Source organism: Ursus maritimus, unplaced genomic scaffold (genome assembly GCF_017311325.1).
Source record: "Ursus maritimus isolate PB19 unplaced genomic scaffold, ASM1731132v1 scaffold_35, whole genome shotgun sequence".
NCBI lineage: Eukaryota > Metazoa > Chordata > Mammalia > Carnivora > Ursidae > Ursus > Ursus maritimus.
In genome coordinates this window covers 14,245,163-14,317,251 of record NW_024426119.1, presented here as the reverse complement: position 1 = coordinate 14,317,251, position 72,089 = coordinate 14,245,163, and the positions used below count along the sequence as shown (strand labels likewise).

General features: G+C 43.1%; 1 protein-coding gene across 1 annotated transcript; it reads right to left on the bottom strand.

The window, feature by feature from the left end:
* Positions 1–26,695: 26,695 nt before the first annotated feature.
* ANXA2 (annexin A2) lies at positions 26,696–69,531 on the bottom strand. The gene is made up of 13 exons (XM_040620567.1): positions 69,431–69,531; positions 58,293–58,351; positions 54,715–54,814; positions 41,967–42,061; positions 38,657–38,770; positions 35,550–35,640; positions 34,519–34,598; positions 33,115–33,174; positions 30,986–31,079; positions 30,328–30,423; positions 29,793–29,851; positions 28,389–28,511; positions 26,696–27,052 (listed from the first exon to the last, which is right to left on the bottom strand). The coding sequence occupies exons 2-13, from the start codon at positions 58,338–58,340 to the stop codon at positions 26,993–26,995; spliced, it is 1,020 nt and encodes a 339-aa protein (XP_040476501.1). The 5' UTR covers positions 58,341–58,351; positions 69,431–69,531; the 3' UTR covers positions 26,696–26,992.
* Positions 69,532–72,089: the final 2,558 nt, after the last annotated feature.

Below are 72,089 nucleotides of genomic sequence, written 5' to 3'. Positions count from 1 at the left end.
ACAAAACAAAAAACACTAAAGAAAAGATATTAACTTGCATATTTTATTCCTCACCCCAACCTTAGATTGATTAATTAACTAATTAATTAGTCTAAAAATTAAAGCAGTTATTTATCCTCAGGACAGGCCCTGGCTTGCTTGCAGATGAAACACTCACCTACCCCAACAGACTCACCTGGACACCCTCTTCCGAGGTGAGAGGATATCTTCCTTGGCTTCTTACAGCTTCTTGAAGCACATCTACCCAGCTATGCCATGAACAACAGAGTGCCTAAAACGGTGGTTCTTAAACTGTGTCCCTAGCCCAGCAGTATCAGCATCACCTGGGAGCTTGTTAGAAATGCAAATTCTTAAGCCCCACTCCAGACCTACTGAATCAGAAACTCAGGGTGGCACCCAGAAATCTGGGTTTAAACCCAGGTGATTCTGATGTGTGGGCTAAAGTTTGGGAATGACCAGCTTAGATAACCAAATAGAATCACTTTGAAATTTGTTTGATATCTTTTGTTTGTTTTGTTTTGTTTAGGCAAGGGAAAGTTTGTTAGGAAATGGATGGGGTTGGGCATTCATTCCTCTACCACAATCAACAATTCCCAAAGATCCGGATCTCTTTGTGTTTCCTGCAAAATTCACTTTAATTCGCACGCTTTGTTTTTGCCTGTTCATTTAAGACACAATGCAATCTAGAGTCCCTTGTGAACAAACATCCCATTTGCACATGTCAAGTATCTGATTCATTGAGACTTACCCCAATTGCTTAATGTCTGCAACATGAGCCTCCATGATATTCTTCACCTAAACAGCTAAATTAATGCCCTTAGACAAAGGGGGCCTGGTGTTTGGGTGAGCTCCCAAGAGCCTGACAGCCACAAAGAGAAGCTTGTTGAATGCACACATAAAAAGAGAAGAGATAGGAGGCAGAGACTCTGATCTTTATGACCCTCTGATTATTCTATCAGTTAGTTAAAGCATAAATCCATCCACGAACCTAACAAAATAGTATTTTACTTCCTTTTACTCCCTATTTTATCTTTTATGGCCAATAAAACATAAAAACCTTACAAAGGTTATGTTCTCATCAATTTTTGCAGTAAATGAAAATAAATTAAGTGGAGGTTACTGCAGGAGCAACATAGGTGTCAGCTTGAAACTTTCTGGAAGGACAATCCTCCCCTCCCACCACTGCCGTTCACAGCTGCTAGTCAAAGACTTCATTAAAATTAAAGCCCAATTTTAATGGTATTGGCATTCTATTTCTTTAAGTAGTCTGTGTCTAGCCTTTTCTCTCATTTCTTGAAAATTTGCTTTGGGAATAGTAAAACAGCAAATAAAAAGGAATGTAAAAACATGAAAACTTAAATATTACTCAAGTATGAGAAAGAAAAGCTACATTCTGCTGAATCACTTTAAGTCCACTGTCTTGCAGTTCACCTTGTGATAAAGTCTCCCAAACCTCCACAACACTAAATAGTTCCCAGATATATAAACTCAAATTTCCTTTTTGTTTACATAAAAGTCATACGATCAATATTTGTAAAAGTTCCATTACATGAGTTAGTATTAAGCACTTACAACACTACCTGAACCACAGTAAGGGCTCAACAAGTATTCACTATTATTCTTGTTCATTTATATGCTATAACACGCTATTATGTGCTAGGCACATACAGTGACAAGCAAGACCGATGTGACCCTCCTGCTCCTATGAAGCTCACAGGCTAGTGGCAGAAAGCAGACAAAAAGATTTCTAAACAAATATTCGTATTTCATTACTATACTACTCAATACCAGAAATGTTTCCCCAATTTTACAGATAAGAACGTATTTTTTTAATACTGTTAACATTTTCTAATATGGAAACTAGAATATCTCAAGAAACAAGACACATACATTCAGTGAACCTTCCATGAATTTTCTCAGGACTTCATGAATTAAAATTAATTCATAATTAAATTATAAGTCAAATTAAAGCTAGGGTTTACCTTTAAATAAATTATGCAAACTGCCTTCTTGAACTTTGACTATTTCTAACTAACATGAATTACTTTATTAAAAATATTTTTCTTCTCCTTTTTTTTAAGCTATGAAATAGGTTTTCTGGTAACCTCACTGGGAACCAAGAGCAAGAGAGAAGATACATAACTACAGAATGTGGAGACCCATTCTCAAAAAGAATCTGTTTAACAGAGAGAACTGGGGAAATTCTAAAAGTCCCATGGACATGTCCACAGGCAGAGTCACACTGAAGTGTGTTAGAGAAGGAGAAAATCCCATTTCTCCAGCTTCTTTATAACACAGCAGGAGGGCTGGGCTCTGGGTTCAGGGTCCCATGTGTGGATTCCAGCTCTAACTCTTCATGTCTGAACTTGGGGCAAGTAGCTCAACCTTTTTCAGTTTCAGTCTCTTGCTCTGTAGAATGGGTACCTCCCTCATAAAGAAGCATAAGATTAGATCAAAGAATGTTTACAAATGCTTTTTTTTACAATAATATTTATTATTATATTATGTTAGTGCTTTTTAGCATAATGCTGGAACAAAGGGAGCACTAGTTAGCAATAGTTCAAACCTCTCAAAACTCTGCTGCCTAATGAGATAAGACCTTAAGTTATAACTAGTATAATGAAACAAACTAGGACCTGGAAACCCTGTTTCCACTGCCTGTGAAGTTCTGCTTGGGCACAATATCCTAGGATTCCCCACTGGAGCAGAGGGTGGTTACTCCTAGACATTTCCTCTGAGCCTTTAGAGGCCTCTATAGCCTGACCACCTCACACGTTCAGCCCTAGCCCACACCACACAGTACAATTTATTACCGGAGTAGAAATTGCAGCTAAACCAACAGGTCAGGCAGAACTTTGCCCTCCATAGCTATCTCATCAGGCACATTACCTACATGCAATAGCAGTCAATTCCAGTGTGCTAAGAACTTTAAGCCACTTGTGAAGAAAAAAGTCTTTAGACAGTCATTCATTCATTTAAAACACTTGTTAACTGCATGCTGCATGCCAAGCTCCATGCTAGGCCCTAGATACAAGGATGCTAGAGACTCAGTCTCTGTCATCAAGGTGTTCACAATCTTAGAGGAGAAAGATGTTTAATAGAAATTTTCAATATAATGTAGTCAGTATAGTGAAAAAATTGCACACAAGATCTTAAAACGTTTTTTCTTTTAGGAATGTAGCTTGGGAAGTGAAATATTCAACATTTTTTAAAGAGATTTTATTTATTTGAAAGAGAGAGAGAACACATGCGAGAGCAGGGAGGGGGCAGAAAGAGAGGGAGACAATCTCCAGCAGACTCCACACTGAGTACAGAGTCCAATGTTGGGCTCAATCTCACGACCCCAGGATCATGAACTGAGCGGAAATCAAGAGATGGATGCCTGACTGAGCCACCCAGGTGCCCAAAAATATTCAACATTTTATTTTTTTAATGTTCAACATTTAAAGAAAAAAAGTTCTTCCAAAATAATAACTATATTATCACCTTTGATTAGCTAATTAATATACATTAATTGTAAAAAAAACCATAAAATGAAGATAAGCAAAAAGAAACATATAACCTATAATAATACCATCTGAAGTAATTACTGCTAACATTCAAGCTTCATGGTCTTCTGGATTTTAAATTAATACATCTATTTCTAAACAAGATATGAGACCATTTTATACAGAGTATGGTAACCTGAGTTTTTTACTTATCAACAAATATATATAAACGTATTTCTGGAGTATTAAATGCAACTCTGATTTATCATTTTAAGTGACTATATAGTATTTCACTATAGGTTTCATTATTTCCTTAAATATTCTCTACTATTAGATATTAGGCTGCTTATAATTTTTTAAGTTATCATAAACATTATGACATTCTTATTCACACATCTTTTCAAACTAGTCCAGAATTATTTCTCCAGAATAACTTCCTAGAAAGTAGAATTGTTGGATCAAATGGGTATGCACATTTTTTAAAAGACTCATTTATTTATTTGAGAGAGAGAGCGTGTGAGCAGGGAGGAGGGGCTGAGGGAAAGAGAGAAATCCTCAGGCAGACTCCTGGCTGAGTGCAGAGCCTCACCTGGGGCTCAATTCCAGGACCCTGAGATCATGACCTGAGCTGAAATCAAGAGTCAAATGCTTAACTGACTGAGCCACCCAGGTATGCACATTTTTAAAAGACCTTGATACCTATTACCGAATTGCCCACCAGAAAAAGTTGTACCATTTAATACAAGCATTTCCCCCCATCTTCACCTTCACTGTACAGCATCACTTTTTTATTCTTTGTATTTTTAATTTTTAATGTACTCACCTCAGCTAAAAATGCTGCTTACGACAGTGTATTTTAGAAGTCATTATAACACTTGCTATAATTAGGCTGCTTGGAGCTGCACAATCACTTTAGTCGGTGTTTGGGGCATCAGTGTTTCTCAACCTCTACCATGCAAAGAAAGAAATTACCTGCAGATCTTGTTGAAATGCAGATTCTAATTCCATAGGTCTAAAAGAGACTGAGATGCTGCATTTCTAACAAGCCCCAGGTGGTGCCAATGCTGCTGGTCCATTAACTACACTCCGAGGAGCAAGGAACATAATTCTCTTATCTCGAGGACCCTCCAGTCCCAGAATGATGCCTCTGTTTCCCCAGAAGCTTCCTCCTCAAAAGTGCCCTGCGGGAGTAAAATTATTTCTACCACCAACTCCTTACATTGTCTTGAACAATTCATTGAGCTTCAAAGGGCCTCAGTTTACCAATCTGAGAAATGAAAAGCTTGGAGTAGCTGGCCTTTAAGTTCCTTCCCATCTTCAATATCGAAGGAAGTTCTCCTCTGCCCAAATATAACTAGGTGAATCCTATATTCCTTCTCACTGGGATAATTTTGAATATCTTCTTCCTGTCATGCCAAAGGACTGCACTTAGAAGTGAGGCCAAGCAAAGAGGTGATATTCAAGCAGCTAGTGACACTCACTGCTGCACCCCAAGGAAAAAAAGCATCCCTGGAAAGGGGACAATCTTCTCCAACTGACGTTTCTCCTGGTAGCGCCTGGTCATAACCACATACATTATCTTCTCTTCCCAAAAAGAATAGATTTAACAAGAACCTAAGGCTAAGGAACAAAGAATGGAATAAGGGAGGAGGTTGACAGAAATACTGCATCTGTAAATACCTTACCAAAGAGCCTCCAGACGCTAGCTCTTGAGGAGTTCCACTGTCCTCAATAATATTTCACTTGTAATGGCTACTCCCTTCCGTTGTGTTTTTCCCTCTCGCTTTTCAGCAACACTGAAAGGTGGGCGGAAGCAGAACACGATCCTTGATGCCCAAGCTGACTGAAGTGGTTATCTAAAATAAGGTAGAATCTATAGACACAGTTTCTTCTTTGCCAATAATATGAAAGTGTTGTGCTTCTAGTCCTATAGGAACATCAACTATGTATTATCTACCCTAACAGGAGACAGATTTTAATGCCTGCTGGTTCAACTAAGCTACCAAGTAAGACCACAAAAATGGGTGTTTAACTCAATTCTCTATTTCTGAAAGACTGGGCCAAATGATTTATTTTTAATAACAGTGCCCTTCCCCCGCCCCCCCCAAACAACCTTCTCCTCCTTCTTTCCATTTGGTAGCAGGGTGTTTAATTTGTTCACTAAATTTTTTTTTGCTCACTTTAATTTCCTTTAGCTTCCTTTAAATAATTCCTTAGTTTTGTTTTTGTGTCTTTTTGACTCCTAAGTGAACTTTTAAAAAAAAGATACCAAACTCCTTTGCTTTTTTCTTACATGAATTGTATCCTGTCCTACTTCCCAGTGTCTCCCACAAAGTCGGGAGGCTTTGTTTCTTAAATTAGGCCTGAATTAGGCATGTTGATCAACTCTAATCAAGGACATCAGCCAACTTCCCAGAACCTAAAATACAATAAACAAAAATAAATTAGCTAGCATCTTTCACTTTTAACATTCATGCTCCTGGACATTCCCCTGAACCCACTTCCATTCTGCAAGCCCTGAACCCCTTGTTATGAGCTATTTTAAGTCTCTTGCCCTCCTATTTCAAGGTGAAGCCCTGGCCAGAACACATTTCTCTGAAGAGCTACCGCCCTAATACCTCCCCGTCACTTTGCAGCTTGTTGGCAGGACCCAAGCAACAAAAAGATCAATAAGAAAACAAATCCCACCTTATTAGGTCCTGTTTGATCTTAAACCCACACCATTCAAGATTTCAGCTACTTAATGCTGGCTCCAGACAAGAGGAGCAGAGTTTTCTTATGAAAATAAATTAGACAAGCACACAGAAGAAAGAGAAAATGGATGTGCAACTACTAAAATGTACGAGAGCCTTCAATGTGGTTAGCAGGCTAAGCAAAGGGCAATGGTTTCTTTTCTTTTGCTCTTTCATCTTCTGTTCTCTACTCTCCATGCTCCCTGCAACAAGACTAGTATCTTTCTTTCAAGGAGAATTTTTAAGGTACCACTTTTCAATTAGGGATGGCTTTATTTCTTTTGTATGCTGGGGTTTTGTTTTTCACATTGAAATATAACGTACACTAAAGATGGCAAACGCAAGTCCTAGGAGTCGCCTTGCTACAATCCATCAGCCACAATAATAGCAAGATGAATATACTGTCAGGAACCTGTGCACAGCATTTCATTGATCCCACTCCCTTCCCTAAGAGAGGCTCCACCAGGGATTACATTATTATTCAAGCTTCCTGGACTCACTCCAAATGCAGACTGCAACTACAATTGAAAGGGAAACTTACAAGAAGTGATAGGAAATAGACCTTCTACAGAACTTAAAGAAAAAAATTAATCTTCTCAGACTTTAATTTCATCCTATATACCCATAAATAGACCAGCTTTCAGGAAATAAAGACTAATCCTATAGTAATAACACAAAGCTCAATTTCTTATTCCATAGATCATTAATATTGCTTTAAAAATCACAAGAAATCTCTTGGACTTCTTAAGCTTTGTAATGCATTTCTATACACCAATTCAAGAAACCTCATTAATTTAGGTGGCCTTTTTGCAGTACATCTGAGGCACACAAATATTTGGATTTTTTACCTTAGGTCAGAGTTTAAGAAAAAATTAAGTTATTTTCAGAAAGGATTTATGAATGTGGAAAAAATCGTTTGACAGTATCATGGTTTAGTTATCTAATTAGCAAATAAAATAGGCTACACAGAATATAAAAAGTAAAAATTCAAATAAAGATAGAGAAAAGTTTTATATAAATGGTGAGGGATTTTTTTAAGAAAGAAAAGAATCTTATTACATCCTTAACTTTTATTCCTGTAACCTAGTTTCAACATTCCAATCAAATGTAAGATGGAAGAGCTTTGATTTGGGAGGGAAAAAAATCCTTTGAACATTGATTGACGTGCGATTTGTGCAATTATTTTACCCCGACTTCACTCCTTATGCTCTACTCTCCAATCACTGGATTGACTGAGATGCTGTCCCATTGAGCTGGGTTTACAATTATCCTTAAACAAGTGGAACATCAAAAGCTGCTCAATAGGTATTTTCTGTTCTTCATTAGAACTCGTAAATGTATAACCCGAACATAAACAAGTCACTCTACCTAATTAAATGAAATCTCTTCATCTCTATTAAACTTTAGAAGTGCTGCTTAAGTATAAACATGTCATCTGAGGAGGGGGGGAGGGAGAATCTCGTAACATCAGTGAATAACCACCTGAATCTCCTTTAAGCAAAGCCATGTTAATAATAGCACACATGCCCATTAATTTTTCTAATTATTTTATTAACAGGAAAGATTGTTTAAATGTAAAGGATATTCAATGTTGGCAATGATGCCCTCAAGTATTATCTGTCCACTAGGAAAATGCAGTCCAGGTGCTTTAATTTACTTCAAAGACTATCACATAGCCTTTCCCCTACTTTCTCTACTATCTATATTCCAAGAGAGGTAACAGCACTTTCTCTGATAGTTGTATCTAGATTGGAGAATGGATTTGTTTGGTTGTTTTTTGTTGTTGTTGTTTTTATTTCAATCATATATCTACCAAATTCTTAGTAAGATAATCCAAAAAAGATCTAGTTTGGAAATGAAAATGTTCCTAAAGTGTTTTTGAATTTGTGTTGTTTGGTCTGTTGTTAAAGACAGTAAAGGTTTTTAAACTTTTTTTTCCAAGGGGGCAACCCTTCTTGGAAACTGATGGACGAATGGTAAAGCCTCTCCAGCTAAACAAAGTAGTTTAACTTATGCTAACGGTTCACTTCCCAAGCTCTCAACACTCTTTAAAAAAACCCTCTTTTCATAAAGTTTGAAACAATATTTGCAACACTAGCTTTATGTTTCAAGACTAGCCAGAAATTGTAGCACGTAAATGTTTGAGGAGGCCGATGTAGATTTCTGAGCTGTGAGATGTTTTGTTAGAGCGCTCTCTTGTGGGAAAATGCCATCAGCATGATTTCTGTTCCACATTTTTTTAAAAGGGCACATTTAGCAATCCACAGCAGCATAATTTTGATGAAGATAAGATGCAATGTAGGGTTGAACTTTCTAGTATCTTGTTGGATTTTGGACCCTCCTCTTGCCCCAGAAAACTTTAAAGTGCATTCACTTAAGCAAACAGGAATGAATGAGAGTTCTTAAATTATGAGAACTCTTAAAATATACACACACAGTTAAACACAAATGCAAAGCAATGTTCCTTAGTGACTGGTGAACACAGAAAGACTTCATGAAATGACACCCATCCCAAATGTCCCTCAGCTGGCCATGGAAAGGATGGTTTCTTTCCCTAGAATCAACACCACTGCCAGACACTGACAGCATGAGGTTGATAGAGTAGCTGCAGGCTAGGTGGATAATGTCACCCATCACTGCCTGAGATGTCTTAAAATGCTGTGATGTCAAGTACACGCATCTGCAAGGAGAATATATCTCCAGTGCAGCAAGGGCCCAGCGGCCTTAGTACTTGAAGTGAGTGTGGCTTTTCTCTGATACCTCATCACATAAGGGCTCTAGGAATTCAAAGTGAGGAGAACAATACTGAAGGAGTAATTATATTTGAGTGTTTATGTAATTTGTTACTATGTAAAATATAAACCATTTCCATGGCTTCAGAATGCTCTCCTTAGAAGCTTCACTAAAAATAAATATCAGAAGGGGGACTGAAGCATGAGAGACTATGGACTCTGAGAAACAAACTGAGGGCTTCAGAGGGGAGGGGGTAGGGGAATGGGATAGGCTGGTGATGGGTAGTACGGAGGGCACGTATTGCATGGTGCACTGGGTGTTATACGCAAGTAATGAATCATCGAACTTTACTTCAGAAACCAGGAATGTACTGTATGGTGACTAACATAAAAAAACATTAAAATAAAAAAAAATAAAGTGTCTCCCATTAATAAATAAATAAATAAATAAATAAATAAATAAATAAATATCTTTGTGATAAATCCCATCCTTAACCAGGAAACCTGGGTTTGAATGAAACGAAGCCTTCTCTTTGATACATCAAATTTCATGCCTTGAAGAGATCCTGGGGAATATATATTTCAAAGTTGTCATTTCACAGATTAAAAAACTCCCTGTGAGGTGTAGGGATTTGCCAAGGTCTCATGGCAAAAAACAGTAAACCTGGAATTAGAAGGGGGTCTCTCAGCAATAAGCAGCATGACCTGTTCTTCTTGGCTCCATCTTGCCAAAGAGCTTCCCAGCATCCAATTCCCTATCTTGGCCTGGAGTTCACCATTTGACTCAGTGGTCCCTGAATTGCTACTAAAACTTCTGTCTTGTTACTAAGTGGTCTGTCCTGGTTCTTTTCTCATACTGATAAATAAATAACAACCATACTCTCTAAGACAAGACTAGCATCAGTTGACAACCACAACCAAACTCAATATAATGCTGAATACAAAACATCCTCCCTGGAAATTTCTGAAATCCCCTTTCCATGTGGGTTCATGTACTAGGAGGCTTGTCAGCCAAACATCTTACACAAAATGGAATTAGAGTATGTAAAGGAACTGATAATATGCCATTTTTTATTATAAATGCCGATGTTAGTACCCCTCCATACTGACTTTATAGGTTATTAGGAAGTACCTTTTAGTCATTTATGAAAATAAAAGTCCATAGAATGATTCAATAGAGGTAAAAAATAAAAAGAGAGGTCTTTAATCAGTTGCCCTCAGCTGATACATTACATACAGATGTGTTCTTACACAGATTGGTTCTCTAGAGTTGATGGACTTCCACCAAGTCTCATGTGATTGTGGTAGTAACAGAGATGCCCACAAGATGGCACTCTTCTTCATTTTTAATTCATCACAAGCAAAATAATAAATGTATGTCTGATTTTCACACAATCTCTAAATAAACGGGATTGTGAAGTATGCAGCTAATTTCACATACTATCATATTTAATGCTGTAACATACATCACAGTTAAGAAAGTCTGCTCCCCACTTCCCTGAGGATGAGGCGTGTGATGATGAAGAGCTTCTGTCTGGCTCTTCCCAAGACCTGGAAAAGGGTATTGATGGTGCTCTTCCTTTGGAAGAAAGGCTGTGTGCACGCATGTGTGTGTGTGCGTGTGTGTGCATGTGTGTGCACTCACACACATGCAGATGTATGTACGTACTGCATAATTCTATATTTTTCCTAAGAGATGTTTGTCTCAAAAGTATGTTAATTAAATCCTATCCATCTTAAGAGTTTTCTATTTTCAAGGATAAAATAGAGGCTCTCCAACTACTGCCTCTTCCTCTACAAACTCCTCTCCCAAAGGGACTTTACTGCCTCTGACACACACAGACAGCAATCCCTCTCTTGTGCATTGAAATAGCAAAGTCTTTGTAGTTATCTTCAGTAGGCAGCAGACAGCATCTGATTTGACAGGAAGATGGGGGAAAGAAAACAGCATATGGAGGTTACAAGAAGACTTCAGTGACTGGGCCAGAGCTTTCAAAGCCTGCTTCCACAGCACTCTAGTTCCCCAAACTAGACAGAAATACTTTCCTAATAATAATAAAAAAAAAAATGTTGGCTTTCCAACAAATGGTGCTAGAACAACTGAATGTCCATATACAAAAAAGATGAACCTGGACACAGACATTACACCTTGCACAAAAATTAACTCAGAATGGATCATAGGCCTAAAAGTGAAATGGAAAAAATATGAAAACTTCTTGAAGAAAACATAAGATAAAATCTACATGACCTTGGGTCTGGTAATTAGTCTTTAAATACAACATCAACAGCGCAGTCCATGAAAGAAAAAATTGATAAGTTGGACTTTATTAAAATTAAAACTTCTGCTCTGTGAAAGACACTGTTAAGAAAATGAAAAGACAAGCCTGGAAGACTGGAAAGAAAATGAGAAGATGGACTGAAAGAAAATATTTGCAGTATATCCAAATACTGCAATATATCCAAAATATAAAAGAACCCTAAAAGCCAACAATTTTTTTAAACAAAAAAAGGCCAAATAAAAATCAGGCAAAGATATGAACAGACACTTCACCAAAGAAGATATATATACAGATGGCAAACAATCATAGAAAATGGGCTCAACATCATTTGTCATTAGGGAACTGCAAGTAAAAACAAGATACTACTACAAAACTATTACGATGACTATATCCAAAAAACCGACACCACCAAATGCTGGCGAAGATACAGAGCTACAAAAACATTCATTGTTGATGGGAATACCAAATAATGCACCCATTTTGACAGTCAGTTTGGCTGTTTCCTACAAAATTAAACACAGTCTCACCATACGACTCAGCAATTTTACTCCTAGGTATTTATCCAAATGAGCTGCAACTTATATCCCCACAAGAATCTGCACAGATTGGAAGCAACCAACATGTTCTTTTTAAAAAGTAAACGGATAAACAAACTGTGGTTCATCCAGACAATGGAGTACTACCCAGTGATAAAAAGAAACAGCCATCAAGCCACGAAAAAACATGGGTAATTCTTAAATGCTTAATGCTAAATGAAAGAAGAGCCTGAAAAAGATACCTACTGTAGGATTCTAATTATATGACATTCTGGAAAGGCAAAACTGTAAAGCTAGTAAACAGATCAGTGGTTGCCAGGAGTTAGGAAGGTGAAGTTGACTGAGGAGATGAAGTGCAGTGAATTCTGGGAGTGTTCAAACTACTCTCTGTGTTACTGTAAACAAGATAGATGATAATTAGAAAAAAAATTACTCAGGAGGACAGAGGATCCCAGAACGAAATACAAAATGTGACAAACCACTCAACTACGTTACAAATGTGTGAACCTCACTGAAGGGGGTGGGAGTAAATGGTACTGACTCAAGAAACTTTGGAAATAAGCAGACTCTATAACACCAAAGTAAAAAGGAACTGCACACAGCACTGTACTCCAGTTGATAATGCTGTTTTCCTTGGAGATTTGGATTAAAAATTCAGATGTTGCTATAACTATACCAGAATTGAACAATTAAGTAAATGAATGGTAAATGGCAGGAACCAGATTTCTCACTGTTGGTAGTGAGAATTTACAGATAAACAAGGGGAAGAAGTTAGAATGATCCATGTAGCAATAAATTAGAGTTGGAGATACTAATATGAGTTCATGTTTAGTTTAATGTAAATACAGATGGTTACATACAGAAAATATATAGATGTGTATATACACAAGTTAGTATACACACATATATCTCCTTGCTCTTTCAGCTGAGAGGACGTAGAAGCAATGACATCCCAACAGCAATGAGCACACTTAATGCCCATATCTTGGTTTCTAATATTAATTCTCCAATGAAGGAAACCAGGGCTGGTTGGAGAAATGGCAGATTCAAGGACTGGAGAAGGAAATATACGAGATGATCCTGAAGCATCTTGTAGTGCCAGAGAGTAAGAAAGTGCTCCAAAAAAATTCGAACTTGATATATCACAGGAGCCAGCTGAAAGACCTCTCAGTAGCCAAAGCTAAAACAATTTGAGCAATAAAATAAAGCCATGTTGGATTACGAAATAATAAAGTATGAAATAAATATCCACGAGTCCATACTGACATAAATTAATGACTATATAATAATAGGAATAAATAAATAAGGAAAAGAGACAAATCCACTGTGACAAATTCCAAATTACTTGTGTAGATACTCTGTCCTCAAAGAGGTGGTGCATAACCCCCAACTCTTTAAGAGAACAGCATGGAAACAGGAGAAAAGAATAACTTTACAGGGGAGAAACCTGACAAACACTACCTTAGCTAGATGATCAACTTTAACACCAACAGGGATAAGTCTTGTTGATAGGATGACCCTGATATAAGATGATCAAAATAGCATTTTGCCTCTGCGGTCTTCCTCCAAAAACATATTACCCCAACCTAATCATGAGAAAAACATCAGACAAGTTCCAGCTGAGGGACATTCTACAAAATTTCTGACAAGTAATCCTCAAAACTGTCAAGGTAACCAAAAACAAAAAAAGTCTGAAAAACTGCCACAGGACTACTAAATGTAGTGTGATATCCTAGATGGGAACCTGGAGCAGAAAAAGGACATAAGGGGAAAACTAAGGAAATCTGAATAAGCCATGGACTTTAGTTAATAATAATGTATCAATGTTGGTTTATTTATTATGACATATATATCATTCTAATGTAAGATGTTGATAAAAAGAGAAACTGGGTATAGAGAATATAGATACTCCACTATATTCACAATAATTTTGTAAATCTAAAACTATTCTAAAATCAAAAGTTTAAGTTTAAAAAAGGTTGAGTCTTTTCCCAATTCACGTACACACACACACACAATGAATGGATAGACTTTTCTTCCATTTTTATTAAAATTCTGGTGCAGAGGCAGTAGAATGAGCTGATTACCAACAAAGATGTTAAAATAAGAGATCTGGGCTCTGCCTCTCACTAGCTGTACAACTTTGAGAAAGTTGCTTAACCTCTCTGAACCTCAGCTCTCTCAGTCAAATGGACCCGTGATAACCTACTTCTTAGGCATGCCATAAACATTAAATGTCATAATCTATATCAAGCACTTAACACAGTGCCTGGCAAAGAATAAGTTCAAGAAAATACTGTCTTATTAGTAGCTACCTTGGATTGACTGACAAAACAAAGGTCCTGGTAAATAAACAGATTTACATTAAAAAACTCAGAACATACAAAATCTCTACATCATGTCCTTTACTGTGGATGAGACAATACATTTTTAATCTTAACCTATCAAACACTAACATCAATTCCAGAAAAAAATATTCAAACAGCAATTTACTCCATGTTCAAACAGTATATTCTAACTAATAGAAAGCCTTTCTGGTGAGAGAGATTTGGGGGTTTCTTGACTAATTTCCTCAGTCTCACTCATGGGCTCATACAAATGGATTTTTAGTCCCCAGCTCTATGCAGACACCCTGAAAAAGGTGCCGGCTCTCCCTTCTCTTCACCTTGCAGAACAAGTATCCTCTGCTACATGTACAAGTCCAGAGAATGGAGGAAATGGAGAGGACTAAAAAGCAATAAAACTCTATGTTCAGAAAAGGTTAACTCCCACTAGCAAACCTTCTTATATGTTACTGAGCTAACAGAGAAGTCCTCCACAGACCTCCTTCCACAACCTAGCCTCAGTAAAAACCAGCTCCAGGAAAGGAGGTGAGGACAGGTACAAGAAGGACCATCACTGTAGACGTCATTTCCTAGAAATAATTTATGTATACATTTTTGAGGCATGGAACCTGTACACATATGATTATAGAATTTTCTATCAAGAAAACTGCTCCTGGATTATATATCACACGCAAGATGGATCATTACTCTGTGATGACCCCAAAAGTGACTCATAGGGACTTGGCCACAAGAACAAGCCTGAGAGGTACCTCCTAAAATTAAGACTCACCATGCTGGTTTAACATGCCCATGCAGAATAGAAAACACACTCTGATGGCTTCCTGGCCTTTTCCATGTATTTTGATCTTGTGGGACCAAAAATCCCCAGAACCTAGGCAGCCTGATATTTCCTACAGCTTTCACTACCATTATTTAATTGCCATCATCGTCACATGGTTCCAGAAAGTAAGCCCTTAACTCCTCTCCCTAAAGGAACTGATCTGATCTTTGACAAAGGAGGCAAAAATATGCAATGGGAAAAAAGACTGTCTCTTCAACAAATGGTATTGGGAAAACTGGACAGCAACATGCAAAAGAATGAAATTGGACCACTTTCTTACACCATACACGAAAATAAACTTAAAATGCGTTAAAGACCTAAATGTGAAATCTGAAACCATAAAAATCCTAGGAAAGAGCACAGGCAGTAATTTCTCTGATATCGGCCTTAGCAACATTTTTCTAGATGTCTCCTGAGGAAAGGGAAACAAAAGCAAAAATACACTGCTGGGACTACATCAAAATTAAAAGCTTCTGCACAGCAAAAGAACAATCAACAAAACTAGAAGACTACTAAATGAGAGAAGGTATTTGCAAATGACATATCCAATAAAGGGTTATTATCCAAAATATATAAAGAACTGCTACAATTCAACACACACACGCACACACACACACACACTCCAATCAAAACTGGGTGGAAGACATGAACAGACATTTTTCCAAAGATATACAGATGGCAAGCAGATACATGAAAAGATGCTCAACATCACTCATCATAAGGAAAATACAAATTCAAACCAAAATGAGGTATCAACTCACACCTGTCAGAATGGCTAAAATGAAAAACACAAGGAACAAGTCTTGGCAAGGATGTGGAGAAAGAGGAACCAAATTGCACTGTTGATGGGACTGCAAATTGGTGCAGCCACTGTGGAAGACCGCATGGAGGTTCCTCAAAAAATTAAAAAAGAACATTACCATATGATCCAGTAATTTCACTACTGGGTATTTACCCAAAGAATACAAAACACTAATTCAAAAAGATAAATGTACCCCTATGTTTATTGCAGCATTATTTACAATAGCCAAGATATGGAAGCAACCTAACTATCCCTCCAGAGATGAATGGATAAAGAAGATGTGGCATATATATATGTATACACACACACACACACACACACATACGTACACACAATAGAATATTATTCAACCATAAAAATGAATGCAATCTTCCCATTTGGAACAACATGGATGGATCCAGAGGGTATAATGGTACATGAAATAAGTTAGAGGAGAGACAACTACCATATGATTTCACTCATATTTCACTCAATTTAAGAAACAAAACAAACGGACAAAGAAAAAAGAGACAAACCAAAAAACAGGCTCTTAACTCTTGAGAACAAACTGGTGGTTGCCAGAGGGGAGACGGATGTGAAATGGATAACACAGGTGAAAGGGATTAAGAGTACACTTATCTTGATGAGCAATGAGTAATATAGGATTGTGGAATCACTACATTGTACACCTGATACTAACATAATACTGTATGCTAACTATACTAGAATTAAAATTAAAAAAAAAACTGATCTGTGTTAGGTCATCAGGTTAAACGATTTTCACGAACAGGAGAGAATGGCCATCACGAAACGTTTCCTACTTATTATCAGCTTACATATATTCACCAACTTGATATGGTCCAAAGTTGATGGAAACGTGAAGGAAAAAAAAAAAAAGTTGGGGAGGGATCCTGTCTCACTGCCAAGAATATGAATGATGTTAGGTATAAAATAAATTCAAGAACATCCATACTAAGATCCAAACTGTGCATTTCCCAGATGGGCTTGTATAGTCAGGTCTTGTGATGTGTTTACAAACAGGAAGGAATGAACTAGGAGGCACATCCCAAGGTAACTATATGACAAGAGAAAAAGTCAAGAGAACCATGGAAACTAAATTCCCAAATGGAAACAGGCCACAGAAGGAGGACAAGCCACATGCGATCCCTGAAACTATAGTCCACTGCCCTGTGCAAATACTATACAGTGGAAAGTCTCTCCTGGGTCTCTGAGGGACAACTCTCTAATAATATTGTACGGTATTACTTATTTATATATCATTGACCTGATTATATATGAAATTGGTTTATTTGATTAAATACTTCCACTATACCAAGGACTATGCTAGGGACATTACCCGAATTACCTCATTTAATCATCACAACCCTATGAGGTAAATAGTAGTATTCCCAAGGGGGCAGACCCATCGGGCACAGTGGGGAAACTCCCGGGAAAGAATTCAGCTTACGTGAACTCCCAGGCTCACAATGGGGTTCAAGGGAAGCAGACCCATGCTGGGGATGAGCCAATCATCCTAACTGCCCCACGGCCGCCTCACCAGGGACTTGCTGCCTCCAGGCACTGTGCACCCTCACACCTGGATTCTTGAAGGGGGCGGGGGGTGATGTACTTATCTCCGAGGAGGAGCTCTCAAACCTGGGATATCTAAGCTGGAGTCCATTACAGAATACACCAGAAGTATATTAATGACCCCTCTCAAATGGCCCTTCCAGTTAAATGTCTTACTTCGGTTTAGTTTGAAGTTGAGCTGCACGTTTGGTTACGCTCGTACCTCATTCAAGACTCCGGCCTGACTTCCAGAGCAGCGACGGGCAGCGACGTGCGGGGCGGGGAAGACCTGGTGGGCGCCTGCGGCCCCGTGGCTCGCCCTCCTGTGCCTCCCAGCCGGCACTCCGGCTGCGGGCACCCGAGCCCCTCGTGGCGCTCGACGGCGGCCCAGCTGGCCCCAGCGGCCCCGAAACGTTTGCCTCTCGCTCCCAGCCAACCTCCCCTTGGCATGATGGCGGCTGGCGGCGCGGAGTCTGCGCACTACGTGCTCCCTACGGGGCGTCTGCAGGACGGCGGCTGCGTGGCGGCTCGACGCTACGCGAAGACACTCTGCCGGACCCTGCTCAGCTCCCCATCGGCCGCTGGCTCACGGGCGTACCTCCCCAAAGGGGCTTGTGAGACTTCCTCCTCCGAATGTCCTGAGTGTTGCGTGGGTGTAAAAGCCATTTCAGGAGAGAACGCTCAGCAGCTGGTGCGCAAAACCGGTGCTGGGCATCAGCTGTGACCGGCTGATGACTGGGGCGGCCAGCTGAAAAGTTTACTGTCTTCTACCTTGGAAGTGCCTATGGCGTATCCAGGCGCCAGTTGCTCGCCCACCTGCACGTCACCGCCCTGCTGAATGTCTCGCGGTGAACATCCAAGGCCCAGCCACGTGGCTGACTTAGCTCCCTCTTTTAGGAAGCGCTGGACTTCACCAACCGTGTTGGTGAAACAGGAGGCGGGATCCTGGTCCACTGTGAGGCTGGATCTTCCGTTCAACTACCATCTGTGCGGCTTACCTCATGACGATCTAGCCCAACTTTGGCTTCACGGGCCAGCCCCTCCTGCAGTCTGAATGTGAGATGCTGCCTTCCACGCCCACCCGACAGGCTCCCTCCAGCCAAGAGGAGTCAACCAGCTCTTCATTTACAGCCCACTGGCAGATGCTGACACTGAGCCCTAACGTGCACGGTTCCTACTGCACATTCCCTGTTTAAGTGCTGGTGACAGTGCCCACCAACTCGATGGTCTCAGAGCTCCTGGGAGCCCCATGGCCACAGCCACATCCTGCTAAAACTGGGATGGGGGAAACAGCCCAGCACAACTGTGATTTTGTTCTTTACATTCATGGACATTTCATATCTGTGCAGTACTGAAGAGCTCACTCTATCATGCTGCTCCACTGGGATAGTGAGTGGTCACCAGGCTTGCAAAGGACTTCAGACTGACCTCAGGGATAGGTTCTTGGGATACAAGGAAGGCCAAACCATTATGAGAGCACAGCCTGTGCTGACTACTGTACTTCCAGACCCCCTGCCCTCTCAGGACTGCCCAGTCCTCACACCTCAAAGTTCCCTTTTTCATTTCAAGTGTAAGCCAATAAAACCTGCAGCAATGTGGGAGAAAGCGCTTGCTAGGCCAGGAAAAAAGGCAGTTTCAAAGCCAATTCATTTCTAAGGAAATACAATTTCCTTTTTTTTTTTTTTTTTTTTTTTATCTTTGGCAGTGTTGATACCTGTCTCTGTTGCTTCAGGGCAGAAGCTGATCACCATCAAGTCAGCAAAGTAACCCTCTAGGGTTTGTAGGGACATGAGATATATGCTGATTTGAACTCTCGGATGTTTTTCAGACTCCCTCTTGGGTCCAGTGGAAACAGTTGGTTCAAGTAACAAAATGTTGACATTTCTGGGTTTCCTTTTCACTGTGTGTTCTTCCCTGAGTTTGGATTTTGATTATTATTCATACTTTCTCATTGCATCTCTCCTCAAAGCAACTCTTGTGTCAGTTGAAAAGAGTTCTTCAGACCATAGACCAAAAATGACCCCTTTAAGGTGGTGACAGAGGGTGCCAGGAGAAAAAGGGTACCTATTGTCTGGGTGAGTGGCATTGAAATAGTCGCTCCCCTACCTGGCTTTCCATATATATATGCTTGTCTCGTCTCTCATGACACTTGATTTCTTCCCTGCCCCTGGGGATTGTCTTCAAGCTGTTGACTTCTGGGATTTACAATGTGATACTACTTCTTTTTTTGCCCATAGGTTAGTTAGTTCTACAGGGGAAAAAGTAATAATTACCTAAAATCCATACTAATGTGAAGAAAAGCAGGATATTACTGGTTGTCGTTGTTTATAGTGCAAAATTAAAGGAAAAGAAAAAAAAACCCCTCACAGCCCACATCCTCGTTGTTTAAGAGCGACATTCTCTTTCAAAGAAATGATAAATGGCTATAAAGCATGCTAAGGTATTAATTAGAACCACCCCTCCCAATTAATACGGTTGCATGGAGACAATGTCTTAATGCAAAGACTAATGTTAAGGGAGGAGTTTCTGGCAGAGCAGCAGGTGGAGGATGAGAGGAGAGAGGAAAAGGTAATGATCTGATCTCTGAACTTACGTAGCATGTTTTTTGTGCCAAACAAACAAATTGTGTTGGCATCTCTGAATTTATCATTGCTTGGCTGGTTATTGATAGCAAGGCAAAGCAAGCAAAGGACCATGGAATATGTTCTACATAGAGGCAAATAGTTAACGGTGACAATGGAAACAGACAGTAGTGCTCAGATAAAGGGGCTATTCCAATTGCTGGGCAGAGCTCATCCTTCAAGAATGGCTGTCCTTATTATGTGGACATTCATCAAGGAACTGAGCAAAGTAGGACTAGGATTGGAAGGAATGGTTCCAGGATATAGGGAGAAGGATCATGTAAACCCAGAGCTTAGGGTAGCTGGGAGATGAGGTCAGTTAACTGGGGCAGAAGACAAATTATAACAATCTCAGCCCCTACTGGGCCAGGATTATCAAAGCCAGGCACAGTGCTGGGGACAGAGCATGAGCCCCAGGAATAGCTTACTCCTTCCCAGAGCAGTACGGAGGCCACCAGATTCCCAGGAGCAGCAGGAGACACAACTGGTTAAATATGTCATGCTCAGGCCAGCATAGGTCTGAAACCAGGGATTAGCCAGGCCTGAATTTCCATGTGGGGTTTGGAGGCTGGGAACAAGACTGACCTACCTTATCTGACTCTGTATTTATCAATATTAGAGGCCAAGAGTAACTACATGGAAACTTCATATTAAAAGAACTGGCAGTTATCCCACTGATAAGCTGAAAAGTTTTGATTCTACATCTTCCTTTTTTTAATCTATGCTCTGAAATCACTTTCTGTTGTTTCTTTGTTTTTCTAGCAACCTGAAATATGATATCCAGAGCACATCCTTCATTTTTCTTCTCTCGCTTTATGACTCTAATAGGATCCTGTTTTCTTTACTGATTTACAAAATTTTAGCTAGCTTAGGCTCTGCAAAACACAAAGTTGGATCTAAATTATAGAGCTCTGAGGTGTCAGGAATAATACTATGATTTATGTGGGATATATTTTGTAGATCATAAAATGAAGGAAAGCAGGAAGGGAGGGAGGGAGGAAGGGAGAAGGAGGGAAAGAGAGAGAGAGAGAAGTCAGAAATAAAACATAAAAAAGATTCCCTTCCAGCAATTCACCATGGGACTTGAGCTGTTCTGGTAATTGAGGAAAGATGTGGATAAAATCAGGTCAAGATTGGAAAAAAACATTTTAACATTGGGCAGGTACTCATTCCCTATTCACCACACGCAGTCACCGAGCCATTCCCAAGATAACCAATACTGTTGTGGGCAGTTTTTAGTCCCCCGTCAGAGCTTTGGACACTCTCATGCACTGTGTGGGGGCCAGACACCATCCCTATCACCTGAACGCTGTCCCGCTCAGTCTCTGGAGAGCCAGCTGTCCCAGCGATAGGATACTTGCTTCTTCCTTTCACCTGGAACCATCACCCAGAACAATCCGGGCCTACAATCTCTTGAACTAGACTTTGAAAAATCAAAAGCCACTTAACTCTTTCAGCAAAGAAAGCCTGACTTTGCTTAAAGCCCAGCACTTCCTCTTGAGGAGGAGGAAAAATTGCCTTTCTTTCCTTCCTGATGTGCTTACTGCCAAGGAAAGAAAAGCTAATTCTCAAACAGCTCATTCTGCCAAAATGTTACCAATGATTGGTTGTGGTTAAAGTTGATTTTCTTCTTTATGCTTTATTTTCCAGCTTTCTACAATTATTGTACATCAAAAACCACACACATACACACACAACCACTACCACCACCATCACCCCCCAAATAAATCCTGCTTTGAGGATTGTCTCTCCCAGAAACCTTCCAGATGTTTCATCCTGGGGGAGGATCAGCTACTATGGACCCCCAAGAACATCACCTTGCCTTCCTCAATCTCAGCCTTTTCATTCTACATGGTCATGTTCTTCTATAAATCTCCAGTGTTCAGTTCAGTCACCAGCACATGGTAGGTATATCTGCTGACTAAATTAGTAAGTCAATGAATGAGTCAGCGACTAAAGTCCCATATTATCTGCTCAACTCTAGACTTTAAAAATCTTTCTAGTCATGGGGCATCTGGGTGGCTCAGTTGGTTAATTGTCCAACTCTTGGTTTCAGCTCAGGTCATGATCTTGTGGTCATGAGATTGAGCCCTGGGTCGGGCTCCACACTCAGCGTGGAGTCCACTTGGGATTCTCTCCCTCTCCCTCTCCCTTTCCTCCTCCCCTGTTCACTCATGCTTGTGCGTGCTCTCTCTCTAAAAATAAATAAAAAATCTTTTTAAAAAATCTTTCTAGTCATATATGAGTTCATATCTATTAGAACCAAGGTAATCAGGGAGCCTGCGTGGCTAAGTTGGTTAAGTGTCTGCCTTCAGCTCAGGTCCAGGTCATGATCCCAGGGTCCTGGGATCAAGACCTACATTGGACTCCCTACTCAGCGGGGAGCCCGCTTCTCCCTCTTCTGCTCTCCCTGCTTGAGCTCACGCTCTCTCTCTCTGTCAAATAAATTAATAAAACCTTTAAGAAAAGAACCAAGGTGATCCATTAAGACCAAGTTGGTTCTCCCAAACTCAAGAATCCATGGTAAAATTTGAAATCTGGCAAACTCTCTGACATAAAAACCTAAAACTTGTTAGAAACATTTCTCAATTCCTGATCCAAACTCCTTCCTAATTCTTAAATTAATATTTAGAAATGTGCTTGCAAGTATAATAGCCTTGGGCTATAATGGATTATAGCTAGGAAAGTTCCATTTTGTTGTCACCTGTTGTTTAAAAATAACAGCCACCCCACAGCCAGGTTCCATTGACATACTATGTCTTTTCTTATTCTCTTACTTCTTCCTTTTTTTTTTTTTTTAACATTTATTCATTAGAGAGAGAGAGTGAATGAGAAAGAAAGCATGAGTTGGGGGGGGCAGAAGGAGAGGGATCGGCAGACTCCCCACTGAGCAGGGAGCCCAATGTGGGGCTCCATGCGGGGCTCCATGCGGGGCTTGATCCCAGGACTCCAGGATCATGACCTGTGCCGAAGGCAGACGTTTAACCAACTGAGCCACCAAGGCTCCCCTGATTTATTTCTTCTTAATGGAAAGCAGATTGTTCAACTACAGATCAGCAAGGAGGAGAAGTGCAGAGGGCTGGTGATCATTCTAAATACTTGGCTCATTTCTTCACTGTGAATTTAGGAGTCCAAGAAAGCCCTCTTGTACTCAACTGCTTCTCATTCCTGTAATAGGCAAACAAAACTTTCATTCCAAGATAAGGCTGACCCTATAAACTTAAGTCCAGGAAAGGGACATGGGTTAACAGCCATACCAAAGCTTAAACAGCATCTCACCGACCCTGAAGGAGGGAAAGGCCCTGCAAAGACCAGGAAGAGAAGTTTGGAGAACTTAAGTCCATCTTGACATTTTTGCCCAGAGCTTGCCGCGCTCTTAGACCCGGCACCGGCTATTTACGGTTGGAATTGTTGGGTTTGGATTTCACCTAAATAAAGTGGCTTCTCGTTTACTCTCCCCTTGCGCTCTACTGTGGAGAACAAGACTGAGCAGCCTGATTAGGGACGCATAGCTGGGAACAGCGCAAATGCAAAAGAAGACTTGCAAAGGGGGAAAGTGTGCTTTTCTGTTTTAGGAAACCTGCTGACGTAGGGAATGCTTCTGTTTTTCTGCAGAAATGCTGCCTTCAGTGGACAAAATTCAGCCACAATCAAGCTAATTGAATGCACAAATGTAATATTTTTCCAGGGCACCTCCAATTTAATGCTTGATGAAATCGTGTCTTTCGCATATATTTACAAAAGCTTTTCTTCATCCAGAAATGTCTGTTAAAATTGCTTATAGATGCTGAGATAGCAAATCACTCTTCTAATGTAATGAGATAAGTCATCTCTATAAACTTTGCTTGCTCAAATGTACTCACATAAAAGAAATCAGGCTACAGGCTTTTTTCAATAAATAGAATGAACAACTAGAACTTGATGGCTATAGCATGTTCTGCCTCATTGCTAAGGGATGTTTAAAATTGCTCCTTCTCTCTCTCGTAGCAGAGTTTTCATTCTGGTAGTTGATGGAAAAAGGAGGTCAAATAAACTGATGTGGATAAGAAGCCAAAGCCGTTTGTCAAAACATGGGGAGAGGCCGGAGATTGGAGTCATTTAAAGACTAAAAATTGATTTAAAAGAGTTCTGTCCTCAAATCATTTTTCTTGCTAAATGTAGCCACGTTGTGAGCAGGTTTTCCCTGCTTTAGCTATCTTTACTAATAATTTACACTAGAGGAACTTCACATGCTGGGAAGATTCATATGCATAGCCATTTGTGTACAGCCAAGTAAAACAAATCAAAGATCAAGAGTCTATGGAAAAATCGAGGCCTTCAGAGATTTAGCCAACTGTTTCCAAGTAATATGAGTCTTTAATCTGGAAGCCAGCTCTGTGACAAAAGATCTAATATGCCATCTCACACACGCCTAGGGTCACCATATAGTGCTGTCATACATATATGGACACTCAGGTTGTGCACTGCACAAATGAAAGGGAGATACCACTCACATAGGCTACAATGTGAAGAGTGCCATCTGGAGTTGTACAGTATGTCAGCCCTGCCCAGTCCGACCACACAGGTCGGGGGGAAAAAAATCGTCCTATTGTTCACAGTCATAGTTCAATGAGTTTCTATGGCACACTACATGCATTGCCTTTAATTCCTCAAAGAATAAAATCAAAATTCTTATTATCAGCTGACAAAACGTTAAAGCCTGCCCGGTGCCCTTTTCCTTCTCTTTACAAAGTAAAATTGTTTGGGAGACTATTCAAATCTCCAGATGGTTATTTATTTCAAGAAATGGTTTGGACAGCTTCACTGAGGACAGACTGGAATTCAGAATAGGAGACCAAAGTCTAAGTGCCCTTTCTGTCGTTTTGGATAACATGAGACAATCACTGCTCCATACAGGAGACAGCGGGCAGCATTTGAACCATTCTCCCGGAGCCCTTCTGGTGCCAGTCTGCCTTTTGGATTTTCCCTCATGCCTGCTGGAGGGTCCAACCAGCCAGACCAGTGGCCAGGGTGCCCTAGGCGTGGTGGGAGCAGAAGCCTCCCCACATTCTAGCTGTACAGCTTTGCCTTCTCCTACCACCTTCCCCTTTGCAGCCTGAAACACACTTTATGATGGGAAGAAACAAAGCCCAAATACTTCCTGATTCGAAACATTACTCCAGACAGCCTCTACCCAGCCCTATCAATTTTGAGTTCAATACTGTAATTTAGGGTTAAACATAAAGACCCTGCTTCTTATGCAGTTCCTTGAACTCTGTCCCAAGCACACAGAAAAGCATATTTTGGGATTTGAGTGTCAGTTCGAATATGCATAGGAGGATACATTTGAGAAAACAGTATTTTTGCCTAACAGACTTTTTAAACAATAGCTTAGTGGACTTACAGGCACAACATGGGCCTCTCAAGAGCCATGCACCATCTGAGTTTCTACCGAAAGTTTGCCAGAGGTCAAAATGGCAAATCATTCAGCTCACGGATATATTTTGTTTGGTCAACATAGTGTCATTTTAATTGAATTTGAATGCTTCAAGTGGGACAGGCGGTCTTCATTTCTCCAGCCCCACACCCCCAGTCCCCGTTCTGTCCAACAGCCATTTTACACATTAATTTCCATTACCTGCTTACTCCCTGCAGACTACTGAGTGTGCCGTACGTCAGCCGGGTTCAGGAATGAGCAGTTAACACAGCATCCTCTGACCAGGAGGAAATACAGTAGAAGGGTTTGAGGATGGTCATCAACTCCCTCTGCCTCCAGCCCTACACCCTGCTCAGGAGAAGGACATGTGTAAGCAAGCCGTCCAATGTCCTGGGCTAGCAGCCTATGGACGGCATCGTTACATTACGAACAGTGATACAGTAATACACATCATGTCTATTACAGTCTATCCATGAAAAGATGGACCAGAAACCAGGCAATCCTAGGAACAGCCCCTCGCTGGCTGGGACGTGTGGGAGACATAATTCTTTCTGTATATGGTTTTGGTGCCTATAGTGCCAGTAGTGTGAATCACCTATTCCATTTTCAGAAGCAGAAAAATCTGGTGGAGAGCTTCCTCCCTGCTGTAAAAACTTTACCTTAGATTTTCAGACACAGCAAAAATGCTTCCTTCTCCTCTGGGTCATCTTTCTCAATCCTCCCAAAAGCAATCACTTTCTTCTCTGTGCCCTCAATCCACTTTTGTTACACCTCCTTACAAGAATCCTGTAGCCTGACTCACCGGCAGGTGTGTCCTTAAAGTTGGGGCAGAACATTATTTATTTCTCGAAGGCTAATGGCGTATAGATAAATTTGCAATATTTGCTGGAGCCCACCATGCCACCCCACTCCTCTTCCTAGATTGAGGCCACCACTGATGCTGTTTTTCACCAAACTTACCTGTAGAAAGACGAGCAGGTGGGAGTTTTCCCCCATAGGTACTATCACTCCCTAGGCTTGAAGAGCTGTGCAAGAGAACTTTCTGGTATAATGTAAAGTTCTGTGCCTGTGCTGTCCAATACACTGGCTGCTAACCGCATGTGGGTATCGAGCATTTGCAATGTGGAGAGTGTCACTGAGGAACTGAATTTTTAATTTTATTTCATTTACATTGATTTAAATGTAAATAGCCACATCTGGATAGTGGCTACCATATCAGACAGCTGAGTTCTAGAGCTTTAATCCTCCAGGGGACAGCTTTACCAGCTGAACAATACAGCCCTTACGCATGTCTGATTTTTTTTTTTTATTCTTTTTACGCATGTTTGATTTTTAAACAATTAAGTCAAAAGCAAGGTCAACAAAGTACTTGTTTATAAAGTAAAAATTCAGTTTATTCATCTGTTTATGACACCGTATACAAGGGCAAAGTGTTTCACATCATCGATTTCACTTCCAAGTCCTTGGAATGTTCATTGCTTCGGCTAAAAGGAGAGACTACACGTGAGAGGCAGGCGACGCTCAGGCAACTGCAATAAGGACGGGGAGGGGGCGATGCCAACGCCATCCTCGCAGGGACGGCCACAAGGGGACTGTTAGTCACAAGCTATTTTCTAGAACTGTTAGCTGGAAACAAAGGAGCACCATTCCTGGGTGCTCATCCGTCGTGGGCCTCAGTCATCCCCACCACACAGGTACAGCAGCGCTTTCTGGTAGTCGCCCTTCGTGTCTTGCTACAAATGGCCAAGGAGAAAGAAGAAATTCAGTATCCGAACAAAGACCCAAACTCTGCAAGAGCGTAGAAGCAGGCTCAACGCACACAGAGCCTCCCCCAGTAGCAGCAAAGAGAAGGCTCTGCGGGACCTGCCCAGACACAAAGACCCAAGTGATCATCAGCAGGCCCTCGGGGAGTCTGGCCCGGGAGACCTTCGAGTGACATGACCACAAGGGCAGAGAGAATGTGAGGTACTGGGGAGCCACACAGCGAGGAATCAGACCCACACAAGCCGGCCTGCTCTTCCTGCAGTGAGGTCCTGCAAGCACCACCACTTTTCTCGCCGGCCCTCATGCTTCCAGAGAAGACGAGGGCCTTTCCTGTCTCGTGATGCTGTTTCCAAGATTCTTATTCCTAGCAGGAATAAGCTAGTGAAGTGAGGAAACATGTGCCCTAATAAACATGGGTATACTGAACCCACCTCAAAGTTCATCCTTGGTAACTACTGACATGTCTTTGAAAATTTCAGTGTCTTTTAGAAAGGGGGGGCTGCAATGTCTGTCTGATAAACCCAGGCGGAGGCCACTGTGAGCAGCCCCTCCTTGCATACGGAGGCTCCGTCTCTCCAAAACAGAGACTAAATTGGCGGGAGAGATCGAAGTTCTGAGTAACTAAACATTGCCAGGCCTATCACAGAGGACTTTGAAAAAATGGAAATAGTTGACCCTTTTAACAATGGAGGGCTGAGGGGTGCCAACCCCCGCCACTGTTCCACCCCGACAAAAATCCCCGTATAACTTCTGACGCCCCAAAAACTTCACTACTAGTAGCCATACCAACAACATAAACAGTCGATTAACACATATTTTGTATGGTATGTGTATTATACACTATATCCTTACAATAAAGTAAGTGGGATTAAAAAAATATTATTAAAATCAGAAGGAAAATACATTTACAGTACTACACTGTATTTATTGAAAAAAACCGATAAATCAATCAGTGCAGTTCAAACCTGTGTTGTTCAAGGCTCAACCGCATAATAAAATGTAAAATTTAATTGAACTCAGGCTCCTCAGGATGTCAGAAGTCTTGCAGGATCATTGTCATGAACACCAATTATCACTATAGAATAACAGATTTGGGAAGTATAAAATATTTGCCTGTCTATAAGATTCTAGGATAAATCATAAATGGCACTTTCAAAATAAACCCCTGGTATCTGCTGACTAGCATCTCTCCCCCAGTGAATTAGAAAACCACCCATATTGTCATCATTCTGACACACCCCCGGCCCGGGGACCCAGGGCCGTCTGGATGGCCAGGCAGGGCCAACACATCACCACAGGGCTTACCTGGATATAGTAGTACAGGGACTTGCCGTACTTTCTCTTGAACTCAGACCTAATTTTCAACATGTCCACTTCACTGCGAGAGACCATGATTCTAATCAGGACTTTATCCCGAGTCCCCTTGCCCTGAAAGTCAAGGTGATGTTCCAAGTTACAATTCACTGGCAATGTTAATCTAGTAAGTTTTCTTACACATGGAACTCATCTGAGTTTTTGATGCTGCCCTCTAAGAAACTGCAAAGGTAACAATGAAACCGCTTCTCTAAGAAAAATGATCATATTGGGGCACCTGATTGGCTCAGATGGTCGAGCGTCTGACTCTTGATTTCGACTAAGGTCATGATCTCAGGGCTGTGAGACTGAGCCCTGTGTCAGGCTCCGCACTGGGCATGGAGCCTACATGAGATTCTCTCTCCCTCTCCCTCTGCCCCTCCCTAGCTCCCTCTCTCAAAAAAATTAAAAATAAAAAATAAAGTTAAAAAAAGAAGAAAGAAAAATGAGCATCTTGGAATTTCAAACATGCCGGGATGAAATCAGCACAAAGCCCCACTTTGCGCACTCAATAAACTTGCACGAGCACTAACACAGCACGGCTCAGTTTCAGAAGCGTGTGTGTTTACATATGTAACAAATAGTTCCTGGCTCTCCGGGCTTAAAGAAGACATGCTGCCATGTGTTCACTGTGGTCTGTGCCATTTTGAATGGTATGAACAGTAAAGACCACCGAGTTTACTTTCAGAGTCTCAGACCAGAGGCATCGAGGAACAGGTCCTATCTGACACAGAACCCGAGGGAGATGGAATGGACAAGGGGTGATCCAGGAACAAGGGCCAGGAAGCCAGAAAGCACAAGAGACACTTGAGGCCTAGAAAATGGAATGGGATCGTGGGAAGAGACAGTCCATTCAAGAGAGAGTTGCAGGGCTGCCTTCGGAGTCAGACAGACTCAAGCTCCAATGTGGCTATGTAACATCAGGCTAGTTGGAGCTTCTGATCTATAAAGAAAATAACACAAGCCACATGGGCTTTTTGGTAATGATTTCAGATGAAGTAAGTAACACCATGTCTACTGCACAGTGGTTGCTTGGTAATCTCTCCTTTCCTTGCCTGTCTTTACTCTGGGGTAATGGAAGGCAATCCCTGAGAAATCCAAGCAGGAATCAGACACAATTACCGTTTGGTAATTTTCCACCTGCACACAAACGCATGTGCAAGTAGTTGGGGAGAGCGAGAGAAGACCGACTTGTCTTCTCACCTGGTCAAATACAACCACGGCTGAGCAGTACACTCCTGCGCCTAGACCGTGGGGGCCCTTCCGCCATCCACTAGTCAAGGAGACTTGGTTTGGGGCAACGAGGGAAGAAAAGCGTAGTGTGCAGACATGGACCTCTCAGCTGACTGCCCTTACCTTCATGGAGTCGTACAGTCGGTCAGCAAAATACAGGGGCTTGTTCTGAATGCACTGGACTGTGAAGAGAAGAAAAGGGGTCAGCTTTCCTCTCCTCACCAGTGAGGGGTGAGGCCCCAACCCCAGTGCACAAACAGGATGACCTAAAGTAACAGGAATGGGCTGCAAAATGGGAAAAACTAAGGGAAAACTGGGGATCCTCTGAAACTCAGCTCCACTGAGTTTAAACAGGGGACCTTAAGGGCCGCAGAAATCCAAGTGGATATGTGAGTTTCCCCAACAGAGCCCTTTTTCTTGTCATCTTATTCTTCCTGGGCAATTCCTCACTCTACCAGTTTTAAGCCCTCCTCAGTTTCATATCTTAAATTTATACAGTGAAGATTATACAACTACCCAAATCAGGTAAAGGAACCACATGTCCCAAACACACTTGAATGAACAGGATGGCCACTTGTCACTTCCTCTATGGCACAGTTTCCTGAAAGCTGATGTCCACTAGGGATGGGCCGGGGGGTGGAGGGGCAAACTTGCTCACCCAGGTTCAGGAAAGCATTTTCCAGGTCTCCTTTGACCTCCTTCTTGATGCTCTCCAGCATATCATAAGGGCTGTAGCTCTTGTACCTTTCAAATACTAAGGAAAAGCAAAAAGTAATTACTATAACAGAGCCGCTAATCAAAGCTATCAATGATCACTCACATGGTTAGGCACCATGGTAAAAATAACTAAACAACTGAGGATGACCAGAGCATCTTAGAGAGTTAGGGGCCATCATGGCGGACCAGAGCTGACACGGCACCGGCTGGCTTGGGTGAGCTGTACCGGGCACCTGTTCTGAATGGCACTGCCTGGGCCACGTATTTTGACCATCTTTAACTCTGAGAGGAACCTATTCTATTTGAAAGCAATGAGAAACAGTATCTAACACCCAGGCAAGTCCATTACTTCAACAAATATGGCAAGATAAAATGATCCTGGATGGGGGGGAGCAGCAAGCTAAAGCATCAAATGTGGAAAATATTTAGGAAGAGGAAGGATCCAAAATGGAAGAGAAGGGCAAATGGATTTGGTGATGGAAAATGGATAAAAGAGAGTGAACTTATTCTGGCAGACCCGTGCCCCAACACAGATAACCAGCAAGCCTGGCTGAGAGGACCATCCCTAGGCTCTAAGACCTCTTCAGTATAGAACCCACCTTTCTGGAGGTGACACACACTCCGCTCGGTCATGATGCTGATCCACTTGGGCACATCAGTTCCTTTCCTCTTCACTCCAGCGTCATAGAGATCCTACAAGCACGACCAGCAAGAAAGTTGACTACCCGATCCGGGGGAAGGTCATACAAAATGTCATGCAAAACACTCAAAACCCATACACTGAAAATGCCAGATGAGAAAGGATGATTGCGCTGAAGACACAGGCAAAAGTGTTGTATTTAAGTCAAGAATCTTAATCGAGAGCAGTCTTCCTTAGGCACAAACACAGCATGAGACTGGACTGTTTGTGAGGTGTGTACTCCCCTGGAATGCCAAAGGAAGAGTCAAGAGCTTCTATTCTTAAACAGGACAAGCAAATGTTCATTAGCACATCCAGCCCTCCTTCCTTTGGTACTTTTGACAGCAAATAAGCTAAAGGTTGTCTGCTGAAGACAGCTCAGATCAGGTACCATACGCACATTTCTTAGAGACTCAGGAAGTCTCGTTTTTAGCGTCTGGAAAATTTAGGGGCTACAAGTAATGCTAAGAATGGTAGGGAGGGAGGGAGGAAGACTTATACAAGGATAAGATACTCATTCAGTGGCCACCCACTATCTAGGAGTTGTAAACCCTAACTTCTATTACTTTTTTTAAAACGCTTCTCCACCTCCTGCTAAAAGTGCTGTGTGAAAACATACTGAATTTTATTTTTTAAAGATTTTACTTATTTATTGAGAGAGAGAGAGAGAGAGGGAAAGCAGGGAGGAGCAGAAGGAGAGGGAGGAGAGAGCACGGAGGAGAGCATGCCGAGCACGGAGCCCAACTCATGGGGCTGATCTCACAACCTAAGATCATGACCTGAGCTGAAACCAAGAGTCAGACACTTAACCAACTGAGCCACCCAGGTGCCCCGAAACATACGGAATTTTAAAACTAAAATGAATTTAAATTAATTTCATTCTGTAGCTCTTATAAAATGCTTTGAGATAGTTGTCGACTGTCTGGGAAAGGCACGCAGTTCATAGCGATCTGAATCAGGTTAACAAACAGTTCTTGGTGATTATGGGACTAGAACCGGCAAAAGTGCTATTCAACTGGAAAAGAAGGGTCTCTGCTACTCTCCCCTCTCCCTCACCACGAAGGGCATGTTGCGTCTTCTTCCACTCAGCCATGCTGTTTACTTTAGCAAATGCACACCAGTGCACACAGCCTGATCACACCCTACACAACCTGGTACTTCCATACAAGCAAAGCCTAAATAAGCATATGCCAATCAGCTGCTGATTCCATATTAACAACAGCCTCAAGAGGGAATATCTTACAATAACTACTAAGCCCAGGAAGCGAAATGAGCCCACAAATTCTTTGACATTCCTCCCTTCCAAAAGTGGCACCTGCTTCCTTTGGAACTGATCATAGGCAACACATAGGGACTCGCTTCTAATGAAGAGTATGACGGAAGTGACACTGTGAGAGGCACCTGGGTGGCTCAGTCGGTTAAGAGCCTGCCTTTGGCTCAGGCCATGATCCCAGGGTCCTGAGATCGAGCCCCACCTTGGGCTCCCAGCTCAGTGGGGAGCCTGCTTCTCCCTCCCCCTTTGCCTGCCACTCCTCTTGCTTGTGCTCTCTCTCCCTCTCTCTCTGTCAGATAAATAAATAAAATCTTAAAAAAAAAAAAAGAAGTGACATTGAGACTTCCGAGATTAGGTGATAACAAGCATTTGGCTTCCTCCTTGCTTTCTCTTTTACATCTTTTCCTCACTCTGAGGAAAGCCAGCTGCCATGTTCCGAGGACACTCAAGCAAACCCTCAGAGAGACCCAGGAGGAGAAATACCAGGGCTCCTGCCCACAGCCCCGTGGCCGGGTGATCTTGAAAGCAGATCCTCCTGACGCTGTCAGGCTCTCAGACGATGCAGCCCTGGTCAGTATTTTGGCCCCAGCCCCACGAGAGGTCCTGAGCTAGAAGCACCCAGCTAAGCCACTCTCCACAGAAACAGAGATGTAAGTGTGGTTGTTTTAAGCCACTAAGTTTGGAGGTACGTTGTTACACAGGACCGAGAACTGCTGTACAGACCATCTAGAGACTTGCTAGAAAACAGAAACTCAAGCCAGAAGCTTGGCACTTACCCGGGCATCTTGGTCAATCAGTTCATAATCAATGACAGAGCCGTCCTCTGCTCTTCTACCCTACAGAGGAAAACAAAAGTAAGAACATCAAACAGGTTTCTCTGTGCATTTTGATGTTGAAAATTTTAATTTCTCTCCAACTCACATAAACCATTATTTGGTTTCTGGAACACACACACACTTAAAAGTGTTCTTCACTTTGAAGTCTAGATAAGACCAAGGTTTGGTAAAATAACTGAGGCAGTGAAGGGGGGGGTTGTGCTTCACCACCATCAATGCCCTCCTGGGACAAGCACTTTCTAGAATTCCCTCTGCCTTCAGAAAAAGCGCCAATGATATTCAGTTCCTTCCCTCAGAGAGCTTACCATCCAGATGGAAACATAAGCATGGAACAAAAGGTAAAACAACACCGTGATCCATGGCTTATGAAGACATAAAATGCAGAAGAAGGGAGCCATCTGTCAGTATGGTCAGCAAAGTCTGCGGACAACAGGGTAGGGATGAGGCGAACGCTGAGGCCTGAGTCAGTGAGGCTAGTAAAGGGGAGGAGGAGGAAGCCATTCCCCACGGGAGGACCAGCACAGGGAGAGGCTGAGCACGCCACAGGTCAGCGAGGTGCTGTGCAGAGAGAATGGAAGGCAGGCAGGAAAGAATCCTCGAAGGAAGATGAAGTGAGGGAGGGGCAGGGTCTAGGGGCAGTTAGAGTCTGGACTTGATATAGCAGAAATGGGTTTTGATCAAGGGAGTGAATTAGTGAAAGTGGACTCCAGAAAGATGGGTGGTTGGTGGGACGCAGGGTGAGGAGCTGGCGGGGAGGGCTGTAAGGAGTTGTTACAGTAACGGAGATGTGAGTGGGCAGGAGGCAGCATACCAATCAATCATTTGTCATTAAGGCTCCTGGAGAAAATAATTTCTCTTCCCTCCCCTTTCACATAGGCCTTAAATTGCACACTGGTCAGGATTCGGACTCAGAACAAACAAAGACCTCCTCTCCAGCAGAGGACTACCTGGGCAAACCCTCTCCTGAGAAGTGAGAGCAGAAAGAATGAAAGAAAAACAAGAGGGTTACTTCCCACCAGGTCCTGTGTGGCCATAGAGGCAAAGTGACCTTCCCCAAGTCATGTGGTGAGGGCTGGCACATAATCCAGGCCAGGACTTGAGAGCTGCCTATTCCTCCTCTGGCCCCAAAGTCCACTTGACCATGCGGTTTCCCAGGATAAGAAATCCTATTATACAAAAATGACAACTCTGCAGTGACAGTGCAAACCCCCTGTCAGAAATGCAGCTGGAATTTCTGAGGCAGGCACAGAGGATCGAGTTAACTTGCTCCCAGGCATAAAATGAGGTATGGGACTTGCCCCGGGAGGAAACAAGGACAAAGAAATAAACAAACCGGAAACCAACCTTTGCAAGGGCAACCATCAGCTTGCGGAAGTCACCAGATGTGTCAGAAACGATGTCCTTCTCCAGATCAGTCTTGTACACTTGGAAAACAACACATCTGGTTTTATACTTCCTGCCTGTGCAGCCAGCCACCCACCCACTGCAACTGCCCCCACCCCACTAAGCCTCTGAAGCAGAAACAGCTGTGGCAGCATGGATGTATCCACCCAAATGAGGGCAGATGGTCCATGATTTATTTTATGATTTTTAGCCTCATAAAATCAGAGCCAAATGTTATTATCAGTGACAGGAGATGGACAGGGCTGGATCAAACCAGGCATCCTCAAGCCCACCTTTGATCAGTGACCTCTTTTGTAGCTAAAATACTGTTTCCCAAACTTCTTGACTATGAAAACTCACTTTGAACATGAAAAAATTTGGAAGGCTACATACATACACACACACACACACACACACACCCCAATTGTGCTTTGCTAGCCACTAAATGAGAAAATGCACGATGGCAAAAACTAGTAAGAATTAAAGAGTGCTTCTGAATGAACGTGTATTTTATTATTCAAAATAGCTTCTACATTGAAACCTAGTAACAGATACACATGTAAGCTGCATCATTGATTCTACCCCCAGCCTCCTATAGTGCTCGGTGCACACGGATTCACATGCCTCTTGCAATAATTATCCACAATCCAGAGTTGGGAACTTCTTAAGTAGAGACTGGAAAGCACCCAATACATTAAATCCATGTACAATGCTTTCTACTCCTCCCATCGGACCCTTTAAAAAAAAAATTGTTTTCCATCATTTCCCTCCTGCCTATCCTTTTATAAAAGTCCTAGTGGAATGCAATTACCAAAACAGGCCACAAAAAGGTGGAGAAGAGGGGCTTGGACCATGGCAAACACCTGGATGGCCCAGACAGCACTTCTGCATAGGTAATCTGGGCATCCTGCCCCCAACAGTAGTCCAGGGAACCATGATGATGTTACAGAAATTGGGCTGAGAAGCTGCATCAAAGAGCTAGGGCTACTCACTTTCTTTGTAGACTCTGTTAATTTCCTGAAGCTCTTGGTTGGTCCTTGAGCAGATGATCTCAATGAGGGAGTCCTCATCAGTCCCCAGCCCCTGGGAACCAGGCAAGAGACATCAGCAGAGAAAGTCCTCTTGGCCATTAGCCTACATCTCTGATCTCAATCAAGTAAACTGCAAACCTGGATTGGGTCAGTTAGCAAGCTCCTTTCTACATTCCTACTGGGGGGATCTGTACCATATTCCTCAGCACAAAGTAATGTTACTTTCTATTTCTTTAAAAAACGCTTCACCAGAATAAGAGATGGGATAAGTGGTGTATCTGAGCTCAACCGTATCAACAGAGTTGCCTTTTGGTGATGGGTTTACAAAATGAGTAACTTTTTCTTCTTCCTATTTTTCTTTATTTTTCAAATTATTTTAATAGATGGGAAAAGTTTCTTTATTAAATAATTCTGCTCAGTAATTTAAATAAAGGAATATAGAGAGTTTGTTGTCCTTTGCAGCCAGCATCATTGGACTGGAATAAGCCTTTTACCAGGGAAAGGTACAGATAAGATAAAATTTTTAGCTTCACCTCTTTGAAATGTAAAATCGGGTTAATGTTAAAAATTTCATTCTTGTACTTCCATTTTTGCTTGATTACTATGCACTCTTCGGGCATTTTAGGGAAGCAAAAGGAAATAATGAAGTGCCAAATAAACCTAGACACCAACACTTTATTAAGGAATAAGAATTTGATGGGTGATGTATTCAAATTTAATACATACACTTTTGAACGTGCCAGATAGCTTGAAAGGACCCACTGAAACATGTATTTCAAAGCTGGCTTCATGATCAAAGTCAAGATTTAATAATCAGGATTCTCTAATACTTGTCTTTCCGAATATGGAAATACCACTTTGAACTAAGTAGAATTACAACTGTTTAAAATGTAAATCAATTATAAGGTGTTAATACAATAAGAAACTTACTTATCCACATGAAAAGTGTGTCAGCTATTAATTAGACTTATTAGAGTTTATACGCCCCTGAAAAGTGGTTTGTATAATATAAGCGAAACTTCGGGTCAATGGTTAATTTTGAATTTTATTCTTAATCTAATCTATGAGCCAATGCCTCTTCTTCCAGAGTTTTTGACCACGATACGTAGAGGTTCCAGCACAGCCAAGCTTTCTTCCTATGTGAGCAAAAGGTCTACACAACATTCTAACACACGTTACAGAGTGACCACTCAGTGTCTTCAAATATTTTAGGGGGAGGTTTTCAATCTTGAGATGATAGAAATTTAGTCTAAAAATAACTCATGCATTGGAAGAAATGCTGCATCCTGACCCTGCTGAGATGTAAAACACCTGTGGCAACAGAAGATGTTTTGTTCCACTGCTGATATACCGGTGTTAACATCTGAGGATTCTAACAGTATTTTTATCTCTGTATTCAGAGGTGACCTTGACAATTTCCAAAACTTGGCCCAGGCTTCCCACAGATTGTCCACAATTCCTATCACAAGGGCAACTTCTACTGAAACATATGGCCAATACTGCCACTGGTATTGCCCGAAGTCAAAACAGATTTTTTTTTCAAAAACCGCAGTTCAGTTAATGTCACTTCAAGCTTTATGGATTTCAGAAGGGTACTCAAGTGTGATAGCTAATGGAAGAGCTGGCACAAGGTCAAAGATTTAGTACTCAAAGCACCTTTCATTAGCCCCAGTTACAGAGATTACAGTGGAGAATGACAGCTCGAGGAGGTCCATTTCAAGTCACTAATACCTAGTAATAGATACTAGTAAAATCGCACCCATCACAACTAAATAGATTTTTGACGAAAGTAAAATAAACTGATCTGAAGTGATGATGGCCAGAAGAAACCTAGGACAGGCTGACTCACCCAGGACTCCAAAAAACCCAAGATTTGGTTTTCAGGAGTGTCCTTTTTATCAAGCAGGATCATTAAATGTTGCTGAAATTTTCATCATTCGTCATTTTACCTTCTCTGCAATATAGCCTACTTAGGAAACTCAGAGTCAGTCCACTCAAATGAACTGAGCACAGCTTGGGCTAGGCTGGAGAACTGAAGGAGATTCCCCAACAAATCCTGCGGCAGCCCTGAGCTATCAAGTCCTGGGCAATGGAAATGCCTGGTGTGCGGAGCTGCCTCACTCCCGAGGTGCTCTCTGGGGAGAGATGACATGAACCGTGACATCAGCTCTGGTGACAGGCTTACAGCTTGGTCTCTTCATAATTCAGAAACAGGAGCATCGCAGAAAATGCACTTGGACTTCGAATAAAAAAAGAGAATCATAGCTTTCCCCCTTACACTGGAGGCTTTACCCAGTTTTATCAGCAGAGGGCAGTATCAGATTATTCAAAGTATTTCAGGCACATACTATATAAAAGGGGTTATGTTTTGCTGTAAAATACATTTATGCTTATGCATCTATCACATTTATATAATACTTGATGTTTTAGGTACACATAGAATTCAGGGAGTTTCTAACCTGGAATTTCTACTATGTAATGTAATCTAAAATTCCAAATAAGTTTGCAAAAACAAAAAACAAACAAAAGAGATAACCTGTGCTATAATACTTAGAACAAAACACAGGTACCAATCACAATCTGAAACCACCCATTATATATATACTGTAATGCCCTGATTTGCCTGAATTTGAATTATACAGTGGGACTGACAGGCGAAAGTCAGAAGAAGAAACACCCAAGAGAATATGAGCAGAATTTGCAAGCTTCACTTGACAAAAGCTATGAGTTTTACTTTTGCCTTAATATCATAACAAATCTTTTTTTAAGGAGGAAGTGTAATCAAGGAAGTAGTTTTTCCAAATGGTATTCCAATTGCCCAGGTGCCAAGCAGTAGCAGCTGGGTAACTGACTTCCCAGCATCATGAAATTTCTTTACAGTCTTAAAAAGAGTAATTGAAATATTTTTGGTACAAATCCTGAGACTTATAGCTTCAGTTCATTAGAAAAAAAAATGGTTCCAAATGAGAATTCAACAAAACTGAAAATCACCTAATTATACCCAGAGAGCTGTAATTCACAAATATTAATGGCGGATTTGACAGAGATTGCATCCCACACATGTTTACCTTCATGGAGGCTTTCAGCTCAGAAGCATCATACTGAGCAGGTGTTTTCAATAGGCCCAAAATCACGGTCTCCAGGTGGCCGGACAAGGCTGACTTCAGTGCTGATGCAAGTTCCTTCAGAAAAACAGGCAAGAATATGGGAAACGTGGTTGGTAACCAATATTCCCTTTAAAACTGGTGAATAAAACAAAAGTGGGATGTGTTTGGAAAACGGACTGTGATTCCTTGACCACTCTGGGATCGCAGACCCAGCTGTCTCCACTGCATTCCCTTCAACAGACACCGATGTCACAAACCACAAGATCAGACTTTGCTGACAAAATCCCTTAACATCCAGGCTGACAGAGCCATCTTCTCCCAGTCGTTACAAAGAAACCAGGGCAGAATGCAATTCCTCAGAAAGCTAGGAGTGTTGAGGGCGCTTTATAACACACTTGCAAGTGATAAGCACTCATGGAAGATAGGGCACTTTCCAAGGGCAAGGCCTCTGCTAAGAAGGAGGTGGTTAGAGTAAAAGACGTTGGTGCAGCTGTGCCGGAGGTGATTCCTAAAAGTCTCCGGAGGAACCAGAAGACCCACCATGGGTAGAAGTGGGATCACGAAGTTTCCTATACAGAACACTTCATCTAAGACTGAGAGAACATCTATTTGTCCATATCAAATCGGGACAGAGTTGACAGTGATGGGAGCCTGAAGGTCCCCCCCCCATTCACGCCTTGGCTTCCCTGCTCTGTACTATTTTTTAAAGTTTCTACTGTCACGACATTGATTTTTAAGTCAGTGGTCTGAGTCAGCACCCATGTATGCAGACAAATACCCCAATTCAATGTGTCTTTTTACAGCCACTGAAACTGGCGATTAAACTCCCTGCACATCATGAGCACTAAGTGATGCCTGAACTCTCCCGCTGCAATTATTTTCCTTTCTTTTCACTTCTTCCCTCCTATTCTCTCCCTTCTTTCTTTCTCTCCTGCTTGCCTGCAGCATGTCATGGCATGTATAATGGTTAGCTCCTAGAAGTATGTGCAGGTGCCAGGGGGTGATGTGCAGTCTGCTTCGGGGAGAATCTTCTCAGATCATTCCTAGGTGGTGAGAACTCGGATGGATCTTGGACAACACCTGGCCCAGCCCTTCCACCACCTACTCTCTTCTGATTCCCAGTGTCCTAGTAACACACACACTTAGAAAAGGACTTGAAAAGCAACACCTTCCAATTATAGCACCAGTTTTCCAATTTGGAAATTTGAGGTTAGGTAATTCCAAACTTAGCCTACCCTTGACACCCCTCTACCCATTCTCTGTTCAAACCTCAAATCGCATCTGGGTACGTACTGACATCTTCCACTTCTATTATAAACTCCTATCAGCGTTCAACTTCCTGCTTCTCATAATGTCTAGTACAGGGCTTTGCATGTAACAGAAACCCCAGAAATGTTTGATAAATAAAACATTGCCATTCTTTATATGGAGAAATTTGGCATCTGCTTGAAGGTGAAAAAAACAAAGACCAATCCTCTTCCTCAGCTCCTCTCCACTTCTATTAGCTTTGCCTATGCTGTTCAAGGCTCATGAAAGAGGCAGCCTCAGTCCATACCCCAACATACTCTCTAATACAGGGCTTTCTCCTTGATTATGCAAACAACTCATTCAAAACACTAATGTTCTGCTTCCAAAATCCTCAGAAATGATCTCAAGTAATTATGTATCTTTCTATACATGATGACAATTTTCCTTAGCCCAAGATTGAGAGACATCAAGAATCAGTAGGACAGGGGCACCTGGGTGGCTCAGTCGGCTGAGCATCCGACTCTTGACTTCGGCTCTGGTCATGATCTCAGGGTCGTGAGACTGTGTCCCATGTCAGGCTCTGTGCTAGGCATGGAGCCTGCTTAAGATTCTCTCTTTCCCTCTCCCTCTCTCTTTGCCCCTCCCCCCACTCTCTCCCTCTCTTAAAAAAAAAAAGAAGAAGAAGAAGAATCAGTAGGACAGTAAGCTGTCCCCAACACACACAAAGCCTGTGTGGTCAATGAACCCTATCATGATTCTGGTAATATCTTCCATCCAACAGAGTATGTGAGGGCTCTGTTCTCCATCTATCTAATTTGAAATCAAGATCCAGGCTTCTCTGTTTCTGTGTACACTTATGTGTACACACCCAAGTGTGTTCCAACACCCCACTCTGTAAGTGACAAATGAAGGAGCAACTAGAGGCACACTATCCAAAGAAGTGAACCTTCTGCTCCAACCAGAACTCAGCCCTACCAGGTCCCAGATCCTTTTAGAAACTGTAGAAATAAAATATTCCCCTCTATGCCTCACTACAAAAGATTATGTAAGTCTAGTTGGAAAAAGAATTTTAATGCACGCAAGATGATAGAAGCCAGATTCTTCCCTATTTATGTCCTTTCCAACTGTTTGAGTAGGTGGGGGTGGGAGCCAGAGCAGGGCTTGACCCGCAACTCTCAGAACCCCAGTGGTCATGTCAACCCCAAGAAAAGAAATGTCTTTTCCAGAATCCTTCCAGCTCACCTCCACTGTGGCTACGAGTGAAAGCCGTTAAGTCAAACAGAAGCTGCAGGAAGCCACGCTTACTGCACTGTCCAAGAATAAATCAAAAGCTTTTAATAGCAAGAAGTTAAAAATAAAGCATCCCGTCCTTAAAAATAAAATTTCCTAACACTGCAACAAAATAAAGGATGAACAAATGCTGGGTTGTTCCTTAACCACTAGTGCACAAGTAAGGGAAAAAGCGCACAAAGACTCTTTAAATAGCGGGAGCATGGCATGTTGAAGATAGCCTAGTAGACCAAATGAACTACTAACTAAGCCCATTTGCAGCAAAGCTCTTAAGAATTCAAGTATATATATTTTTTAAGAGTGAGGAGAGCCTATCAGGATCAATACTAACTAAAGGCTAGTGTCCTAAGATTAAATTAGAAACATCTTATCAAGAGCTAGCAGAAGTCATAAACATGAAATAAGTTGCTACATGTAAAGAACTACATGCCTGGCACAAAGCAAGCATTCTAGAAATGATACATGCTGTTGTTGATGTTCCCTAGTCCCCTCTAACTTTCTGTTCCCAGCCGTGCTCCCTCCACACCCTCTGGATGGAGGAGGGCATGGTCTTTATGGATGAACTCCAAGCACTCCAGGGATCATAAGTGTGTGAGTGATGACTCTTACAAGGATACCCAAGAGTTCTAGAAGGCTCTTGCCACGATGAGCCAGAATCCATAAAGAGAAAAAGCAATAGCTAAGGAAATGAAATTCAACAAGGAATGCCCTCCACCCCTGAAACTGCTTGTACCTTTTTGGTTCTTCTCTGGTAGGCGAAGGCAATATCTTGTCTCTGTTCATTGCTGCGGTTGGTCAAAATGTTGACAATGGTGACCTCATCCACACCTAGAGAAATACAAGTTGGGAGTAGTTATCACCCATGTGCTCTAGTCCTTTGGGCTCACACTGAGGTTTTTAAGTAGTTTTTCAAATTGAAATTTATATACTGTTTTCCAAACTGAAATGCCAGGACATCGAGTGTTGTCAGTACCCTCTACCAAACGCGTTTACCCAATTTTTATCCTGACAGCTGCAAACCTCAAGCCTAAATTGACCTTTTGAATACCGGCATTTAAAAAAACTATTTTACTCATAAATTGGTTTCTGGAATCAACCGTAGGAGGTGTGTTTGTGGGGCTTTGGCAGTCAGATGGAACAACAAAGATTTAGGAGGACTTTAAATGAAGGTCCCCAAATTGCCATTTAACTGGGGATTTAATAGACAGTAACTGTGAACTGAATTAATAGAGACAATTATTTATATTTATTGCAGGATTACGGCTATATAAGCAGCTAGGTATAATTTCTATAATTATAGAAACTGTCATGACAAATGAGTCAGATTTAATATGGCAGTAGTATTTTAATAGCATAATTGATTAATACAATCATACTTATTGAAGACTAAATTGTTTTTTAAGGAAAATAAATGTTCCACTGCTTTTAATCTTCAATAGGCAATTTTAATAATCAATTTTATAACTTTATTAAAAAGAGTAAGTGTTTTAATCTAAATTAAATCTAAATTGGGAGTTTTGAAGTGCCACCAAAATATTTTAGTACCTATTTTAATTGGAACATGTGTATTTACAAAGATAAGCAATGCCTTCTTGTATCTGAAAGTTTCCAATTTTATATCAGAAATACTCCTAAAATGCCGCTTAACTAAAGAAAGCCTGATTTTAAGAATTCGGAAAGTAAAAGGTCTCCCTCCTAACCGGTTATCAACTTTGTTCAATAAAAGGAAGAGTCTTCACCATAACTGGATAGGTAACTCTTGGGTGAGAGTGAGAGGAGCTAAGCCCACAAGGTCACATGTGAATGGCAAACAGCCTGGCTTAAAGGAAATCAGGAGAGTCCCAAAAGCAACAGAAATGTCAGAACTGTAATGCTCTGAGGCAGAGGCAATGAGCAAATTGACAAAGAAGGTACCCTCAACTCACAAGCATGTTACATCAAAATGCACAAAGTTAGATTTTCTGGGTATAAAAATAAGTAACATTTATTTCTGTGTTTATATACTCATTTCAGAGTGAGTTCAAACCCGTACGTTAATCACGTAAGTGCAGCACCTACAACTTTAGCTCTAATTTTTAGAGCACCAATGTCGACAGAGAAATACAATTCCTATACATGAGATTCAGTTGCAAAGATGCTTCTTTCAGCATTATATATAGAATCAAAAAATAAAAGGAAAAAAAAGCCCCTATGTCCAATAAGAGGCTGATTAAGTAAACGTTCTTCTGTCCATGTAATAGGATACTATAGCCATTTAAAATGACGGCATAAAATATTAATTGACATGGAAAAATGTATAATATACTGTTAAGTAAAGAAAAAACAGGTGGCAAAGCAGTATATACAGTATAACCCAATTTTTGTAAAATGTAAAGAAAATATCTAGAAGACTATACCAACATTTTAATAGTGATCATGTGAGTGGTAGGATTACGGACACCGTAAGGTTTTCTTTCTTTTGATCATACTTTCAAAGTTCACCTTAAAGCCATAAAAAGAGTTCTTTACACACACTGAATGACATGCAGTCATTGATCTAGAATCAACTAGTGACTTCACCTCGAGAGAATCCCGGCACGGTTCTAAATATTTTAATTAGAATAAAACAGAATATGCATAATAATTACAACATCTATACAATTCTCCTTGGTTTCTGAAACATCCTAACACAGACTACCTTATTATTCTTCAAAATTACCCAGTAAGGATAGGTATTCATTGTCTTCCTAGTTCACAGATGGAGAAGCGGAAGTTCAGAAAGATTGCAACTACCGCATGTGTAAACATCGGCCCGTTTGGGTCTGTTTCTACATTTGCACTTGAACAATGACCTCCAGTTCTGCTTCCACGGAACACTAACAGATACAATCCTGCAAGCCCACCCACACATGTGTTCTCTCTCTCTCTTTCAATATTCTATGGCTCTAACTTCATGTTAGGAAAAACCATTGCTTATAAATGTGTTTTTGGTTTACACTTAACTTTCTTCCTCAAGGGGCTACTGGGTGGCTCAGTCAGTTAAGCATCTGCCTTCAGCTCAGGTCACGATCTCAGGGTCCTGGGATTGAGCCCCCTGTCAGGGCTCCCTGCTTAGCGGGAAGTCTGCTTCTCTCTCTCCCTCTGCCCCTCCCCGGGGTCATGTTTTCTCTCTGTCTGTCTGTCTCTCTCTCTCCCTCCCACAAATACGTAAATAACATCTTTAAAAAAAACAAAAAAAACTTTCTTCCTCAAATCTGAAAATGCCAGAAAACAACAAAATCAATCATATCCTCAAATCTCAACTCTTCTGAAAGCAATTTTGGAGCTGCTGACCTGAACACATACCAACAACACTGACCCATAAAAATAATTCTCCCTTGGAAACAAACACAAAGTTTATGTTTGTGTCAAAATGTGATCGCAAGCCCACCTGAATTAGAATCACATGAAGCACTTATTAAACACACAGTCCCTTGGGCCACACCTCAGCTCTACTGATTAAAGGCTCCTTAGAACTTTGGACCAAAGAAGTAGCATTTCAACCTCATTCTGCACTGAAGAATCACCAATAGAGATGGATAAGCATGAGGAACGCAAAGATCTTTGGAAATCTGCTGACGTAGAAGACTTTTAGTCTCTTGCTACCAACTGCTTCTGGGAGGTGCAGGGTCGGCTACAATTTCAGGAACAGAAATGCTTACCTTTGTCCAAATAAACCAGATAAGAAAAAACACCTGACGAGTTCACTGCACTAACTGCAGCGTGGTCCCACGCTCTTAGTAAAACAGCCTTTTGCCTTTCTGTTCACAGCAGCTAAGCGTCCAGCCAACAGAGTCAGAATTCAATCCAATTATTGGAAATCCCCATAAAGAGCCCGAGTGGTTAACCTGAATCTCGCGTAGGTGGCAGCAACTATGACAGTCCGAAGGAATCTAAACGTATTTTACCTAAATTATTTACCAAGCCAATAGCCTGCTGAGCGGCAGCATCCAACATGCTGGGACCCTTACAAGGGAACAATCTGATCCATTACACAAATGCTAACGCCAGCAACTACAGAGAAACGGAGCTGTTTCTGCAAGTGGATGCCCCTCCCCCTTCTAAGAACCCCACCTACAGAAGCTGTTTCTCCCAGACCATTGTCTGCAAGTTTCAAATTGAACTCGAAAGGGGCGGGGGGAGGGGGGTGAAATCATGGAGCTCGGGATCAATTGCCTAGTCAAAGCCACTTAAAGCATGTCCTGTGTCGGAACACCAGAATACACATTTCTGCCAGTGGGATTTAACATCTTATCTTCAGAACACTGCTGCTTCCTCTCAACCTGCTATCATCATTGGTGAGGCAGTTTATTCCTGTGGAAAACAGCCCAGCACAGGTTGAAGCTTCAAGGGTCATCCGGTTACTCACCACGTCTGCCCAGGACGAGGCTAGAAGGATGACGACTGAGCGCTCAGCCACCTATGTCAGCACAATCATCGTCAACAGCGCACAGCAAGTGCCAGGACACCGGGAAAGCTTTAAATTTAATGAATTTAACACAGGTGCAGATGCCCGGGAGATGAGGCTCTGCCCCTCTGGATTTACACATTCAGATCTCTTTTGTTCGGTGCAGAAGGAAGCTTCTGCTGGGCAGAAGGGGCCCGAGGGGCTAAAAGGAACTGGGCGGGCAGGGCAAGAGCATAAAGAAAAAAGCAACAAACCTGAATAATATTTTTTCCCATCCCATTCCTCGTGTGCTTCGTGTGGAAAGTCAAAGTAATCTACGCAAAGGCTCACAAAGGGAAACAGTGACGCGGGCAGGGGATCCTACAGAATGGGTGAGAACACAGCAAATTCTGTGTTCCAGGCAGATTTTTTTAATTTCTTTTCAAAACTGATAGAAGTTGAAATGTTCAAGATTGGGAAGGAATGAAGACACAAATTTATTTGGCTCCTGATGGGAAACAACACAGAAAATGTCATAAGCATTCCTTCCTTTCATGAAAATGGCCAGCGAATCTCATCAGCTACCTACAAAAATGTTTCCAACAACACTCTTAGGCTGGGGCCTCCGAGAGGTCAGTCGCTGTTCTGAATGGCAGTCAGCATGCTGCTTCGGGAGAAGACTTTCAAGTCACTTCGACCAACTGCTCCTGTGAGGTGCAGGGTCGACTACAATTTCAGGGAAAGAAATGCTAACCTTTGTCCAAATAACCCAGGTAAGAAAGAACACCGGAGGAGCTCACGGAACTGCAACACTTCTGCCAAGCGATACCACAGGGAGGCGCCGCTGACAGCAGGGTTCAGGCAGAAAACTCTGGGGTCATGGGGCCCTTAAACCATCTACGTATTTTTCAAACATAAAGAACACTTGCAGTCTGAAGTAATGGTCAACTCCAAAATCATAAAATCAGCCTCCTGGAGTTTCCTCCTCCTCTCTGCGGGTGGAAACCCCAAGTCAGCTCCACATCTGGCATTCCATGGAAAATGTGTCTTGATTGTCCATGGCAAGGAACCAAGAGGCCATTCTGAACAGGATGCTGACTCACGCCTGCCAAGACACACTGACTGCACAAAGAAAATGGATTTCATTTTGTTTGATGAAGGCTCAGGAGGCCCTCAGGGTGTGGCTGACTGGTCAAAAAAAAAAAAAAAAAGATTCCTGATCTAGATGATGGGAAAATGCCTCAGCTTAGATTACTGGGGCTATGAGTATCAAACCTCAGAAGAAATCGTCTCTGCAGCACGAAGGTCAGCGGCAGTCCACAGAGAGAGGAGATCCATGGGTGTGGACATGTGGACCTATCTTGTCTATTATAATAGCGTCAGCCACTCGCTTGAATACCTACTATGTGCCAGGCATTTACTCAGTGCTTCACACAACTCTACCATGTAATTTTCACCACATCTGTAAGAGGTGGGTGTTACTGTCATCCCCATTTTACCCACAAGGAAACAAATGCCCATAGAAGGCAGGGACATGCCCAAGGTCACACAAGCAAGTCACTTGCAGAGCTGGGACTCCAACCAGGATTCAAGACCCAGGCTCACTGCACTGGGCTAACCCGCTTCCTGTTACAGAAACGTATCCAAAATCTAAAAATAAGGTCAGAGGAAGACAGCGTGGTGTGGCTAGCAGGGCCTCCCAGCGTGGCTAACAGGGCCATCCAAGACCGCCTCTCCAGGGTGTGTTCTCACTCACCTCGCTACTCCCTACTGTCGGGCATGAGCTCTGTGCGGTTACACGTTAACTCGGAGATTATGGTCCAAAGGTTATGGCTTCAGTGCCCTGTAGGACATTAACGGTCTTGTGTCCAGCCCAGCAATCTTATCCCAACACTTCCCTCAGTGCCTATTAACACCCAGTCTTTCAAATGTCCCTCTGAACTAGTGTTATCTCCTTTGAGTTAAATAAATGTTTGACATGTGTCCATCCCATATCTCTAGGAGTCATGTTGGTACCTTTCTGAAATTATAGAAATTATACTTTGATACTTCTTCATACCACACTCTTCCAAATAGTTCCTAAAAAGGATTTGGGACAGTAACATGTCCATACATCTATAGAACTGGACTTACTTACTATTTAGTACATATAAACATATGCACATTTAATAATCTATAGATAATGATTTGCCACCCACTAACAGTGCATGGCCACTGAAGAGATATCCCAACTGAGGTTTTTTCAACAAAAAGAGCTAGAAACTCTCTTCCAGGGATAGTCATTAATAACATGGTGAGACAAGGGCAGCCCCTCCCAACAAGGCTAATATGCCAACAAGCCATCTGTCTACTCGAAGTGACTTCAGGAACAGAGAAGCACACACACACACACACACAGTTGTCCAAAGTATCCTTCCCACCATCAGCCACAGTGCTGCCTGGCCTGGGATTCCTGCTCTTGCAGTCAGTCACTCCTTGGGATCACTCAGCAGCTGTGAGCACTCTGTGTCCAGAGGGTCCCACCAGGAGCTGGACATTCACATGGGGGACAGACGTAAAGGGGAGGCATGCAGATCAGTGGCAGGGACACGTGCTTCAGAAATTATGTGGGGCTCAGAACTGTACTGTCTGGGCACATTAGTTACTTCTCTGTGCCTCAGTTTCTCACTCCGTAAAACAGATCATGAGAACATTTAGGGGGATGCAGAAAGGATGGACTGAGTTAATGACCCAGAACGTGTCTACTACCTTCTCCACACTCAGCTTCTCTGTTGCAGGCCTCGCTCTTGTTTGTATTTGGTTTTGGGTCAATGAAAATAGAGGGCAATGGGGGTAGGGGTACACTTATGCCATTAGCACACATTAGATTCTAGTCTGGTTTCAGGATAACCTGTGGCAGGTGCCTGAGAGATGAGAGGGAAAACAAACACTGCATGGGGTGGGGGTGGGGGGCTGGGGAGCCCAGCACCACTCCCAAGACAGGCAGAGAGCGGGTGTAGTCCTGGCTCATGCGAAGTGTGGTTTAGCTAAGTGCCTAAGAACATTTGGGCCCAAAATCAAATTTCTTCTGCTTCCATTCGGCTCTGATCTCACCTCTGTTGAGTCCCTTAGAAGGGATTTCGGTGCCCTCTATCTGGCAACTCGGTTGTATACGTCAATCATCTAGAACCCTGTCTGCCTTCCATGCATAATTACAGTTCTGAAATATTCCATAGGACCAGCAGGAAAACACAAAGTAGGCCAGCATCCAAAATTCAAACCAAACCAAATTGTAAATGCAGGCTGACATGCAAAACGCGAGCCCCATTGTGCCCTGCTACTCCGTTAGCCTCATGAGACAGAAAATTTTAAAATCTGAACAGATGCAGGGAACCAGCACCCCCACCCTTAACTCCACTGATAGTGAAGAAGTTAATATCCACTGCCATCGCACTGCTGACACCAGAAAAGAGTCTGGTTACTACACCCAGTGTCCCTGGGTGGCAGCGAGAGTCGGATTTCCTCAGGGGAAAGAGGTAACAGTTTCTACAAAAAAAAGAAGAAGAAGGAGCCGAGAGGCAGGCAATAAAAGCTAATGCCTACCATTAGAAGGGCACCAGGGACTCCCTCACTCATGTCTTCTAGGCTTCTTGGCGCAGGTTTGGCATCTATATACCCATGTAGGCAAAGATCATTTTGAAGAAAATCAGAGAATCTGTGCTCGGAGTAAAGGTGGCCGTGACTCAGCACTGGTCCCTCTTTGTTCCCAGCAGTGCTGTAAGACGAGAACTCGGTCGAAAGTAAACTTGATCACAAAGGGAAAGGCCTCAGTGAAGAGAAGGTTCCCCTCCTCCTGTTCCCGTCCAGGAGGATGGGAAGGCCTGGGCTGTGTGAGCCACAGGGACCTTTCTTACAATTACACTGTCCCTGAGTCTGGGCCCTCCCCTCCGACCCCTCCAGTTAGGAGAGAAGCCACCTTTCAGAGCCAGTCTGCCTCCTGGCATCTTCAGGAGAATATATTCCTAACTGCTGTCTCAGCTGAATGAATATTCCTCCAGGTGTGCAGGTGAAACCAAAAATACACGTCCTGGCCTGCTTTCCATCGGCATGGGACGTTCATATTTTTGGCCGTGCTGGAAAACATGGTTCCATTTTAAAAGTATAAGAAAAAAATAAGTGCAAAAACTTGCTGCAGTTATGCTTCTCTCTACTCGTGCTTATGAGAAGGGGGAAAAAAAATCACCCGCTTTTGCATCCCTTCCGGAGAACACAAATACTGCTAAAATCAAAACTGGCAATAATAATAGGGCAACTCATTTCCCTCCCCTTCTAGAGAGAGAGAGAGACCAAAGCTGTACCAGTCTATTGGCACTTACACTAACTCTGGGGTTGTGCTGCTTCTAATTACAATCTATTTTATGTAGTCTGGATTCATCCTTTTCTAATTTAGCTGACTTTCCTTTCTAGTTATTTGGACCCATATGGTAAACCATTCACAGCTGTGTTGTACACTCCACAGTATATATTTAACCCAAGGCCAATCTAGACCAAGAGACTCCTACAGATTTAAGTCTCAGAAACCTCTTGTTAATTAAGCAATATTACTACTTTTGCACGGCTTTATTCAGTTTCTAACTAGACATAAATTAAGGTAAGTAATTGCACAGTCTACCTCAAGCCAGAGCATACACAAAACCGCCCTGCATTCGGGTTAGGTAACATACTCAAGAAATACTGAGATCCCTTCAAACCAAAAACAAAGGCGACTTCTGAGTGTGAGTTAAATTCATTTTGTGAAAACAGATCAAAGCTCACCAGGGGACTGTTCTCCTTTCTGGCTTCTGCCCAGATTCTGGAACTGTCCCTCCGCTGCCTCATCTCACCAGCCCCGTGTCCCTCTTCTCTGCACTCACCTTGTGGGGTCTGGGATCTGCGTACATGTGACTACCATTTAAATATAGGTTAAATATTTACTCTTTCACACAGTCTCAGGGGCTGTGTAAATAAGATTAAAGAAGTTTCATGAAATAAAGGAACTCACATTCTGGGGGGAGAAAGAAATCTGTACATAAAAAACTACAACACAGTGTGACAAGAGCTGTAAACGACTTGTGTGAAGTATCCGAGACACAGACCAAGGAATAATCGATTCTGCCTCCTTCTCAGAGAAAGCGCGGAGAAGAGGCTGTGTACGGGGCTCACTCCGAGAGGTGAGGGGGAACCGCTCGGTGTTAGCAGTGGGCTAACACTCCCACCAGATGGGGGCTGCACACTCCTGTCAGAGTAAAGGCTCCAGATAGCCTAGAGATGAAGCTAGAGAGAGAATCTGCAATGGATGAAGCAAGGAGACCCACGAAGAGGACAGAAGCCATGCAGCCCAGGTGACAGAGGATACGGCTGAGGGGAAGAAGGAGTCATATCTGCTTCCGGTCCTCATGACAGGTCCAGATCTCACCCAGTTCTGCCCCTCCTTCTAATCCCCACCCCTGCCCGCCCCGGCCAGGCCTGCTCCGGTTTACCATCCTTTATTTCACAGCAACGGAAGGACCCTCCAGACTTGCTCCCAGCTCTCCTTCCTGAGAGCACTCAGGCCAAAGGGAAGTCCGTGGTCAGTGGAACAAAGCAGGTAATGACCAGAAAGCTCTATACGGGGCACGTGCTTGCACGTGTCCTGGGCGACTCTATCTAGGAGGGGGAGGCCCACATAGTCATCTTTTCTGGTCTTTGGCCTTTGTTTCTATCAGCATTCGAGATGTACCCTTTGTTTTCCTTGATGTCAAGGAAACAGCAATTAGGGAGCCCTGTGTTCTTCCGTAAAGGGCCTGAGGCCGGAGTGGGGTGAAGGTGTGGGCACAAGCTTCTTAATTACACGGAAGGTAGAAGGCATTTAAATGGGAAGCTAAAATATTAATCAGCTCATTTTTAAAAGTGGTGTGAGTTATCTACAAATCTCAAGAGGAAGAGGAAAGGGACAAAGGGATATTACTTTCCCAGCGACTGACTTCATTTTTGTTTGTAATTAAGTTTATTGCCTTCCATTTGTGAAGTTGATACACGTCATCACAGAAAATTTGGAAAACACAGAACACACTGAAAGCACAAGAAAGGAAAAGAACCAGTTCTGCAACTGACAATGTTAAGGTAAATGCATGTTAAAATAAGCATTCTAAAACTGTGAGAGTTGCATAACTCGGTGAACACACTAAAAAATTGAATTGCACATTTTATATAGGTGAATGGTATGTATGTTAACTCCATCTCAATAAAAATTGTTCATAAATTTTATTTTTCATATTTCACATTCTACAGATACTCGATGTAACACAGAGAGAGTTATCATAATCTAGTAAGTCATTCCCCAACTAGCTGGGTTTTTCGCTACCAAAACCAACGCTGATATTAACGTCTTTGGTACACTGAGCTCTATACAAATATCATTTTCTTTCTTCTCAATAGCTTCCTAGAAGGATTTAAGGCTCCCAAACATACTGACAATCCAGAAATTATTTTATAAGACTAACAGAATTAAAACGCAAAAAATTCAGTTACTCTCTACAATTACTAGGCACCAAAAATAAGGAAGTGGTCCTAAGTGGAAGTCACTAGGCATTAAATCTGAAGAGAAGACAGGGGACCTAAAGCTGGGCCACAAATATGACATGTATCTGATATCAACAGAATCACAAGTGCAAAAGGTTTTTCACGTCTAAAATAACTTACAGCAAAGGAACAAAAAGTCCAGTCCTCAACAGGTGGGTGGCACAACACTGGGGTGTTTAAGAACACAGGCCTGGGGCTGGACAAAGTTGTTCAAACCCCACTTTGAACCAAGGCCAAGAGACCTGCAGCATGTTAATCCTACAGTGAGTCACCCAGAAATCGGAGAGGATAGAACACTACGTCGGGGTGAATCTGAAGTCCACCTGAGAAGAACATTCCCAAAGTGCCTGGTGCAATGCCTTTTCCCATAAGGAGCACTCAATAAATCATGGCAACCAGGATCATGGTGATGTCAGCTGCTTTTGACCAAACAGGAATGCAGGAATCCAAATCTTAGCCCTCCAGACGTTCCTGTTTAGAAACTACAGTATTTTCAGACTAACTTAGAAAGGGCCTGAAGGTATTTTTATTACCCCGGGAGTTTCAGCTGTGACCGAGCTCATTTGCGCAATCTTTACATTCCAGGGAGCTCAAAAGCTTTCTCATGCAAGGATAAAAGCAGCCTTTGTCTCAAGCTTGTAAAAGGCACCATCTTTGTCAGATGAGTTAACTGTTAGGCGAGTCAAGTGTGTTTCTGCAGGGGTGTGTTGGGAAACCCCAGGAATGTAGGCACACCCAAATAGAGAGATGGGGTGAGTTTTAGGAAAGTGGATCATGCGCCTGTACACGCACGCGTGCCCGCAAGTGTGTGTGTGTTGAGATAACACATTCTGAGCACTGTCTATACGGCAGGCACCCACCACTCCATACTGCCCAACTGTGTGAGGTGGAACTTTGATTAGCCCTGCTTTGTAGGTGGAAACTGAAGCTTAAGGAAGGGTTTTTCCAGGTTCAGAGAGCTAGTAAATGAGTGGCAGAGCCAAGACGGGAAGAGCCGTGACTGCACAGTCTCTCACCCGCTACACCCCAGCTCCACCGAAGAGAAAGATCTGGGGTGAGATAAGCCTGCATGGTTCGGGCTCTTTTTCTGATTAGTGACTTCCTGACTTCCCAACCTGGCCTTTGACGAGTATGGTCATTTAAAAGCATCAAAAAAAGGCTTTTGAAAGGTCTCATTTGGATGCTTCCTTATTCTCCCTCCACTGTCCAGCAATCATTCTGGGAGGTATCCAGTGTCCCCAGGAAACACAGGGCTGCTTTAGGCCGATGATGCAAATCCTTGTGTCCTGTCAGAGCCACAGGACCTAAAGGATCTTTCTCCTTTCCATCCTATCTCTGGAAACAACGTCCCCAGTTTCTCCAAGGGTTTTAGGAAAACAAAACAATTCTGAGAGTGAAAAGGGACACAATCAGTAAATAATGCAGACATAAATTTTGGGTTCCTCATTTTGGGTTCCCGGGTCATCCTGGTGGAGGTTCCCAGTCTGTCGGTGACCTGTATGTGAACTGTACAAGTGTGTCAATAAATTAAAACACTGTAGTTCCAAGAGAAAACCGTCTATGGCCCTTCCAGAGGTATGAACCAGCAGCTGCTCTGTCTGCTGGGTCATGTCCGCATCTCAATCTAGCCTCACAGAAAGAGTGTGGTGAATCACAAGCATCACCACAATAATCACAATGTCCCAGGGATTGGGGGGATGGGGCAATTCCAGAGACACACGCCTCATTAACATCAGCCAGGGAATCTGCACACTGACTTTTATAGACACAGAACACAGCACAATGAGGACCCGAACAAGTTCTTACTCAACCCCACCCAATTAAATGCTTTATCCGCTTTATTTCGAAGGGAAGCTCTTATGCCTTCTGGTCCTCTCTTACTCATCCCAGAACTTGAGGAAACACACTCATTCTGACAGCTCTTCTAATTCAAGCTCCAGGTCTAAGCAGTGGTGTAACTAGTAGGCTTAAAAAAAAAAAAAAGTCTGAATTTTTTTGTTCATTAGATCTAAAAGCAACTTTTCCCAGCATTTTTCCCAGCATTTTTCCCAGCACTTTCCCCAGCATTTTTCCAACAAATGTATTGAAATTGAGGGGGATTCAGGACAAAAAAAGGCCAGTTTGGGATCACCATGACCAACTTCTTCCTTATAAAAGAGGCACTGAGGCCTCAAAGTGAAGAGCTGAGCCCAAAACACTCATCCAGGGGGCATCAGGCCTTCTCCTCTCAGCTGAGGCCTGTTTCCCTGTTACTAGGCTCCTTGGTTAAAATACTTTCTCAGGTTTTAAGTCTTCTCTCCAACGAAAGGGAGAAAGGAAAGGATGAAGGGAGGGAGGGAAGGAGGGGTGGGGTGAGATGGGGAAGGTTTAGATCAACTCCATTAAAGCTCAAGGACAATTTCAAATGACCAGTAAATGGAGATTTGAGGGAGAATGAGACAACTAAAAATGCCTCAGTCATTGTCGGCCTGACAAGAGGAGGACAAATGTCACCTACCTTTGGTCTTGATGGCCGTTTCAATGTTCAGAGCGTCACGCTCAGCATCGAAATTGGTGTAGGCTTTGACCGACCCGTACGCACTTGGGGGCGTGGAGTGCTGAGGTTAAAAGACAAACATACTCAAATCATACATGTCTAAAATCCCCCTGCTGAAATATCCCTGAAATAGATTTTTTCTATGGTTTCTTTAAACAATTCAAATCATTCGTAGACTAGGTAACTAGGTAAGTATAAATGTGCCATCACACAGAGAATAAGAAACTTCATTGTTCCGAATGAGAATTCCTCTTCAAAAGCTCAGCTAGTTTAGAAAATGCTGTCTGTTGGGGCGCCTGGGTGGCACAGCGGTTGGGTGTCTGCCTTCAGCTCAGGGCGTGATCCTGGCGTTATGGGATTGAGCCCCACATCAGGCTCCTCCGCTACGAGCCTGCTTCTTCCTCTCCCACTCCCCCTGCTTGTGTTCCCTCTCTCGCTGGCTGTCTCTATCTCTGTCGAAAAAATATATATATATATATTTAAAAAAAAAAAAAAAAAGAAAGAAAATGCCGTCTGTATTTTCACTTATCCTACTTCTGGTGCAAGCTCAAAAGCAGACTACCCAAAGCTGGGCACTGGAAACCACCATTTATCTGGGAAGGCGTTGAACTGGGCCGGCAACAATTTGAAACAAGCTGAAAATGTGGAAATGCCTGAATGACAAGTGTGTTTAGCCAAGTTTTTGCTACAGGCATCTGAATTTCCACCAGGCCTGTACCGCTGAGCTCACATTTCTTTAAAATGCAAATGTAAATGCTGGCCTGCTTGTTTCAGACTATCAGATAAGTGAGGGAAGCCAGGCACCAAGGTGGTCAGGCCTCTCAGCCCACATCCTCTTTGAGTTCTCGAAGTTCCTGCTCCGCTGTCTCCTCTGTGCCCTCTCCTCTGCGGTCTTTAACACTAAGCTTTTAACCCTATGCCTACCACTCTTCCTATTTTTTCTTTTTAAAAAAATGGCTTTTCTTATTGCCTTTGAACCATACCCTCTTCCTTTTCCAATGCTTTTCAAAGCCCCGTATCCTGCCTGATCTGATGGACCCACTTCCATCCCATCCACCCCCCCACCAGACTGAGGTGAGGACAGTAGTATGTATCTACATCAGTTCTTCTATCTGAAGTGTTGACTCCTCTCCTTCCTTGAGAGCTCTTACAGCTTTCCTCCTCCCTGCTACCCAGTCCCAAAGCAAAGGGCAGGCAAAAGAAGATGGACAGTGTGGTTTAGGTTGTCAGTGGAACCATCCTCCTTCCACATCAAGACTCGTCCTTCCCCACCACCTCCGCCCAGTACATGATGCCCATCGTAATGTGATGACTTTGCCTTAGTTCAGTTTCTGGGAAGAGTCAGAGCCTGAGGTGCCCTGACTTCTCTATCCACCCACGGGCCACACATTATGAGGCATCCCAGCACCCATTTCATTAGGTTTTATTAGGAGCGCGGTTACACAGGTAAGTAACTAAGATGACATCCTCTCAAATGTTTCGCAGGTCAAGCCAGAAATCTAAGTTCAGGCCTGGACAGAGTATTTCAAAACGCAGTTGTGACCATCTTGGCCCAACAGTGAATCCAGTTAGCATTGATAACTCTGAAGCACAGTGGATTATTAAAGTATTTTCCGTCTAATTTTACTGAACTTTCCAGTAAGATTAAACCAATGGAAACGGAACATACATTCAGGAAAAGGTAAGGACAAAGGGTTATTCTGAAATACTGTATTTGTTATGGTGGCTACAAAATGTGGATGGAAATCTAAGAAAAACATTTCCCTATTTATTAACAATGCCGTCAATTATTTACAAAGGCAGGTAGTCTGGTCATTGAGCCGTATCACATACGGCTTCATTTCCTAGGTGCTATGTCGTCTTATTCCAAAAACAACAGTGAGTAGGGAAANNNTTTTGCATACCTTTTATAAAACTTCTAGAAACAAAACTAAATGGATAATTGAACCTATTACCCGTAGAATCCACTTGTCTGAAAATCGAATTATTGAGGAAAAGTGATTTTTCTCTTCCTCCAAAATATGGGAAAAATATGACATTTTCTACTGCACTCCCATCTCTCCACACAGAGAGATGCATTATCCTTAAGTAACTTCAAAGGCTACACGAAAAGCCCTTTTCTGAAATCTGACACTAAAAACAATCTAATGATCAGATCCATTAAGAAAAAAAATTATTTAGCTTAGACCTGTCTGGACCTCAACATGCAGCTCTTAAGTGTTGCCAACAATAGTGTGCATAAGTTCCACGAGGAAAGATTAAAAATATACAGGCTCCTTGGGGCGCCTGGGTGGCACAGCGGTTAAGCGTCTGCCTTCGGCTCAGGGCGTGATCCTGGCATTATGGGATCGAGCCCCACATCAGGCTCCTCCGCTACGAGCCTGCTTCTTCCTCTCCCACTCCCCCTGCTTGTGTTCCCTCTCTCGCTGGCTGTCTCCATCTCTGTCGAATAAATAAATAAATAAATAATTTAAAAAATATATATATACAGGCTCCATACTCCATACAACCTGGGTTTGCGCAGACGTGATCTATCTGAACGTTTGATGGCAAGCACCAGAGATAATACAGAGGGTTCTGTCCCACCTAATCCAAACTGCTGTCAAGTGACTTTTGAGTGCTTCGATGTATTTCAGTTTCAGTGAGAGCAAATTTTGAAGTATCTGCAAGATACGCCTACAAACCAGTATTACTGCTGAGTTTTTGTGATAGCCATTTCTGCCAAGATGACCTGAAAGATTTATGGTATTACGCATTATATATTTTACATATTCATAATTTATATTTTACTCGATTCTAAAAGTATTTGCAATGACTTGTAATTTCACATATAGTTTAAAAAAATATTAGCTGTAAAACAAAACAGATGCATCAGAATTTCCAGGTTCATATTTCCTGTGAAAGACAATTAGATATGATTCTGAGCTCCCTGATAGCCAAAGCAGAAAAAGGAAACATGATGAATTAGAAAACTTTATTATTTAGTTTTAAAAAATAAAAACAAACACACACACACACACACACACACACACACGCACACAAATATCCTCGTTGTTCTGGAGAAAAGAATTCCCAGATGTTAAATTAAAACAACAACATATAAGTCCTAGTCTAGAATAACTTCTTGGACACTGTAAGAAGTCTAAAACACAAGGATTATTTTTGATATGGCTGTAGCTTATGCCAATCAATAATGAAATGCCAGGGCATGACATTAAGACTCAAGTATCATCATGACCATTACTACCACTGGCACACTAAGTATATAGCAGGATAAAACTCCAGCCATCCCAGCGTCACTAATGCCTGTCCAATTTTAACGTGATGCCAAAAAAGTTTCTAGTGCCGTAACATTTCTGTCAAATTGAACTACGGGGAACAGTAAAAGTAATGGGGAAGAAAATGGTAACAAAGAGCGGGGAATGATTGTCTAAATTTGTCCTCGTTGTCCTTAGATGTACAAGGAAAGAGAGTAGCACAGTTATCCAGAGAGATGTCTAATTTGCAAAAATTACACAAAGTGAAAATGATATACTTACATCACCCTCCAAGCTGAGCTTGCAGAGAATTTCGTGAACAGTAGACATTGTGAAGGAAGCTGGGGGAAAAAAGTACAACAAAAAGTATTTATGTAGAGGCTTTCCTTTCCCCCGAAGCACTGTGATTCATTATACTAACCTTTATTTCTTAGACCATTTCATCTGAGGATATTAGAGTAATTTTTGCAAATAGATGCAATTCCTATCTTATGATTGGGCAAATCAAAGCTGGGAGATGGTTTGCCTTAGGTTTCGGATGGACTACAGAAGTAGCCAGTGAGGGCACCTGGGTGACTCAGCAGGTTAAGTGCCTGCCTTTGGCTCAGGTCATGGTCTGGGGGTTCTGGGACTGAGTCCCACACTGAGCTCCCTGCTCAGCAGGGGGTCTGCTCCTGCCTCTCCCTCCCCCCTCAGGCCTTCTCTCTCAAATATATATAAAGTGAAGAAGAAGGAGAAGGAGGAGGAGGGGGAGGAGGAGGAGGGGAAGAAGAAGAAGAAGAAGAAGAAGAAGAAGAAGAAGAAGAAGAAGAAGAAGAAGAAGAAGAAAGAAGAAGAAGAAGAAGAGGAGGAGGAAGAAGGAGGAGGAGGAAGAGGAGGAGGAGGAGAAGAAGAAGAAGTAGTAGTAATGAGTCTTTCTTGTGCTCTGTGTAAAGAGAACCCTGGGAGACTGATTTGTGAATACAAAAACAAAATGCTCCCCGAGGCTCATGCAACTTGTTCTAACAGGATAAAACTGAGTCTTCCATTTCTCATAAAAAGTGATAAGCTTGTCCAACCAGCCACTGCTTCTGTGTTTCTCACCAGTGATTTACCCTATTGAAAAGGACTGAAATCAATAGCATTTGCACACTGGCCCATTCCTAAATAGAACCTTTATTACTATCCATGAGTTTCTTAGCTCAGCAATGCTTAGAAGATATGCAACTGTTTAAGAAAAAGACCATGGACAGATTTTCTGACATTAACTCATTCCAGAAAGGACTGATCCCTTGTATTTAAGATTCAAAAGGGCTGAAATGAAGTCATCTTCCAGTTAATACACTTAATCGGGCAGTGACAGTATAGCCTGATGAATTGGCTTTCCAGCTTTGTGATCACAGAGTTCTCGGAATTGATACACCAACCTCTGCCAATGAAGAGTGCCCAAGTAGCAGGAAATTTATCTCAACTGAGACAAGATAGGTCATTTAGCCACAGCATCCCCAAAAGAAGGAAAATAGAGCAGAGCTGTAACCTGAAACAGTGGGATCAACATCTGAATTGTAATAACTCCTGCTTTGGTCTCTTTGCTTAATATTCTTTGATCAAGGAAATTATGCCCATGCAAATCCAGCTTTCCTATTCTCCCTACAGTTTGCATGGTCTAAATATTTTCATAAAACTGGCTTGGAGGGAGTATCTGACACAGACATTTGCTAACTTATCGGAACACTGTGGACTAAGCAGATTCCAGGCTCTGTGTCAGGTGGAGGTGGGGGAATGTAAGAAGATTCGCCTTTATTTGTGCTTATGGATATATTTCTGCAAGATTTTCACCCTGAGATCTCTCCTAGACCACCCCTTTCTCTTCTTAATGATCACAGAATAGTTTTAAGCAAAGCAAAAAGAAAATCAAAGCTATTCCAATTACCCCCACTCCCACAGTTTTCATACACCCCCCGACTCCCTGAATATGTCCCACGGTTGGGATGTAATACTGATTTTAAGGTCTTGCTCTATACATACACTCTGGTGCATCCAGACAAAGGACTATTATTCAGAACTGAAAAGAAATGAGCTATCACACCATGAACAGACATGGAGAAATCTTAAATACATATTACTATGTGAAAGAAGCCAGTCTGAAGAGCTCCATACTACATACACAGTATGATTCCAACTATAGGACATTCTGGTTAAGGCAAGACCATGGAGACAGTAAAAGGATCAGTGGTTGCCAGGAATTACAGGGAAAGGAGGAAGGGATGAAGAGGTGGAGTACGGAGGATTTTTTAGGGCCATGAAACTACTCTGCATGATACTATAATGGAGGATACATGCCATTATACATTTGTCAAAACCCATAGAAGGTACAGCACTAAGAGTGAACCCTAATGTGAACTATGGGCTTTGAATGATAGTGATGTGTGATATCGGTTCATCGGTTGTAGCAAACATACCACTCTGGTGTGAGGGGCCATGCATCTCGGTAACTGGACTGTCCAATACAGCAGCTACCAGCCACCGTGGCTATCGAGCCCTGGGAAAGTGTCCTGTCCAAACTGAGATGTGCTGTAAGTGTAAACTACACACTGGATTCTGAAGATTCAGCATGAGAAAAAGAATATAAAATCTCTCCATTTTTTATATTGACTAAGTATTTATGATACATTGGGTTTATTGGGTTAAACAAAATAAACTATTTAAATTTAATTTCACCTGTTTCTTTTCCCCTTTTTTAATGTGGCTACTAGAAAATTTACAGCTGCATATGCAGCTCACGCTCTATTTCTGTTGGGGAGCTCTGGCCTAGAGGATCCCAAGGTGCCATGGTCTAATCCTAGTCCAAAAACTTTTGCAGGAGCCAGGTCATGTGAAAATTAAGTTTGCGATTCCTTGCCAGGATAGACAAGTTTGAGTCTGCCTTGACAGAGCAAGAAATCTCTGACTTCTACTTGGGCCAAGAAACATTCTGGAGGGTCTCGTCAGTATCCATCAGGCTGAGAGCCACCAGAGCGGAGACGAATTCCCTAGGACACTAACTACAGAATCCTGACCTTGACCATAACCCCTGAGCTTCATCAGAACTGCAGTAGGTCTGCAGCGAGGGGTAAACTGTCGTCATCGGCCTTACAGAATTCAAGTCCCCACTGTAAACATCGCAGAAATAAAAATGCCAAAACAAAAGCAAAACCCCAAAGAGGATCAGTTAAGTCAGACTTGCAAACAGAATTGTTTCTGCTCACAAAGAAATGTGGATTGAAAGTCCACCTAGTTCTTAAATCAGGTGTCTCACGTGGGTAATGATGTTCAGGGAACCTCAACCACAAAGGCACAGCAGGTTTTTACCGTACGGTTCTTTCAAGCTGCCTTTTCAGCCCTAAGCGCTGGCTTTGCAGAAAGCTGCCTAAGCCTGTCTCACACGGGACCCTCGTTACTGCACAAGGCAAAGACAATCTGATACACACTCTCCACTCCCGTTAATTCTTCTCCCACAGCCACAACACACGGAGGAGAGATGGAAAACAGCGATTTTAAAGGCCCCACAATCTTCCTTTCCATTTTATCGTCCACAGTCGTGCTGTTCTTTCATCACATCAATCCTACATGCTACTATTAATTAAATTCCTACACATCATCTCGTCGAAATAATTCAAAACTCATCCTTCCATAGCCTTCTCTAATTCCAGCTCAGGCCAGCCGTCAAAGATGGTCGCAGAAACCCAGCCTCAGCGTCCTCTGTCTACTCCGCCGGAAAAACTGGACTTGAGCCCCAAGGTTACTTGCTTCTTCCCAAACGCTGTACTCCTTTCATCCACAGGGCCCTGATCCCTGCTTCCTCCCCCATCTCCTTACCCTCACCTCTCCTTGGTTATGGAGGCTGTGCCCATTCCTGAAGTCACCGCTACTCTGGTCTCAGCTCATGGGGTGGCTGTAGCCGCCATGCCACATGCTCTCTCCCACCTTCCAATGTCAAAAGTGATGCCACCAGACTTCTTTGCTGAGCACAATGTACTGAGTTCCCGCATGTACCAGGTGTTCAGATGGCAAATGCCTCAGTCCAACTCAAAGCAGCAGGGAGTGTATTTTACCTCGCCTTCCTCACAGTGTCCTGGCCCCACAAATTTAAGAGGGCCTTTGCACACTCCAGGGGCTAAGTAAACTTTTAGAAATAAGTCGGCACTTGGCATAATTAACATCTATATTTGTATTATTTATAACCATTCTGCAGAAAAAGCAAAAATGTCACAATAACCACGAAAGAATCTCCATAAAGCTTGCTATAATTCTGTGCGTGTTGTGTTGTATCCAGTAAATATTTCCTATTTCATGCACGCTTAATGGCAAACACATTTTCACCTTACAAATAAAATACGGCCCTTGTTTCTTCACTACTTCCGTGTGGAGGACTGATTAGGTTCTGGAACCAATAGTCGGCTTTGCCACTCATAACCCTTGAAAGCAGGAAAAGAAAGTCTCAGTAGGGCTATGGTAGGTTACAGGCACTGGTAACCTTCACATAATCACTCAACAAACCCCTGACAAGCACACCCCCCCCCGCCCCCGGCTCTCCAGCTCTCTTCCCGGCTTGCCCCTGTGAGACACCTGAGGCCTCAGCCCAGATGACTCAGCTGATGAGAATCATGGCAGCGCCAGAATCTGGGTCGTCTCACTCTTGGGTCTTCACCCTGGCAGCTTTACCACAATGGTTCTCCATTCCAAAAGATGAAGACTCAGACAGAAAGATAAAAGTAATATGAGTGAGATCAACTAAGAGATTAACGGTGAGGTACCGGCGGGTTTGAGAAGGGCAATTACCCTGGAAGGTTCCAGCCAGGCAAACATGGGGGAAAGGCTGGGGAGAAGGAATGGAGGAGAATGTCTGTCCCTGGGTGGTGGGAGAATGAAGAAGACAAGTTTAAAACAAGCCTTGTCTACTGTAGTGCCCTGTGGGGGGCCTAAAATATTGTTTTCTGAATGGTGCAAATTTAAGTATGGCTGTGGAAATAGGGGAGAGCCAGAAAGCCAAAGTGATTTGCTCTCCAATACTCATCCTATCTGTTCACCACATTTGCTCTGGAGGCTGAATTTCTCACTGAAAGCAGGCGCCCTGCCTTAGTTTACCTAGTGCTTGAGAATAAAATGAAGTCTGTGAGCCATGTGACAATTCCACCCTCACTGCCGCCTCATCACAGTGTAAAATTCGCAAGTGTGTTAAAAGCCGAACAACCACTCCTTCCTGGCAGACTTCTCACAGAACATGAAAACGGCAGTCTGCATCACTCTTTCCAGCACTTCGACCTCACCCAGATCTCCAACTGGTTTCAGCTTGTAAAAAAGAAGGGGAAAAAGTCAGCAAATTCAATCTGTTGATGAGTAGTGTGTGCACACACCAGTACCTTCCATTCCCAGGGAAGGGCTGGCTGACAAGACCATTAAAACAGCTCTTTACGGGGTAGGTTTTTTTCTCTAAGAAAATAACTAGAAGGACACCTGAGTGGTTCAGTCGGTTAAGCGTCTGCCTTCCACTCAGGTCATGATCTCGGGGTCTTGGGATTGAGCCCCACGTCTGGCTCCTAGCTCAGCGGGAAGACTGCTTCTCCCCCCGCCTCTCGAAAAACAAATAAATCTTAAAAAAGAAAAAGAACTAGAGAGATACAGAGAGACTTAGTGAAAGAGCCACACCCACTTCAAACTGGTTTGAAATAATTCACCACTAGGGTGAGAACAGCCTCACTCATTCCTTGTAGCGCACCCCCCCCCCCCAGTCATGAAGGTAACAGTTTTCTCCTCTGGCCTTGAAAATATTAACGAATGAAGACTGTTAGCTGCCTGACTGCAAAAGCCCTTGGAGTGCAAAGCTAGACATTTATGAAATCTGTGCAGCTGTTGGAAAACAATCATTTACGTTGAACATAAGGACTGTCTTAAAGATACTTAAGGGTTTGTCCTTTTTTTTAAACCCTACCTATTTTTTTTTTGTCTTTTACTGTTTCACTTCAAACACGCGGTAATAAAAATAGTACAAGTAAAAGAGATTTAACTTCTCCCCGAAAAAGGAAAGTAAAACAAAATTTGCAAAAAGAGTGGAAACAGACAAAGCAAACCCAAAAGTCAGTACTCTGCAAAGAGCAAAAACAAGTTTTACTGAAATGAATTAAGAACCAGCTCCAGAAAACCCAAATATTAATTCACATAAACAAACAAACAGGAACATGTTGCGACAGGGCTGGTCTGCACAGCCAAATCTGAAATCTGAGGACAACCCAGCAGTTTCGTGGACACACCCACCTTACAGTTTCAACATGGTGTTGATGTGTTACCACAAAACACAGCCCTAGCAACCATGATGAATCAATGGGGAACTGGATGATACAAACGAGGGTTTTTAAAGTGAAAATGTGTGTGGGTGGCAGGGCGGAGGGCTGGGTTTCCCCACCAAAACCTTCTCTGCGCAGAGCTCAGGTCTCCAGGACCAGACTGGAATCTTAAACCAAAAGGGGAGGAAAAATTGCATGAGTGGGGTTGGGAATGGAATTCATATTGTGCTACATCTACTCCTCACCCCCCAAAGCATTTTTCAGTGAACAGAACATTCCTGAAAACACATCCTTCTCTCCTTGGTTTTATGGTCTTGATCAATGCCTGAGTCACAGGGCCAAGTCATCTTGCAGAAATCCTGGCATTGTGCCCAGTGGCCGTGATCGAACTGAGCAGGCCAGACACAAGAGCACTTGCTTCGGCGTGTCCGTTTTGCTACCTGATCTGAATCAGTATCTGTTTGCTACCTACAGACCTACGTGGCAGCCTCTTGTTCCCAGAGGTTCTCCCTCCGTCCCCGGTCATGGGTTTGGAGTGGGTGGAAAGAGACTGGCAGGAAGAATGAAGTCAGTTGGCATGGAACACCTTCAGGGCTGGGAAATCAAAGCCTTCACAGCTACAGAGCAATGTCAACTGCTTACCGTGTTTCTAATGGGCACCCAGTGCCCACAGAAAAAGCCTAAACTCAGCCTTCAAGATCTTCCACACTTTGGACTTGACCTACCTCTCCATCAATATCTCCTACACAGCCCCCTGCACGGGTACGCACACACACACTGCAGTGACACCAGGCTGGTGATTCCTCTCTAAATACACTCGGCAGAGTCCTACCACCTCTAGGCCCAGGTTGTCTGGGAACACACAATCTTGATCTGACAGCCTTGTGAGACTTCAGGATACAAAAAATACTGTTCTTTTTCTCCCGCACCTCTCCCTGCTTTGTGCTCCTGTCTCAGTCTGTCTGTGAAATATCAAAAATGAGTATATAAAGGTGGTCTTCCATTTTATGTGCCCACAGGGTTTCTGTCGCATTCACTTCTGTTTCCTTATACGTCTAAGCGCAGTGCCTACCAAAAGAGTAGGCGCTCAATCGTTATTTATGGACGCTTTACACACACGGGGCCTTTCCATATCCTTACGGCTTCTTTTTCAATGCACTCTTGCTCCATTTTCTTTCTCTCCCTCAGACTGAACATCCTAAATGCAGTTCCAGTTCCATACATTCTGAGCTGGACGCTCAAGCGGCCAGCTTCCTTGCAAATCTTCACAAAGCCTGGCAGGTCACTTCAGGGGCAGCCTCTTCCTCATCATGATAGACAGCCCCTTCCCATCCCAGCACCCCACCTCTGTATGGCCAGGGCCTCCCGGGTCCTAGCTAAGTCCCTGGACAACGTGCAAATGTAACCTACATCTCCTAAGGCACCTGGAGTGCAAGGAAGGAGCAGAAAGGAGGAAGAACTTGCAAGTGGCCTTGGGATTCCCATTTCCTCTGAGCTGTGAGTGTGTACACTGGGTGTGGCAGGGAGACAAAGAGCAAGGACTCCAGCTCACAGCCACTCCCCTGATTCAGAATTTTCCACACCGAACGAGGGATTAGAACTCAGACTACTTGGATATACTGACTTCTCTCTGACAAGACTGAGGGCAGATGTCTTCAAGCTTCAGGGTGTACCCCAGAAGGGAGATTCAGAGGTAATCTCAGTTTGGAACCACCCACAACAAGCCTAGGCATCTCCTGACCCCTACTGCTGACCTGCTTCCCAGCAAAGTAGACTGCCTCTGGCAACAGAAGGAAAAGCATACCAGTGAAGGGGTGGAAAGAATTTTTTAAAAGAACTGGAATTTCCTGATGTGGCCTCTAACTAGAATGGGGTGTGGCACCAGGGAAAATGAGGGAGGTGGATTCCCATGAGCAAAAAAAACCAGGAGCATTCCATTTCTATTTAATCCACACAATAAAATCCGGAAGGCAGGTTAAGTCATAATTATTTTAAAAAACACTACCACAAGGCAGGCTCAATATGACACTCAGGTCTGTGGAACAGCTAGATTAAAGGGGAAAGGAGCCCCTGCCAAGTTGGGGAACGAAAATATTAATTTGGGATAATGTAAAGTTCAAAATTCAATTACTGCCTATACAACTCACTTACTTGGTCTATTTTTTCTCTCCCCACCAGACTTGAAGTCTAAAGAGCAGGTTTTTGTTCTGTTTCTTTTTTTCAGACTGTTTTGTTCACTCTTGCATACCCAGTACCTCTGTCAGTACACAGAACACGACAGATGCTTAATAAATATTGTGGAATGAATAGATGGTCAAAGCAGCCCAGTAGAGACTGAGACTCCTTGTGACACGACTGCTCTCCATTAACAAAAAATGCCTCGGCAGGCCCACAGCCCTGCACAAGGCTCATGAGTGTGTCAGTGCAAGAGCCTAGGCCCAACGGTGTAGGAAAAGCCTACAGTCCCCAAAATCAATAGCAATTATAGAAGGATACCTACCTTGCCAGGAAAACTACTTAACTCAGAAATTAGTCAGGAAACTAATGGCCATGACAGCCAGCCTAATGTCAGTCAATACAGTACCTTAATAGCTCAAAGACACAAGATGTTAAATTCTGAGACGCAATCCAAGAACAAGCACCAAATCAAAGCCAGTGAGTAAGCAGTATTTCCTGGTCATTTGCCACGGGCAGTCCATTTGGCACTGCGAGAAATTACAAAATCCAGGAGGTCTCCAAATCATAGTTAATTCCAATCTTTAGTTAACTAAAGAAATGCACATTGATGGTCACACCCTTGCACTACAGATGCGATACTTTCAGAAAAACCCTTGAGGGGCGCCTGGGTGGCACAGCGGTTGGGCGTCTGCCTTCGGCTCAGGGCGTGGTCCCAGCGTTCTGGGATCGAGCCCCACATCAGGCTCCTCCGCTATGAGCCTGCTTCTTCCTCTCCCACTCCCCCTGCTTGTGTTCCCTCTCTCGCTGGCTGTCTCTATCTCTGTCGAATAGATAAGTAAAATCTTTGAAAAAAAAAAAAAAAAAAGAAAAACCCTTGAAGTTCTTAGATAATCGATGGACTTGGAAGAAGGGGAGAGAAGTACTCAACAGGAATGTCTTACCACCACTGGCCAGTGGACTCCTCTCCGGAGTTTGCCGCTCTGAATCTAGCCTCATCTGAAATACTCCTTCACAATGCCTGAATGTTATAATTAGGTGGCTCCTTAATTCCATGGCCTCTAACTTCATAAAGCACAGATCTGTTCAGGTTAACAAGGTTTTCTTGGTTTTTAAATAATACAACTCTTTTATGTTGCTGAGGATTTCAGGACCACCAACCATTCCTAACTTAATGAATATTGATTCAATTTGCTAGTCTTTAGCTGGCTGTGAGTACACTGAAATGGGGAGGAGGAGGGATGGCAGCAGAAATGGATAAGCCTAATGGCTTTTATAATATGTCAGGGAAGAGGGATGCTGAGGACACATGAGGAAGGTGGAAAAAACAAAGTGGGAGGGAGGGGCAAAGATACAATTTTCCAATTAAAATAATCAGGGCCACCAAGGAAAGTTCCAGAATAGAATTTCAGTGATTTATTCTTCCTACCCACATACCCTCATCCCTTATCCTCCCACCTTTTCTCCCCACCTTTACCCCACCCCCAAATTAAGCATGTATTACCAATATAGTACTTAGATACAGTGCATGTTAAGTAGGGGTTTCTTGGCTAACCTAGGAACCTAAACACCTTTATAACACTGTTTCAGTGAGAAAGTATATTCTGCATTCCAAACCACCAAGCTCCAGACCAGCACAGTAGCACATATTTCTGGACAGAATCCATCAGTAGAGTCAGCCTGAGCTCAGGGCCCAGGCCCCTGGACTCTAGAATCTTAAGGTTCTAGGTGAAGACCCAGTGTGCACCCAGGAGGCCACTGCTCTTTTACAGATTCAGAATACTCACAGCTTCAAAAGGGCAAATCTTAACATAAAAGCGACCATCTACATTGGTACAGGACCTAGTGTTTTCAGTGTGCTTTACATATTTATTTTTGAATGAACATGTTTTTTGAAGTCTTCCACAACAACTGCGTAGGTGGAGGTAAGAATGGGCATCCTTAAGCCACTTTCGCAGGTAAGGAAATTGATGTTCTCCTCCTACCTTCTCAACAGCCAGTTGATGGAATCCAGCCCTCTGCACGAGAGGCTGAGACCCGCCACACAGCTGCAAGGAGCAGCCGGCGGGGAGGGGCGCGGGGGTGGGGGGGCACCACGCCCTTTTCTGTACCCTTGTCCCTGACTCACCGCCGCATCACCAGGAGTAACAGCCAAAGACAACCCTCTTCCTCCCCTCCCCCAACCTTGGGGGACACTTCCTTCCTGACGCAAAAATGGTCAACCAAGTGGGAAACTCTCCAGGTAACTCAAATCAGAGGTTGTTCTCCTACAAGATAACCTAGACAAAGGACAATGAGCTGAGGTTTGTTTATTTTTCCCCCTTTTTTGTTTTGTATTATTGGGGAAAGAGGTTGCGACTACAAATTCCCACCTCTCATCCTCCCCCCACTGCTTCCCTCCAGGTGGTCGATACAAGTTCCACAAATGCGTGGGCTTTTTTTTTTTTTTCAAATAAAGTAATTTAAAACTGAGAGAGGTTACTTTCTAGATGGCCGTTAAGCTTTTGTTAAACGTGGAGGGAAATGTCCCCAAGACAGCTCCGCCTGGGACCCAAGGCTACCAGGGCAGCCACGCCCTGCCCACCACGGCGCCCGGCGCGTCTGGAATGTGGGGCCTCCCTCCGTTCTCCTCCCCGGTGCCCCTCGCCGAGCTTCCTGGGAGCACTTCGGGGGGATGCCTGACCCCCTCCCTCTGCCTTGCAAGCCCAACGCCGGGGCGCAACCAGTCCCCCTCACTCCTACCCAGACCACCTTGCTACTGCGCCGCCCCCCCAGAACCCCTTGTGCGGGCCGTCCCACCAGCCCCCTTCCCTGGACGGCCTCCCGGGTTCCTGTGACCCAAGGCTCTCTGCAAGGCCGTCTTCCTCTTTTCCCGCTGCTCCCCGCCCCGCTAGCGCGGCGGCCCCGGGGCCATAGCGGGAGGGCGGGGCGCACCCCGCTTACCTGGGCCCGGCGCCGAGAGCTGCGAGCGTCCCCAGTTGTAGAGCAGAGCTGGCTGCCCTGGGTGGGGCTTTTATAGCCGCCACATCCTCACTGTGCAAGGGAGGCCCGCCCCGCCCCGCCCCCCCATGCCCGCTCCCACCCCGAGTCAGGGTGACTCACCCTCCCCGGCCCGCCCGCCTACTGGGGCGGCCTCGCCCTGGAACGTTCCCGAGCCGCGCCATGCGGGAGCGGCCCCCGCGCCCACGGCCCTGCCCTCCATTAAAGCACTGCCCAGGCTTCCTTGAGGCCCATTAGCGGCCTCGTTTCTCCCATTCTTCCTCCTTTTACTTTTTTAGCGCCAAGTCGGGTTCTCAGCCCTGGCTTAGGTTAATAAATTAGCAAGACTCTAGTAGACGCGGAGCTTGGTTAAGTCACTTTTTTAAAGGCATCAATGCAATGGAAGAAAGAATTGTTCCAAGAAACATAAATCGAGATTCTCCTGAGCAGGAGCTGTTGGCATCCAGCTCCAGCTCCAGCTCCAGCTCCCAGTTACCGTCTGCAAACATATTAGCTTAACCTCTGACCAGCAGTTCCCGGGAGCAGAGTGGGGCGGGAGATCCGCCGGGTCCTGTCCTGCAAAGGCTAGCTCGCCCTGGCCCCGCAGCGCGCAGCCAGGCCCGGAGCCAGGGCTGGGAGGAGAGGAACCGGTGGGAGGCCAAAGCCAGGCTCCAAGATCCCAGCCCCCTCCCACCCCGGGAGGAGCCCGTTTTTCCGGAGCGCGGTCCTCTCAGCTTCTCTCCACGCCTCCTGCAACCGGGCTCAGCACCCTGGGTGCCTGGCAGCGCTGCGCGTCCTCGTGGCAGGCCGGCCGGGCTGGGTGGGGCCGGTGGCGTTGAGCCTCGAGTTCTGACAAAGAAGTTACCTCCCTTCCTTCTTTCCTAACTGCCGTTCTTTCGCAGCTTCTTTGCCAGCTCCCTTCACCCGGTTTTGCTCATTTCTCGCTTTTCTCTCCTTCTCTATTTCTACGAACTACGGTGGCAACACGTAAGCTAACATGTTTTTGTGTGTGACTGCTCAAATACTGTACTCAAACTTCAAACCAGCNGGAATGTTTGGCTACGAATCCTGAAGGCCTCTCTGCACCTTGAATTCCTTCCTTTCACACACTTCAGGGAGCTCTTCTCCTACTCCCGATGCTTACGTGTTTTAACCTTACACTCATCTGGAGGTCTGTTTCACTCCCTAGTTAAGCATCATTTCACTCCAGGGAACCATAAAATTAAAGGAAAGCCAAAAGACATCGGTAGCCATGCTCATGGTCACCTAGCCAGCTAGCCACGAAAAGGGGTCTTTGGACACTCAGCCCTGAGCTCATACCCAGTTCCTTCACTTGTAATGATACACAATGGGCCCTTATCAGAAGGACACATAGAAAATTAACCAACTCTTTCGATACAATTTCTGATTTACATTTTTTTAGAAAGATTTTATTTTTAAGTAATGTCTACACCCAACATGGGCTCAAACTCACAACCCTGAGATCAAGGGGTGCTGGCTCCACTGACTGAGCCAGCCAGGAGCCCCCTGGTTTGCATTTATAGCTCAATTTAGGCTGAAAGCCTTACAGGCAGAAATCATGCTTGTCTGCCTACTCGTCTGAACATTTTGGAACAGATGGGGAACACAGGCCGACTATAATGGTAGACAGGCTTCTGCCTCCCTTCTGTTCTCTTAAGGGCAGGATGCACAGCCCCTTACTCCTACTTGTGTGTGGTGGGTCCTCTACAGAAGGTAAGATTTAATTCAAATCATATGGAATACATAAAAGCCACCAAGTCTCCAAAAGAACATTTTTTGTTTATCTTGGGACTCTAGCAAATTCAGACATACAGATATGTGCAATAGCTAGTTTGCTTCAAGTTCCTTCCAGGATTTTACACTGATGTTATAAAAATGAAGCTATTAGAAGTCATGGTTTGCTATCTGAGGAATGTGGGGCTAATTCTGCCAGTATAAAAGAACTTTTTAATCTCTTTGTGCAAAGATTCTCTTTTTCCTTTCTTCCCCCCCCCCCCCATAGCTGGGGAGAATGTTTACTACAATGGATCTCAGATTATTTCTACTACTGTGCATACTGTCCTCTAAAGCCTCTATTTTAGTCACACTTTGTCTGCCATATCTGTACACTGCTAATAGTAACTAGCTAGCAATAATAGGCACTCACAAAAATTATAGAATAATAGAATCATTCACAGAGTAATAGAATGTCAGAGCAGAGAGAGGTTTTCAGACTAACTTGTCTAATCCTTAATTTTTATAGGTGAAGAAGCTGGAACCCACATAAAGTCTTCTGCCCAGTCCAGAGATTAAATAATGCACTCAAGTTACTTGTTGCAATGTAACAAGTTACTACCAAAACTTAGTGGTTAAGACATACATAACCGTTTATTTGCTCATGATTTTGCAATCTGGACAGGATTCAGTGGGGACAGCCTGACTGTTCCACATGATGTTGGGTGGGGCAGCTCAAATGGGGTTGGAGGATCAAATGTGACTTAACCCATTTGTGTAGTGCCTCTGCTGGGCTGCTAGAAGGTCTGAGGGCAGGCTAGGTCTCTCTGTCCCTTGGTCTCCCATCCGCGAGCTCTTCATCTCTATACTAGGGTGGTGATCGTGTGGC

Coding starts and splice junctions, on each gene's coding strand:
- ANXA2 (XM_040620567.1), bottom strand. CDS start 58,340: ATGTCTACTGTTCACGAAATTCTCTGCAAGCTCAGCTTGGAGGGTGAT. Junction 54,815..58,292: donor AGCTCAGCTTGGAGGGTGAT/GTAAGTATATCA, acceptor TTTTAACCTCAG/CACTCCACGCCCCCAAGTGC. Junction 31,080..33,114: donor TGATTGACCAAGATGCCCGG/GTAAGTGCCAAG, acceptor TCGTGCTTGTAG/GATCTCTATGACGCTGGAGT.